The 72,089-nt window shown below is 37.9% G+C and overlaps 4 protein-coding genes across 4 annotated transcripts in view; all 4 read right to left on the bottom strand.

The window, feature by feature from the left end:
* LOC142521310 (pentatricopeptide repeat-containing protein At1g79540-like) overlaps positions 1-3,719 on the bottom strand; it is a 5,172-nt gene extending 1,453 nt beyond the window's left edge. The window contains exons 1-3 of the mRNA XM_075624530.1: positions 3,642-3,719; positions 3,067-3,609; positions 1-2,817 (exon numbers count right to left, since the gene is read on the bottom strand). The exon at positions 1-2,817 is cut by the window's left edge and continues 1,453 nt beyond it. Of these exons, the coding sequence (XP_075480645.1) occupies positions 1,433-2,817; positions 3,067-3,562 (1,881 nt within the window). The 5' untranslated portion in view covers positions 3,563-3,609; positions 3,642-3,719 and the 3' untranslated portion in view covers positions 1-1,432. The remainder of the gene's footprint in view (positions 2,818-3,066; positions 3,610-3,641) is intronic.
* Positions 3,720-46,537: 42,818 nt separating this feature from the next.
* On the bottom strand, positions 46,538-48,068 carry LOC142520632 (DNA repair RAD52-like protein 1, mitochondrial). The gene is made up of 4 exons (XM_075623693.1): positions 47,776-48,068; positions 47,671-47,708; positions 47,494-47,588; positions 46,538-47,068 (listed from the first exon to the last, which is right to left on the bottom strand). Exons 1-4 carry the CDS (start codon positions 48,006-48,008, stop codon positions 46,910-46,912), a joined length of 525 nt encoding a protein of 174 aa, XP_075479808.1. The 5' UTR covers positions 48,009-48,068; the 3' UTR covers positions 46,538-46,909.
* Positions 48,069-48,646: 578 nt separating this feature from the next.
* LOC142520964 (GDSL esterase/lipase At1g71250-like) lies at positions 48,647-50,070 on the bottom strand. Its single transcript, XM_075624127.1, has 3 exons — positions 49,756-50,070; positions 49,543-49,670; positions 48,647-49,463 (listed from the first exon to the last, which is right to left on the bottom strand). Exons 1-3 carry the CDS (start codon positions 50,057-50,059, stop codon positions 48,735-48,737), a joined length of 1,161 nt encoding a protein of 386 aa, XP_075480242.1. The 5' UTR covers positions 50,060-50,070; the 3' UTR covers positions 48,647-48,734.
* Positions 50,071-59,961: 9,891 nt separating this feature from the next.
* On the bottom strand, positions 59,962-61,591 carry LOC142520481 (chlorophyll a-b binding protein CP26, chloroplastic). The gene is made up of 6 exons (XM_075623461.1): positions 61,334-61,591; positions 61,164-61,248; positions 61,026-61,076; positions 60,807-60,927; positions 60,484-60,618; positions 59,962-60,404 (listed from the first exon to the last, which is right to left on the bottom strand). The coding sequence occupies exons 1-6, from the start codon at positions 61,539-61,541 to the stop codon at positions 60,144-60,146; spliced, it is 861 nt and encodes a 286-aa protein (XP_075479576.1). The 5' UTR covers positions 61,542-61,591; the 3' UTR covers positions 59,962-60,143.
* Positions 61,592-72,089: the final 10,498 nt, after the last annotated feature.

Here is a 72,089-nt window from a genome sequence, read left to right as displayed (position 1 = left end):
AAATGATTCACATCAAACTTGACAAAAAAATTTCATTACTAAGCTCCAGCCCCCAAACATGTAAAAACCGAATTTGGATGCCAACTTCTTTCACTAAACATCTTGGATACACTCAGTTGCCCAAAAGAGCCTGGTAGCATGTTCGCACATCAAGATTAGGACCAAAAAAAGCACCAGACCACGCATCTTGGAAACTACACCTTCTTCACACTTTTAATGATCTGATCAAGCTCCATTTTTGGCAAAAATAGTATTTCACTATCGGTCTAAGAATGAAGAATTTCAGGAGAGCAGGGACCTTCGGTATCAATGGAGTCCTGGTTGAACGGACGAGGCGAGTGCGAGGTTGCACTAGAAAGGTACACAAATTTGCACCGGGGTTAAGGAAATTTGTTGCACAAGCCCCATAAAGAAAAAGTTCTGACCATAGTTGCAATGCACTGGATTACAGAGATCTTTCCAAATCAAAATGCTTTCTGACCTTTTGATCACGAAGATCTTGTTAAGAACCTGCAAAAATTATGTAGTTCAGTCAAGTAGCGTCTAGGGCAAGAATAAACAAAATAAAGTTATTGACCAAAGTAATACATATTTTAGCTGATCCCTTGAATCACGTTATAAATTGACATTTATCGAGAAGGCAAATAGTACTTGTATGTCCATTTCTGGCACTGAAAGCACTGCTCTAAAAACACGGTGTTACGTGACAAACTGAAGTATGTTTTAGAATTCCACAAGCACCTGGCATAGTTTTCTAAAAGAAAAAGTTGAAAGAAAAAGGATAGTTTAAATAAAAAATAATCTCCACAACCGTCATAGTAGATACAAATGGAGTACATGTAGAAAACTGAAAAAGTAACGATCAATGAGAGAAATATGTAGAAATTTGGTGATTTCTTGCCTTTTATTGGGTACAAAGTCGGAGACGATAATGTTATGACTCCACTACAAGGGTTGGAGTGAGTCATTCGATCACATTTTGCGGATCGCGGAATTTGGAAAAGGAACAGCTTCGTACTGGACAATCCCACCAGTGCACGAAGCAATGTGGATAGAGAACCTCCATCCAGCAAAAATAAGCAGCATTTTTGGCAAGATTCAATAGAATACGGTTTCCAAAAATTAGGAAATTCCCATTCACATGGCAAACCGAAAGAATATTCAACCAGTTGTCATATTCTCAAATTCCCTTGTTCTTCGATGACTACATAGAAGTACTTTTGTGCTGCGGTGAAGGTAAGAATCTAAATCATAACCCACAGATTTCATTTTGTCTAGAACTTCGAAAGCAAGCATTGCTTTATCCTTTGAACAGAGAACTTCAAGTAAATGGTTGTAGATGTGGCATCAAAATATAATTTTTCTCCATGCTATAAAGAAAAATTTTAAGAGCCTGGTCTAGTTTTCCCTCACAGCAGAGAACATGAATCAACTAGACACAACCTGGGGCAGAAACAACAACCCCAAACTCCTCGAGAATTAAAAATGTCCTATGAGCCTCCCCGATTCTGTTAGCCTGACATAATCCAATGAGCCAAATGTTGTATGGTGCATAATCAAAATCAATCAATTTGATGTCTCTTTCAAGCAAGCGTCTTACAGCATTCTCATATTCTCCTTTCACAAAACATTCCTCAACAAATTTCAACGATTCATCTTCCCCTAAACTCCTCAGGTACTTCAACCAAAGACCATAAGCAACAGTAATCTTATTCCTCCTGCAGGACCAAGTCATGAGTGTCTTATACACAGAAAAAGATGGTACACATCCATTTTTATTCATTTGCTCAAAGAGCTTAAACGCGTCTACTTCTCTAACCAAACTTTGAAGTCCATCTATGAGTGTGGCATATGTAACGGAATCTGGGGAAAGCCCCTTGAGTTGGAGCTCCTCGAAGAGCTTAAAAGCACCATTAATTTGCCCAGCTTTGCACATACCATTTATCAACGTATTGTATGTCTTGGTGAGTGGCACAGCCCCACTATCAATAAGCTGCATGAGAATCTTGTAAGCTTTAAGCATTAATCCAGAGTCAACCAACTTCTCCACCATCTTTTGTAGGCTTACGCTATCAAGAACACGATCTGCACCTTGTGACAGCCAAAGAAACAATGATGGGTTTCTCCCAAGCTCTAATTTGTAATGCATAAGGCGAGCTTCCTCGAGTTTACCGGCCTTACATAGTCCATCAATCAATGCATTAAAAGTTACAACAGAGGGAAAGCAACCAAGTTTTTCCATGTCATTAAAAATCTGTCGAGCCTCTCCAAGTAGCCCATTCCTGCACAAACCACAAATAAAAATAGTGTAAGTGCAAGTATTGGGGAACTGATTTTGCTGGGAAATCTCTAGTTGGAGAGACCGAGCTTGATCCAAGAGCCCGACATCGCAGAATCCTTTGATTAGCACATTGTAACATCGAGTATCCGGCATGACCCATTTTGCAATCATATTACTTAACAACTTAGTTGCATCCACCATCCTTCCAGCTTCACTTAACCCACGCATCATGATCGTGTACAACACCACATCAGGGATTAAGTTCACCTCAAAAGCCTTTGAAAACAACTCTTCAGCCATTCCAATCTGTTTAGTTCTTATCAAACCTTCAATTATACAACTAAATCCCTGAATCTCAACATGATAACCCTCCTTTTCGAACGACTGCAAAAGCAAGAGGGCTTCATTAACCCGGCCAAACTTATAGAGCCCATGAAGCAAAGCATTGTAAGTAATAATATCAGGTCTGCATCCCTTACTTTTCATCAAATTAAGCAGCCTAAGTGCATCATCTGTCCTCTTTGCCTTGCACAAACCTGAAATAATAATTGTGTATGTAATCCTGTTAGGCAAGATTCCTCTCCTAGTCATTTGGTCAAACAGATTTAGTGCATTTTCAGTCACCCCATTCTTGCACAAACCATCAATCAAAACATTAAAAGTATCCGTACCCATTTTACAATTGGACTTCACCATCTTATAATAAATCGCCAATGCCAAATTGATTAAATTTTTCTGCACCAAAACATTTAAAATCACGTTATATGCAGCTAAATTGGGCTTACACTCATAATCTTTCATCTTTCCAAATGTCTCCACTACTTTTTCCGCATTCTTCAACCTCCGATATCCCAAAATCAACACAACAAAAGCATATGCATAAACAGGCGCCTTTTCATTCCTTAAATCATCAAGAACACTCCAATATAAATCAAATGAATCGTCACTCAAGAGCATCTCGACAATCAAATTATGTGAAACCCCACTACGGAACTCCTTTTTCCCAGCTGCCCAGGTGAAGAAGCGAAAGCAGATGCGAGGATCTTTCTTCAATTGCGCCTGTGATTGGAGAACTGAAACAATAATTTCGCAGTTCAAGAAAGGGGATAATTTGTTAAGGGACATTTCCATAGAATACACAGAATTGACGAGGGAGAGGACTTCATTGACAATGTTAACATTGTCCAGGGTATTGTCAGAAAGGGAAGAGAAGGTGGATAATTGAGTGAACTGATGAGGTTTGACTGAGCGAAACATCGCGAACTGGAGAAGTTTCTGCATAATTTAAGGCCCTTGGTTAGCCTCCGGCAATGATTGTCACAGAAAATCTATGGAATTGTCAACGATTGTCACAGAAAACCTACAGCAAATGGTTCTGGATTTGATGGGACTATCTTCAGAACTTAAGAGGCTGCCCTGATTCACCACTGGATTTGCGTTTTTTCCCAATGAGATATATATGTATTTTCATTCATGGTATATAATTTTCATGTTAAACATTTTTTTAACTATGCAAGGAGACGAGTGTTATTTTATATATTTAATGATTAAAATCAGTAGGATTTGATAATTATTTAAAATTATTAATATAATATAATGAATATATTTAAATTTTAAATATTATTATAAAAATTATTATATCAAAATATTTTTTTCATTTGAGATAATACTTAAACGATGATAATAATATTATTGTCGTTAAATTTACTTATTATTTTGGTTTAAGTTAAACATCTATTAATAAAATAATAAAAAAATTATTTAAAAATTCATATATTATTTTGTTTATCAAAATTTAAAAGAATAAAACATTTTTCAAAAATTCAACTTTTTTGCATTTATTAGATGAATAAATTTTGATTAAAAATGTAATTATTTTTTGGATATGTTAAAAATATTTATATTAAATTTTTATTAAGATATATATTTTAAAGTTCTATTATGATACATAATAATAATAATAACAATTTACGGACATTCTTTTAAAAAAGGTGAAAAACGTAATATTATATATATAAAAATTATATTTTATTTAATACGATAGAGAGTAGCAAACATAAAATCTATAAAAGTAACACACAACTTAAAATCATTATTTAAATTAAATAGATGATATAATTAATGCAGATACTTAAATGTAGTTAATAATTTTAAAAAATATCAAATTTAAATTGGAATTTTTAAAAATAAATTGAAAAGAATTCACATTTAATTATTTATTTATTTCAAATATTAATGCGATAGGTAAATACATTAATAATGATTTTTTTTTTCATTTTATAACATTATTTTTGGCGGAAACTTTTCAGATAAGACAAAAACTTTGTTTATATATATGTGTGCGCGTTAACCATATAAAATAAAAATATATATAAATAATACACAAAATAAAAAAAATAAAATGTATGGAAGAAATAATAATAATGTTTTGATAATGAAAAATACATTCGAATTTCTGTTGTTTTCATATGCTGGTAGATCGTATTAAAGAACTAATCAGAGTTTAAGCCTCAAATGTATTTTTGAATTATTTACCTCACGAGTGATACTGAACATTTCACTTATTTTTTATATTTATTTTGATTGAAAATTGACTGTCTGAATGTAATGCAGAAATCAGACTGAATAATTTATAAAGTTTATAATAACAACTAAATATATCATAGTAACACAAAACCATATCTTAAATTAAATGAATTGATATAATAAATGCAAAAAATTAAAAATAGTTTATGTTTTCAATGAAGTTCGGTTTCAATTTGAATAAAGAAAATAAAAAACAAATAATTCATAAATTACATTTAAATTGATATAAAAATGAATTAAATTCAAATTTAAACTAATAAAAGTATAAATATAATCAATTCAAATAATAATTAAAATTTATATTTTCAAATATCTTCAATTCACATTTGAAATTTTTTTTTTAAAAAACAGAGAAATCTTTATTTAAAAATTATCAATAAAAATCTCATAAAATTAAATGTTTGTAATCATTTATTACAGTACACTTATTTCGAGATTAATGATATATCTTTTTTTTAGAATTGTCATTTTGGCATAAACTTACTACATGAATTTGTTTACAATTTTAATCAATAAAATAATTTGAAAAGTGAAATACGTACAACCAAGTATGCCAAAAAACTAATCATGGGCCAATCTTCTTCCAGACAAAATCGAGTCGTGTTTTTTTTTTTAAAAAAAGAAACAAAATTTGGACTGAGAAATTTGCTGAATATTTCATTTCACTTTGATACAAGTCACAGGCCCGGACAATCTTCAACTTGTTCCTAGGACGGCCAAAAAACTTGTGGGGTCCTTAGCTCGTAATCGTTATTACAATGCAATCTGATTAGGGTTAATTAATTACAGCGGAAAACGAGTTTAAATTTTCTTCACAATGAGCCCAAATCATTTTATTTGAATATTAAAAATAGTATTTCATCTCACATCATAAACATGCCCACACATAATTAAAACCAATCATATACAAACAACTCATATCCTCGGGACATGCCCCGATATATAGATACATATATATATATACTAGGAACAAAATATAAACCTCAACTCAAACTGTGACTTCCTCCAGAAGTACCCTCTTCGGCCTCCTGATAACCTGGAGTACTTGCCATTGTCCACACACAAAGACAACAACAGCCCCCCTTGGGGGTGAGCAAAGTTCCGTATGGAACAACCATCATATATACCACAAGTATCTAAACAATGATATATGGTATGCAATGCATGTATGTCGTGGAGGTATCAGGTCAAATGCCCATCCACTGAGCACATGTCAGAATCAAACGAATCGCTATCAAATCAATGCTCGAGCTGACACAACGGCCTCAATAAGGGATACTCGTATGATAGCGTCGACGAAGCGCCATCAAATTTCAAATCTCAAATCAATCGTCGGGGCCACAAATGTCTATGTTTTAAGGGTCATGTAATACCAAACATAACATTGTGTTCACAAACAACAGAATCCAATCAAATCATATCAGGGTATCCAAGGATCATAGCTCAACGTGCATGTCATGTATCGTTGTATGCATCAAACAATGTGTGTTAACAAAAAATTTATTTTATACATCGATATTCAAATCACAATGTCATGTATGCCACATCAAATCATCATATAAGGCATATAGACACATATTCTCAATCCAATCAGTCAAATCAATCTAACATATATCATATAATACAGATACCTGTCGTATGTTACCCAGTCGCAACATACCTCAATTTCTTCGTTCCAGTTGATGTAGCTTGAAGATATCAGTATAATACTTTATCTACATCAATAACATACTCATTCCAATCAATAACATAATCCAAAATCATTAATATGAGTTTCAAATATCATTTGAAACTTCAAAAATTCATATCAAATCAAAATCATATCATAATTCAATTCCGACTTCGAATATGAGTTTCTTGTCGGTTATTCTACTACATACAGGGATTTCAACTTCAAATACATGCTATTCCAGAACTTTGATATTTAGAGCTGGTGGAATCAGAAGAAATTTACCTAAAAAGAAAGCTCTCGACGCGGAGATTCCGAATATATAATTGGTTTCGCGTTTGGACAGCGTTTTCGAAGTCGACTCAGACGAAAGAAATCGAGTTTCCCTTTTTTTCTCTCGAAGCCACGGTAAGGAAATGAAGAAAAAATAAAGCAGAAGTCTCGTTCTTATCACCACCGTTCTCGCGCTCGGGCGGTAGAATTCTCGCGCCCGAGCGCGAGACATTCTGTCCCCGAGTTTCAAATGCACCGCGCTCGGGCGGTCAAAAACTACCGCTCGGGAGCGGCATGTTCTGTCCGAGTACTCTCATATGCTATACCGGCGCTCGGACGGTAATCTTCTACCGCTCGGGCGCCACATGTTCTGTCCAATTTCCCCACTTTTGGTACACTGGCGCTCGGGCGGTCATTTTCTACCGCTCGGGTGCCAGATGTTCTTTACAAAATACCGATTTTGTACTTATTGGCGTCCGGCTTTTCCACTCGAGCTCTTACAACGTCAATTCGTAGGTGGTCATTTTCTACCGCTCGGGCGCCAGATGTTCCTTTACAAAATACCGATTTTGTACTTATTGGCGTCCGGCTTCTCCACTCGAGCTCTTACAACGTCAATTCGTATCCGATACTTATTTTCTCATTTTCATTGTCATGATATACATCATATACATAATCACATTACAATTTCATAGATTATCGATAATCACATAATATTTACGATAATACGATATACGGTCCTTACATTTTTCCCCTACTTAAAAGATTTCGTCCTCGAAATCTCAAACATCTCTATATACATAATATTGGTAAACATACATATGTCACCAGTTATAGTACATATCAAAACTAAAATCAGTAAATGGATCACTATACATCGAATACAATGGAACAGGTGGAATAGTATCAAATAAATGCGGATATGAATCCCGCATCTTGCTTTCCAATTCCCACGTCGGTTCTTCCACCCCATGTCGTGTCCATTGTACTCGAACTAGCGGAATCGATTTATTTCGCAATATGTTCTCCTTTCGATCCATAATGCGAACAGGGTGTTCAACATAGGAAAGAGAAGGATCCAGTTCAACCTCATTAGGTGCAAGCACATGTGATGGATCTGGTTCATATTTCCTCAACATAGAAACATGAAACACATCGTGAATGGCAGATAGAGCTGGTGGCAATGCCAGTCAATAAGAAAGATCCCCAACTCGATCAAGAATCTCGTATGGACCAACATATTGAGGAGATAACTTACCTCGCATGCCGAATCGAACAGTGCCTCTAAAGGGAGATATTTTAAAAAACACTTTGTCACCTTTCTGGAATTCCAAGGGTCGTCTTCGTTTATTTGCATAACTCGTTTGACGATCTTGAGCAGCTTTCATCCGCTGTCGAATCAACTGAACCTTATCATTCATTTCCTGTATCATTTCAGGTCCAGTCAATTGTCTCTCATCAATCTCATCCCAGAATAACGGTGATCTACATCGTCTCCCATATAAGGCTTCAAAAGGTGCCATAGCAATACTCGTTTGAAAACTATTATTATAAGAAAATTCAACCAATGGTAAGGCATCTTGCCATCCCATTCTGAAATCCATCACTATCGCACGCAACATATCCTCTAACGTTTGAATCGTACGCTCGGTTTGGCCATCAGTTTGAGGATGATACGCAGTACTCATAGCCAAACGCGTACCCATAGCTTCTTGAAAACTACCCCAGAATTTAGAAGCAAACCTGGGATCACGATCAGATACAATTGAGACTGGCACATGATCGAGCAAAACTTGCACTGTTAAATCCTTAATAAAAATATGGTTTGTATGCTCAAAATTTAACGCAAGTGCACGATATCAAGTAATAGTATAATGTACGTGAGTACGAGTATCGTTCCACTGAAGACTATATTTAACAATTATTATTTTCAGTTATTAAATCTTTAGAAACGAAAATCGATTGGTTGTTTTATTACTACTAAAATCAAATAAATACGCAAATAAAAATATTCAAGAATGGAATAAGGAAATATAACATCAAAAAATAGTTGATTCAAATTTAATGAGAAATGAATTTGTTGGGAATATCGGTTCACCTACTCCTCGTTAATTAATTAATTCGTTCGATAATGATTATATGCTTCCGACAGGATTTCCTATTCAATTGAACAAACTCTCTCGAGCTATGCCAAACTAATTCTACTCAATGAAGTAATTAAATGTCTTTAATTATTTATCAAGAGTGAATTGCATGTCGATTTGTGAAATCCCCTAGTTTTCGACCCTTAGGACTATGACTATCGGCGCGTATCCAATTTCATATGTCTATGTAAATTGTAGATCCACGGATTATACTACTCGTTCCTATCACAAGTTATTCTCTCGAACTCACTCGCAATATAAAAATGTTGTTAAAGTTAGCTACGCTCTAACAACACGATGAAACAGTAGTATAATCAAGAATAACGCAACAATCGAAATATAAATTAATTAGATCAAAGTTCGGGGTAGGATCCCCTTAAATCCCAACAAATATTAAAGTTAGCTACTAGAATTCATAGTAAAACTAAACAAAACAAAGTTTAAAGAATGGAAACTAGATCAGAAATACTAGGCGTGACGAAAATCGCAAAGACGATGCCCGAAAATCTTCAAATCTTCAACTTCTGGAGCAAAAATTCTCCAAAGCTTGTGGCGGCTCTGAAATTATGTCTGAATATCCTCAAAAACGTCCTCCTCCCCTTTCCATTTCATCCTCTCCTCCAAAATAAGGTAGGAAATCGGACAAGAAATCTTCCCAAAAATAAGTGGCGCTCGGGCGGTAGAGAATTACCGCTCGAGCGCCACACTCTCTGTAAAGCACCTGGGGAATGCGGCTTATCGCGCTCGGGCGGTAGAGAATTACCGATCGAGCGCCACATCTTCTGTAACTTTTCTCTTCTTGGATCACTTCTCGCGCCCGAGCGGTAGAAAACTACCGCTCGAGCGCCGACCTCTCTGGATTTCAGCTCTTTGCGTGATTTCTCTCAGTGCCCGGGCGGTACAATTTCACCGCCTGAGCGCCGCCTCTTCTGCACATTATCTTCTTAGCTTGGCACTTGGCTCCGATTTTAGTTTTCCGGCCATTTTTCCTGCAAATTCGTCACGCACAAGTGAGATATGATCAAATGCATATGCTTACTTTAAAACGAACAAAATGTGAACGAAATGTACGCATGCACAATGCAAACACACAAAAACTAATGCAATAAAACACGTAAAAACCACACCTATCAACCCCCTCATACTAACCTTTTGCTTGCCCTCAAGCAAAATAGGTTACAGACTACATTTAAAACATGAAACAAACACAAAAGGGATAGTATTAAAGTAAATAACTGATGGTGAATTAGCAAACTGGCATTTCCTGCCTCAGCGGGTTTGTGAACCACATCCACTTAGTCAAATCACAACATACATTACTACCCCTTTCAGAACATCACAACACAATTGTATTTTTCCAAAAGGTGTGGTCGTGTGTGCAGTGGATTTTTCTAGCTTGTATTTCAGACAGTTTTATTCGCAAATCATGTGGGTAGCTGAATCAACCAGTCAACGCAAGTTTCTCTTTTCAGAGTCCTGTTTCTATTTGGGACCAACCAGTAAATACATACAGTGGTAGAGTTTCATAGTTGAACAACAAAATGTAGGGAGTTAGCAGCCAACGTGCTCAAGTGGTTTAGAAAGATGAGGAGTACGTAGATCATTTTCACTATGCACTTGTCAGAAATTTTCTCTGACATTCCTCAACGCATTACATCTCCATCTTTTTAGCCTTGGGATAGGATTTCATCCCTTTTTGACTGCCCCTCACCTTACATCCCCTTTATTATTTCATTTTTTTTTTGTGCATAGTTTTCTCATGCGTACTCCCTAGGCTTTGGATATAGGATATTTTTATTTATCTGGCCTAGGGATGGATTTTAGGTCCTATGCATGATTGGGATGAAGGATATTTGAGGAATACGTTTGATTTTCTACTTGAGTTTATGCTACTGGTTAGTCACTCATTTCAACAGCTATTCATTCAAGTTCCACTCGCATCTAATGTTTCTCCAGTTCCCCTCACAGATTATTTTGAACTTAACTATCATCGACACAACTATTAAAATCCACTATGTGTGCGTAAACAAAATTCAATATACCGGGGGATTCATAACGAGTGATAAGACTAAGCAACATGCAATTCATTCAGCCCAAAATCATCACTGGCTACTAATTGTCTAATTTCACCATCAACTGACACTCATGCAGGACAAATACGCAAGACAACAAATACGAAAAACGACCCCCTCATACTAGAGGTGTGCAATGTCCCTATTGCACAAAAGACCAAAACAATTAAATGCAAACATGGATGCAAACACAGAAAAATAAATGCTAAAACATGACAGACTGAAACAACGGTAAGAAAAAACACAAAAAACAGTAAAGAAATGAAAGTGCAAAGAAGGGGAAACAGTGAACTCCCCTGATCAAGGCTCCTCCTCATTGTGCTCCGGTGGTGGCACTCCGGTGGCATCCCCTTGCTGACGGTAGTCATACTGAAACTGGTAGGGAGGAACAAACGGAGAAAGTGGTGGTATGGCCCCTGGATCTACGCCCTCGTGGAGGAGCATAGTGCGCATCATGGAGTCGAGGTGGGCAAGATGGGTCGCGACATTGGCGTTGACCTGCTCCTGATGAGCCATGAAGGAAAGGCTCTCGTCCATTTTGTCATTCTGGGTGCGCCTGCGGGGCTGTGGGCGACGAGGGATGACGGTGCTTGATCCACCTGCCTCCTCCTCCTGAGTGGGGAAGTCGACTCGTTGTTTTGCCCTCTTCTGTTGTAAGTCATCTACACAAATAGCCTTCATCGGCTGCAACCACTCCTCCTCCTCACGGAAGACAACTCCCGCCCTCACACACAATTCAGAGATGATGGTGGGGAAAAAGAGACCGACATGACTATTGTGGGCACTCAACATGATCTGAGAATTTATCAGCTTGCCTACATTTATGTTGTATCCAGCAGTCAAAGCATACAGGAGCACCGCCCACTCTTTTTGCACCTCGCTCTTATGCGAGACCGGCATCATCCGTCGGGCCACAAATAGATACCAAAGGGCAATTTCCGCTTTCAAATACTTCTCGTCGAAACAGCTCGGCGGTCCGCTCAACGGTTTCCACATTGCGCCTGGGTGGCACAGCTCTGCTAGGATTGTATCATACTCAGGGTCGACGCCCAATGCCTCGAATTTTGAGAGTCATCCACTTCCGCTGTTTCTAATAGTGCATTGATAGTAACATAGTCACACGAAACTAGTCGACCCCTAACAAAGACCCTACCATCTTTCCCTTCCGCTGCATTCGCATAGAATTCTCTAACAACTAAAACTACCGCTGCCTTGGGTTGAGTCCCAAATTGTTCCCATCCACGCCGGCCCAAATTCACAAGAGGCCCTAGATATCTGTCCTCCCATTATCTACGAAATCCCCTCTCGGCTATAGGGTTTTTGTGAATCTTAGCATGATCGTATCTAACCCTAGCCGCCTCACTCACAAACCGATGTCTATCAAAGGATGAAGATGAAGAGGAGGAACCGGGATTACCTCGTGGTTTCTTGGGAGCCATAGTAGGGGTGATGGAGATGGTGGGTGGCCGGAGAGGGTTGTTCTTGCTTCCTAAGGAGGGTTGTGCCTTGTTGCCGGAAAATGGAGTGGAGATTTAGTGCCTGCACAAGAAAATCAAAAGAGGGGGGTTGAGTTAGAGTTAGGGATTTGGGGAGAAATTTTCGCAGAATGGAAAGGGGAAAGAGATTTCGCGTTTTTATCTGCAGGCGCGCTCGAGCGGTAAAAAATTACCGCTCGAGCGCCAGGTTCTCTGGAATTATTTTCGCGAAATGAGTCGGCGCGCTCGAGCGGTAAAATATTACCGCCTGAGCGCCAAGCTCTCTGTAGATTATGGAATCAATGGTCGCGCTCGAGCGCCGAGCTCTCTGGAAAATTGACACCCACCTCTTTTTTTTTATTTTTTTTTGAAATAAAAACTAAACAACAGTAAAAGACAATAAAACATACTGATAAGAAAGAAAAATTAAAATAAATGCAAGAGAAGGGAAAGAAAAGTAGTTCTCAATTTACAGTCGAGAGTAGTTCTCAATTTATAGTCGAGAGCTAGACTGTCGGCCGGTCTCAGTTTGAATTGTCTTGGAACCGGGTGATTCAAAGTTGTGGCTCAATTATGCCACTCATGTAGTGCTTCAGTCGCTGGGCATTGACCGTGAATGTCCCATCATTCCCATCGTGCAGTTCCACGGCTCCCGATGGGTATACTTTAGAATCACAAATGGTCCAGACCACCGTGACCTCAATTTCTAGGAAACAGTCTTAACCGGGCGTTGTAGAGTAGAACATTGTCACATTCCTTGAATTCCCTCTCGATGATCCGCTTGTCATGGGCCTTCTTCGTCTTCTCCTTGTATGACAGTGCAAGATCATATGCCAAGTTCCGGAATTCCTCTAACTGATCCAGTTGCAGTAGACGTCGTTCACTTGTGTCAGTAAAATTAAAGTTCAATGCTTTTGTGGCCCAGTATGCTCGATGCTCCAACTCTACAGGTAAATGACATGCTTTACCAAACAACAACCTATATGGTGTAGTGCCTATAGGTGTTTTAAAAGCAGTCCTATATGCCCAAAGCGCATCATCTAATCTCACTGACCAGTATTTCCGACTTACACCTACAACTTTCTCCAAAATCCGCTTTATCTCTCGGTTCGACACTTCCACTTGACCACTCGTTTGGGGGTGATATGGGGTAAAGATCTTGTGTGTGACACCGTATTTGCTCAAGAGTTTTTCAAATAGTTTATTGCAAAAATGGGTGCCACCATCACTAATGATTGCTCTTGGTGTCCCAAACCTGTTAAAAATATTTTTCTTTAAAAATTTCAGGACAACTTGTGCATCATTAGTGGCATACGCTTCTGCCTCTACCCACTTAGACACATAATCAACCGCAACCAAGATATATTTTTTCGTGAACGAACTGGGAAACGGTCCCATGAAATCTATCTCCCATACATCAAAAACCTCACACTCAAGAATATTGTTTAACGGCATTTCATGACGGTTAGAAATGTTACCTGACCGCTGGCATTTATCACATGTTAGCACATAAGCACGAGCATCTTTAAAGAGGGTTGGCCAATAAAAGCCACATTCAAGTAACTTAGATGCCGTCCTTGTTGGTCCAAAATGACCACCTACCTCACGATCATGGCAATGGTTGAGGATTTGCCCAAACTCCTCCTCTGCAACACACCTTCTTATCATGGAATCTGCACAAATCTTAAACAAAAATGGTTCCTCCCAAAAATAGTATTTCACGTCAGAGAAGAATTTCTTTCGTTGGTGAAACGATAGATTTGGTGATGGTGTGCATGTGACAAGAAAGTTAGCGAAATTTGCATACCAAGGGCAGTGTCTCACCTCAAATAGTTGCTCATCAGGAAACCAATCATTTATAGCTTGATCTACACAATCATCACTAATCAGCTCTAACCTAGACAAGTGATCTGCTACCACATTCTCGACACCTTTCTTATCTTTTATTTCTAAATCAAATTCTTGCAATAATAAAATCCACCGAAGTAAGCGTGGCTTTGCATCTTTTTTAGCAAGTAAATATTTCAATGTCGAGTGATCTGTGTAAACAATTACTTTGGACAAAACAAGGTATGAATGAAATTTGTCAAGTGCAAATACTACTGCAAGTAATTCCTTTTCAGTTGTTGCATAATTCAATTGAGCCTCGTCAAGGGTCTTACTTGCGTAGTAAATTGTATGAAATACCCTGTTTTGACGCTGGCAAAGCACAGCCCCCACCGCCGTATCACTGGCATCGCACATGATCTCGAAGGGCAGATCCCAATCCAGTGCCACCAAGACAGGAGCCATCACCAAGCGCCCCTTCAAATCCTCGTACGCCTGTAAACAGTCAACATTGAAATCAAAAGGCACATCTTTCATGAGTAAGGAAGATAAAGGTTTGGCAATTTTTGAAAAGTCTTTGATAAACCGCCTATAAAAATCGGCGTGGCCTAGAAAACTTCTAACTCTCTTCACTGAGGCTGGTGGCGGTAGGTTCTGTATGACTTCAATTTTTGCTTTGTCCACCTCAATTCCTTGTTCCGAAACTTTGTGCCCTAAAACAATTCCCTCTTATACCATGAAATGACACTTTTCCCAATTAAGAACCAAGTTCGTCTCCTCGCACCTTCTCAACACGGATCTCAAATTCTGCAAACACTCATCAAACGTTGCACCAAAGATAGAAAAGTCATCCATAAATACTTCAAGAAAGGTTTCAATCATGTCATGGAATATAGCAGTCATGCAGCACTGAAATGTAGCAGGTGCATTACAAAGACCAAAAAGCATACGACGAAAGGCAAAAGTTCCATAAGGACAAGTGAAAGTGGTTTTCTCTTGGTCCTCAGGTGCAATAGTGATTTGATTATACCCCGAATACCCATCTATAAAACAATAAAATGCATGCCCCGCTAATCTCTCCAACATTTGATCAATAAAGGGAATGGGAAAATGGTCCTTACGGGTGGCATCATTCAACTTCCTATAGTCAATACACACTCTCCACCCTGTAACAGTTCTCGTGGGAATAAGTTCATTCTTTTCATTAGTGATCACCATAATCCCACCTTTCTTTGGCACGCATTGAACAGGACTTACCCAAGCACTATCTGAAATAGGATAGATAATACCTGAATCGAGAAGTTTAATAGTTTCAGCCTTCACTACCTCTTGCATCTTTGGATTTAGTCGTCTTTGAGGTTGCACGAGAGGTGAGTACTTTTCTTCCATCAAGATTTTATGCATGCATATCGATGGACTGATTCCCTTGATGTCTGCCACCTTCCAGGCGAATGCCCTTTTGTGCTCTTTGAGAACTTGCAACAATTTTTTCTCCATAGCATCTGTCAAAGCAGCAGAAATAATGACAGGCAAAGTGTTATTTTCACCTAGGTATACGTACTTTAAGTGCGGAGGTAAGGGTTTGAGTTCAAGCATCAGTGGTTCCTCGATGCTTGACTTTGGAGGGATCAAATCTCTGCGCTCTCCTAGATCTTCCAGTCTCATCCTCATCGGCCTTCTCCATGGATGTTTGGAATTAAAGTATGCCACTATTTCAGCTTTTTCTGCGTCCAAGTCGTCATCCTCCAATTCAGTTGTGAGGGTGGCTTCCAAAGGGTCCCCAAGAGCATCCTGCACATAGTTAGACATGAGAGCATCAACAGCATCAATCCTATAACAACTATCAGAGTGCAGTGTGTGCTTAAGTGCATTAAAAACATCAAAAGTGATCTCTTCCTCGCCCACTCTCAATCTCAACTTCCCTTCTTGAACATCAATCAGGACCTTGCCAGTCGCAAGGAATGGTCTCCCAAGAATCAACGGTATCTCTATGTCTTCCTCCATGTCAAGTACCACAAACTCCGCAGGGAAAATAAATTTGTCCGCTTTCACTAGCACGTCCTCAATCACTCCGCGGGGGTACTTGACAGATCTGTCAGCTAGTTGTAAAGACATCCGCGTTGGCTTAGGTTCTCCCAATTCAAGTTTCCTAAACACAGAAAGAGGCTTCAGGTTAATACTTGCACCAAGATCACATAACGCTTTATGAAAAACAACATCTCCAATTATGCAAGGAATAGAAAAACTCCCTGGATCCTTAAGTTTCGATGGGATCTTGTTTTGCACCAAAGCAGAGCAATTTTCAGTTAAGTTCACTGTCATGTGATCCTCCAACTTCCTCTTATTTACCAATATATCTTTCAAAAATTTAGCATAACTAGGCATTTGCATCAAAGCATCGGCAAAAGGAATATTGATATGCAATTTTTTGAATACCTCAAGGAACTTACCGAATTGTGCATCTAGTTTTGCTTTTTTCAGTGCTGCAGGAAAAGGTGGAGGAATAACAATTTTAGGTTGTGCAGTGGGTGCTGGTGTAGAGTTAGAAGACTTACCTTTGGATGTTTCAGAATGCTTATCCAATTTTTGAGTTTTCTCTTTTTCTCTTGACTCTAAAACTTTCCCACTCTTCAACTCGATGGCCTTCACTTGCTCTTTTGGATTTTTCTCTGTGTTACTTGGCTAGGTGCCCGGCTCTCTACTTGCTATCATCTTGGCCAACTGTCCAATTTGATTCTCGAGTCCTTTTATCGATGCATCTTGGTTTTGAAGTCTAGTTTCAGTGGATGAAATAAACTTAGACATCATTTGCTCCAAGTTGGACTTCTCTTCTCTAGGAGGATCAGATCTATACATCAGTTGTTTCCCATATGAATGTCCTCCTTGCGGTCGATTCTGACTGTTTTGACCGCCCCATGAGAAGTTGGGATGTTGCCTCCATCCAGGATATGTGTTTGAGTACGATCATTCCTCGGACGGCTGTGGACTCCCACTTGGTTCACTGGTACCTCCTCATTTACATAGAAAGGACCACTGTCTTGACAGTCCTTAACATAGTGCTCTCCTCCGCATTTTTCACAAAATATCTCTTGCAGGCGCATCGCTGTCCCGGTTATGTTCATGCTGTCTATTTTCCTGTTGAGTGCTTCTAATTGTGCGGTGACAGCTGAAAAGTCAGTTACCTGGTGTACTCCTGCATTCCTTCGCTGAGTGTTCCTTTCAGATTGAGGGTGATAGCTGCTAGCAGTCATCTCCTCTAGTAACTCATATCCCTCTTCGGCCGTTTTCCTCAACAGATTTCCGCAGGCCGTAGCATCTATCATGGTTCGGTTAGATGAAATTAAACCATAGTAAAAAGTTTGGACCACTAACCCAAGAGGCAACTCATGATGTGAGCATCTTCGCAATAAGTCTTTGTAGCGCTCCCAAGCCTCGTAGAGTGACTCCTGCTCAAATTGAGAGAAGGTGGTTATGTCCGCTCGCAGCTTCATGGTTTTTGATGGAGGAAAGTACTTCAAGAGGAATGCCTTGGTCATGTCTTCCCAAGTTGTGATTGAACCTATAGGCAAACAATTCAACCAAGATTTAGCTTTATCACGCAAAGAGAACGGAAATAAAGGTAGTCTAACAGCATCATCTGAAACTCCATTAAATTTAAAAGTATCGCAAATTTCTAAGAAGTCGGCGATGTGAGTGTTCGGATCATCTAGCGCATTTCCCCCGAATTGTACAGTGTTCTGGATCATTTGAATTATTGCTGGCTTGATCTCAAACTGGTTTGCCCTAACAGTTGGTCGCACTATGCTTTGACGTGCTCCATCAAGCGATGGTTGCACATACTCAAGCATGGGTATGCGCCTTGGCTCTTCGATCCTTGGTTCTTCGTGATGCTCCTCCTCACGTTCGTTCCTGTTCATTATGTCTCTTAGTCTTTGTGGGGCCCTTAGCTCCTAATCGTTATTACAATGCACTTTGATTAGGGTTAACTAATTACAGCGGAAAACGAGTTTAAAATTTCTTTACAATGAGCCCGAAATATTTCTTCTATAATTTAAATAATAAAAATAATATTTAGTCTCACATCATAAACATGCCCACACGAAATCAAAACCAATCATATACAAACAACCCATATCCTCGGGACATGCCCCGGTATATATAAATACACATACATATATATTGGGAACAAAACATAAACCTCAACTCCAACTGTGACTCCCTCCAGAAGTACCCTCTCCGGTCTCCTGATATCCTGGAGTACCTGCCATTGTCCACACACAAAGACAACAACAGCCCCCCTTGGGGGTGAGCAAAGCTCCGTATGGAACAACCATCATATATACCACAAGTACCTAAACAATGATATATGGTATGCAATGCATGTATGTCGTGGAGGTATCAGGTCAAATGCCCATCCACTGAGCACATGTCAGAATCAAACGAATCGCTATCAAATCAATGCTCGAGCTGGCACACCGGCCTCAATAAGGGATACTCGTATGATAGCGTCGACGAAGCGCCATCAAATCCCAAATCTCATATCAATCGTCAGGGCCACAAATGTCTATGTTTAAGGGTCATATAATACCAAACATAGCATCGTGTTAACAAACCCCAGAATCCAATCAAATCATATCAGTGTATCCAAGGATCATAGCTCAACGTGCATGTCATGTATCGATGTATGCATCAAACGATGTGTGTTAACAAAACATTTATTTTATACATCGATATTCAAATCACAATGTCATGTATGCCACATTAAATCATCACATAAGGCATATAGACGCATATTCTCAATCAAATAAATCAAACATATATCATATAATACAGATACCTGTCGTATGTTACCCGGTCGCAACATACCTCAATTCTTCGTTTCCAGTTGATGTAGCGTGAAGATATCGGTATAATACTTTATCTACATCAATAACATACTCATTCCAGTCAATAACATTATCCAAAATCATTAATATGAGTTTCAAATATCATTTGAAACTTCAAAAATTCCTATCAAATCCAAATCAGATCATAATTCAATTCCGAATTCGAATATGAGTTTCTTGTCGGTTATTCTACTACATACAGGAAATTCAACTTCAAATACATGTTATTCCAGCACTTTGATATTTAAAGCTGCTGGAACCAGAAGAAAATTACCTCAGGCAGAAGCCCTCGACGCGAAGATCACAAATATATAATTTGTTTCGCGTTTAGACAACGTTTCAAAGTCAATTCGGACGGAAGAAATCGAATTCCCTTTCTTTCCTCTCGAAGTTACGGTAGTGAAATGAAAAAGAAATGAAGGAAAGAACTTAATCTTATCCCAACCGCTCTCGCGCTCGGGCGGTAGAATTCTCGTGCCCGAGCGCGAGAAGTTCTGCCCCCGAATTTTGTTTGTACCGCGCTCGGGCGGTCACAAATTACCGCTCGGGCGCGGCCTGTTCTGTCCAAATACCACTTATATCGCGCTCGGACGGTCAAAAACTACCGCTCGGGCGGGAAGTGTTCTGCCTGAACACAAACTTTACATACCCTGGCGCTCGGGCGGTCATTTTCAACCGCCCGGGCGCTACATGTTCTGTATAAATATTGACTTTTGTACTATATTGGCGTCCGGCTTCTCCACTCGAGCTCTTACAACATCAATTCATATCCAATACTTATTTTCTCAATTCCATTATCATGATATACATCAAATACATAATCACATGACAATTTCATAAATTATCGATAATCACACAGGATTTATGATTATACGATACACGGTCCTTACAGTCTTTGTTGTTGTCGTCTTCTACGTAAGGTTCTTTCAATCTCGGGATCGAATGTCTCTAGTTCAGACTCTAGAGACCTTGGCATGCACAAGAGGGATATCTGCGAAAAAAAAAATCGAAGGTGTCAACCAAAGTGACAATAGAGAATGCTAAGGTAAATAATTGAAAATAAAATTGTAGATTAACAGTCCCCGGCAACGGCGCCAAAAACTTGATCGAGCAAAACTTGCACTGTTAAATCCTTAATAAAAATATGGTTTTGTATGCTCAAAATTTATCGCAAGTGCACGATATCAAGTAATAGTATAATGTACGTGAGTACGAATATCGTTCCACTGAAGATTGTATTTAACAATTATTATTTTCAGTTATTAAATACTTAGCAACGAAAATCGATTGGTTGTTTTATTACTACTAAAATCAAATAAACACGCAAATAAAAATATTCAAGAATGGAATAAGGAAATATAACATTTAAAAATAGTTGATTAAAATTTTATGAGAAATGAATTTGTTGGGAATATCGGTTCACCTACCCCTCGTTAATTAATTAATTCGTTCGATAATGATTATATGCTTCCGACAGGATTTCCTATTCAATTGAACACACTCTCTCGAGCTATACCAAAATAATTCTACTCAATGAAGTAATTAAATGTCTTTAATTATTTATCAAGAGTGAATTGTATGTCGATTTGTGAAATCCCCTAGTTTTCGACCCTTAGGGCTATGACTATCGGCGCGTATCCAATTTCATATGTCTATGTAAATTGTAGATCCACGGATTATATTACTCGTTCCTATCACAAGTTATTCTCTCGAACTCACTCGCAATATAAAAACGTTGTTAAAGTTAGCTACGCTCTAACAACACGATAAAACAGTAGTATAATAAAAAATAACGCAACAATCGAAATATAAATTAATTAGATCAAAGTTCGGGGTAGGATCCCCTTAAATCCCAAAAAATATTAAAGTTAGCTACTAGAATTCATAGTAAAACTAAACAAAACAAAGTTTAAAGAATGGAAACAAGATCAGAAATACTAGGCGTGACGAAAATCGCAAAAACGACGCCCGAAAATCTTCAAATCTTCAACTTCTGGCGCAAAAATTCTCCAAAGCTTGTGGCGGCTCTGAAATTATGTCTGAATATCCTCAAAAATGTCCTCATCCCCTTTCCATATCTACCTCTCCTCCAAAATAAGGTAGGGAATCGGACAAGAAATCTTCCTAAAAATAAGTGGCGCTCGGGCGGTAGAGAATTACCGCTCGAGCGCCACACTCTCTGTAAAGCACCTGGGGAATGCGGCTTCTCGCGCTCGGGCGGTAGAGAATTACCGATTGAGCGCCACATCTTCTGTAACTTTTCTCTTCTTGGATCACTTCTCGCGCCCGAGCGGTAGAAAACTACCGCTCGAGCGCCGACCTCTCTGGATTTCAGCTCTTTGCGTGATTTCTCTCGCGCCCGGGCGGTACAATTTCACCGCCTGAGCGCCGCCTCTTCTGCACATTATCTTCTTAGCTTGGCACTTGGCTCCGATTTTAGTTTTCCGGCCATTTTTCCTGCAAATTCGTCACGCACAAGTGAGATATGATCAAATGCATATGCTTACTTTAAAACGAACAAAATGTGAATGAAATGTACGCATGCACAATGCAAACACACTCAAACTAATGCAATAAAACACGTAAAAACCACACCTATCAGCACATCATGCAGTCTCACAATATTCTCGATGTATAAAAGGGCCATTCTCTTATAAGGATAAGTCTGTTCATACGGAATAAATTGTGCAGATTTCGAAAACCGGTCAATAATAACCCAAATAGCATCGCAACCATTGGGCGAACGAGGTAAATGAGTCACAAAATCCATAGCAATATGTTCCCAATTCCATTTCGGGATTTCAAGACTATGGAGCAATCCTTCAGGTTTCATTCTCTCGGCTTTCACTTTCTGGCAGATAAGACATTTAGAAATAAACTCAGCAATGTCCTTCTTCATACGTTTCCACCAGAATTGAGGTCTCAATGTCAAATACATATTTCAGCCTCCAGGGTGAATACTGTATTTGCTACAATGTGCTTCTCGAAGAAGGGCAGATTTCAAATCAAAATCATTAGGAACTACCAGCCGACCATTGAGTCGTAAAGAACCATAAGAGGAAATATGAAATCCAGACTGATGTCCTGCAGATACAAGTTCTTTCGACTTTTGGATCTGAGCATCGCTTCGTTGGGCCTTTCGTATTTTAGATATCAATTTCGGCTCAATTTGCAATGCTGAGACAGTGACAGAATTCCAATTCGAGTGAAAAATCCAACCAGAAGTACATATATCCTCATGTACCTTGGTAACATTGACAGAAGCTAACACAGAATCGTGCACTTTACGACTAAGGGCATCCGCAGTAACATTCACCGATCAAGGGTGATATTGAATCTCACAATCAAAATCCTTCAGGAGATCCATCCACCTGCGTTGCCTCATATTCAAATCAGATTGAGAAAAGAGATATTTCAGACTCGTATGGTCTGAAAAGATAACAAATTTCTCTCCATACAAGTAATGGCGCCAAATCTTCAAAGAAAACACAATGGCGGCCAATTCGAGATCATGAACAGGATAACGTGTTTCATGAGATTTCAACGCATAAGCAACCACTTTGCCATGTTGCATCAGAACACAGCCCAAACCTTTACTAGACGCATTTGTACACACCACAAATCCTCCGGTACCTGAGGGAATAGTAAGAACAGGTGTTGTGGTCAATCTCGTCTTCAATTCAAGAAAACTAGCTTCACATTCATCTGACCAAATGAATCGCTGATTCTTCTGTGTCAGTTGAGTAATAGGTTTAGCTATTTTCGAAAACCCTTCAATAAAGCGACGATAATATCCAGCTAAACCCATGAAGCTACGGATCTCAGGAACATTCGTAGGTCTTGGCCAATTCAATACAGCTTCGACCTTCGTAGGATCAATAGATATGCCATGTCTCGAAATGACGTGGCCCAAAAATACTACCTTGTCCATCCAGAATTCACATTTGGACAATTTAGCATATAAATGTCCATTGCGAAGAGTTTGAAGTACCAGTCTCAGATGTTCAGCATGCTCCTTTTTCGATTTCGAATAGACAAGAATATCATCAATAAACACAATTACGAATCGGTCAAGATAATCTCGAAAGACACGATTCATTAAATCCATAAATACAACATGAGCATTCGTGAGACCGAAAGGCATAACCAATAATTCATAATGGCCATACCTCGTACGAAAAGCAGTTTTAGGCACATCTTCATCTCAAACTCATACTTGATGATACCCAAAACGAAGATCAATCTTCGAGTATACAGAAGTACCTTGAAGCTGATCGAATAAGTCATCAATATGAGGAAGTGGGTACTTATTTTTCACAGTAGCCCGATTCAATTGCCTATAATCGATACACATTCGCATCGTACCATCTTTCTTTCGAACAAATAAAACTGGAGCTCCCCAAGGTGATACACTCGGTCGAATATATCCCTTATCGAGAAGATCCTGTAATTGTTCTTTCAATTATTTCAATTCCAATGGTGCCATGCGATAGGGAGCTTTAGATATGGGAGCAGTCCCCGGCACAAGATCAATACTAAACTCAACTTCTCGATGAGGAGGAAAATCAGGAATCTCATCGGAAAATACATCTGGAAACTCTTTCGCAACAGGAATTTCCGATAAAGAAGGTTCCTTCTTAGAGACATCAACAGCGTAGATAAGATAACCCTCATCTCCGCTAGTCAAAAGTCGAGACATTTCCAAGGAAGATATCAATGGAATTTTGGCTTGGGAACCCTTGCCATAAAAATTCAACTTGGGTCCATCAATCGGTCGAAATTGAACCACTCCATGAAAACATTCAACAGTAGCTCGATTTGTCGTCAAGATATCCATGCCAACAATACAATCAAAGTCGTGCGTTGGGAGGACAATCAAATTCAAGAACGTCACATTATCCTCATATATCAATACACAATTATGCACAACTTTCTCAGAAAAAATAATCTTCCCTGCTGGCGTGGCTATCGACAAAGTATCATACAACGGGGTACACTCAATATCGTGAGATGCAACAAATGCATGAGATATGAATGAATGAGATGCTCTTGTATCAAATAAAACACGTGCAGGATAATCGCAAAGCGTGCAAATACCTGCAATCACGCCACCAGGAGCTTCTCTCGCCTTATCCTCGGTCATGGCGTACACTCTCACTTGAGGAGGAACTTGGGCACTCTGACCCCCCGGTCCTCGATATTGTGGGACACTCGACTGCTGAAAAGATAGAACAAGAACAGCATGTCTCATCATAATAGGGCCACCTCTAAATCCTGGCTGGGGTTGGGAAGAAGTCGTACCCCTGTTCGGACATACTCGAGAGAAATGGCCTTCCTGCCCACACTGATAACAAGTACCAAAAATACCTCGACACTACTCGATAGTATGTTTACCCCCACAATGGCTACAGTAAGGAGCAATCACAGGACTCCCTCTCTGTGATCCACTCGAACTCGAAGAAGACGAAGAAACAGAACCAGTCTTCTTAAACTTTTTACCTCTTGGGCGCAATGTAGGCTGCTGAGCTGACACTGGTGGTGGAGGAGTATACTGTGGACCTCCCCGCCTAAGTCCAGCCTCGGCTGCCTTAGCTCGTTCAACTGCCTCTGCGTAGCTGGTAGGCAATCCAGAAACAACATAAGTATATATATCAGGATGTAATCTATTCACAAACCTTTTATATTTTGCCTTCGCATTTCCAGCTACGTGAGGTGCATACTTCAACAGAGTAGAAAATTTCGAAGCATATTCTGCAACAGTCATCGTTCCCTGCTGCAGATTATTAAATTCATTCTCTTGAGCAGTATAATAAGAAGGAGGGGAATACTGCTCCAAAAATTGGGCCTTGAAGACATTCCATGTGACTTCAATCCCGGCTTCTTTCAATACAATCTCAGCGGCTTCCCACCAAGATTTTGCTCGGTCTTTCAACTGATAAAGAGAAAGTTTCATTCGCCGAGCCTTGGAATATTCAACGATATTAAACAGATGCTCAATATCCTTCAACCAGGCCTCAGCTCTTTCTGCATTCTCAGTGCCAAAGAACGTCGGTGGTTTCAAATCCTGGAATCGAGCCATCACTATATCCATGGACAATCCTTCAAATTGTCCAACTATCCTCTCAGTACTGCTACTCGCAGTTTCATTCGTGGGATCCAACTACGAATCAAATGATGAATATCAAAAATCAATATCAATTTCATAATCTCATCATCATCTCATATCATCAATAACTTACTCAAACTAAATCAAGTAGGAGTAAGTAATACAAATAAATCAAACACAAGCGTACAATTCATTTGTGCCTATTCACGTGTACACAAGACTCAATCGAGCATTCCCAGCTATGCTCTGATACCACTTTGTGTGGGGCCCTTAGCTCCTAATCGTTATTACAATGCAATCTGATTAGGGTTAATTAATTACAGCGGAAAACGAGTTTAAATTTTCTTCACAATGAGCCCAAATCATTTTATTTGAATACTAAAAATAGTATTTCATCTCACATCATAAACATGCCCACACATAATTAAAACCAATCATATACAAACAACTCATATCCTCGGGACATGCCCCGGTATATAGATACATATATATATATTGGGAACAAAATATAAACCTCAACTCAAACTGTGACTCCCTACAGAAGTACCCTCTCCGGCCTCCTGATAACCTGGAGTACCTGCCATTGTCCACACACAAAGACAACAACAGCCCCCCTTTGGGGTGAGCAAAGCTCTGTATGGAACAACCATCAAATATACCACAAGTATCTAAACAATGATATATGGTATGCAATGCATGTATGTCGTGGAGGTATTAGGTCAAATGCCCATCCACTGAGCACATGTCAGAATCAAACGAATCGCTATCAAATCAATGCTCGAGCTGGCACACCGGCCTCAATAAGGGATACTCGTATGATAGTGTCGACGAAGCGCCATCAAATCCCAAATCTCAAATCAATCGTCGGGGCCACAAATGTCTATGTTTTAAGGGTCATGTAATACCAAACATAGCATTGTGTTCACAAACCCCAAAATCCAATCAAATCATATCAGGGTATCCAAGGATCATAGCTCAACGTGCATGTCATGTATCGATGTATGCATCAAACGATGTGTGTTAACAAAACATTTATTTTATACATCGATATTCAAATCACAATGTCATGTATGCCATATCAAATCATCATATAAGGCATATAGACACATATTCTCAATCCAATCAGTCAAATCAATCCAACATATATCATATAATACAGATAACTGTCGTATGTTACCCGGTCGTGCCATACCTCAATTTCTTCGTTCCAGTTGATGTAGCTTGAAGATATCAGTATAATACTTTATCTACATCAATAACATACTCATTCCAATCAATAACATAATCCAAAATCATTAATATGAGTTTCAAATATCATTTGAAACTTCAAAAATTCATATCAAATCGAAATCATATCATAATTCAATTCCGACTTCGAATATGAGTTTCTTGTCGGTTATTCTACTACATACAGGGATTTCAACTTCAAATACATGCTATTCCAGCACTTTGATATTTAGAGCTGCTGGAATCAGAAGAAATTTACCTCAAAAAAAAGCTCTCGACGCGGAGATTCCGAATATATAATTGGTTTCGCGTTTGGACAGCGTTTCGAAGTCGACTCAGACGAAAGAAATCGAGTTTCCCTTTTTTTCTCTCGAAGCCACGGTAAGGAAATGAAGAAAAAATAAAGCAGAAGTCTCGTTCTTATCACCACCGTTCTCGCGCTCGGGCGGTAGAATTCTCGCGCCCGAGCGCGAGACATTCTGTCCCCGAGTTTCAAATGCACCGCGCTCGGGCGGTCAAAAACTACCGCTCGGGAGCGGCATGTTCTGTCCGAGTACTCTCATATGCTATACCGGCGCTCGGACGGTAATCTTCTACCGCTCGGGCGCCACATGTTCTGTCCAATTTCCCCACTTTTGGTACACTGGCGCTCGGGCGGTCATTTTCTACCGCTCGGGCGCCAGATGTTCTTTACAAAATACCGATTTTGTACTTATTGGCGTCCGGCTTTTCCACTCGAGCTCTTACAACGTCAATTCGTATCCGATACTTATTTTCTCATTTTCATTGTCATGATATACATCATATACATAATCACATGACAATTTCATAGATTATCGATAATCACATAATATTTACGGTAATACGATACACGGTCCTTACAAAACTAAAGCAAAAATGTAAAGAGAAAAAAACATCACATCAAATATTACTAGAGGATATGCTTGTATTAGGGGTGGGAAAAAATACCGAAATACCAAAATATCGAAAAATCGTACCGAAAAAATACCGAAATTACCGAAAAAATCGGTATACCGATACCGTACCGAAATTTTCAGTTTCGGTATCGGTACGGAATATTTGTTTTTTCGGTATTTCGGTATATACCAAAATTCCAAAAATAATTTTTTATTATTATTTTTTTAAATTTAAGTTCGGTATACCGAAAAAATTGTCGGTATACCGAAATGTTTTCGGTGTCGGTACGGTACCGGTACGAACTTTTTTCATACCGAAAATTCAGTATACCGAATGTGCGGTATACCGAATTTCCGATATCGATATAGAAAAATTCCATACCGATATTTTTGGTACGGTATACGGTACCGTAGTTCGGTAGAGTATACCGTACCGTACCACCCCTAGCTTGTATCGATATTTGAATACAATCAGAGAATGAATTAAGGCGCATCATATTATGATGTTTAGAGTAATCTCAATGTTATATATATATATATATATATATATACACACACATAGAACAAATATATTTTTAGTAATAGATATATTCATTTCTGAATATCATATTTTTGTCTCTTAAGCATTTTAAAAGAAGATTCCGTCTCAAAAATTCATTTTTGAAAGAACTGTCTTTGATTTTGAGACAAAGATCAGACAATTTGATTTGGAAGTTAAGAGGTCAGACAATTTGATTTGGAAGTTATACACTGATAATTATTTACACAATCGTGTACTTGCATACTTGAATCATATGGGGTTTTAGAATGATGCTCACAAGTTTTTGATAATCATTTGATTACTGCTCTTATATAATTCTAGCGGAATTATATTATTGACAATTAGTCGACCGAGGTATGTGAGAATCGACCATTTATGATGATGGCTGAGGGCTTCTAATTATTTAATATATGAGTTATATGTTTTTTCTCACAAACAAACATTCATCATTATATTATTATTTTCAATTAGTTGTTGACAACTTATTTCAGAATGACATATAATCGAGGTCCAAAAGATCCCAGTGTCCTCTATTTATAAGAGAGACATATGTCATCTACAGTTTCTTCTGTTACCGCTGATGATAATGTCAAAGTTAAGAGGTCAGACAATTTGATTTGGAAGTTATACACTGATAATTATTTACACAATCGTGTACTTGCATACTTGAATCATATTGGTTTTATGCAGTTTTAGAATGTGGCTCACAAGTTTTTGATAATCATTTGATTACTGCTCTTATATAATTTTAGCGGAATTATACTATTGGCAATTATCGACTGAAGTATGTGAGAATCGATCATTTATGATGATGGCCGAGGGCTTGTAATTATTTAATATATGAGTTATATTTTTTTCTCGCAAACAAACATTCATCATTATATTATTATGTTCAATTAGTTGTTGTCAACTTATTTCAGAATGACAGATAATCGAGGTCCAGAAGATCCCAGTGTTCTCTATTTACAAGCGACACATATGTCATCTACAGTTTCCTCCGTAACCACTGATTATATTGTCAAAGTTAAGAGGTCAGACAATTTGATTTGGAAGTTATACAGTGATAATTATTTACACAATCGTGTACTTGCATACTTGAATCATATGAGATTTTATGGAGTTTTAGAATGATGCTCACAAGTTTTTGATAATCATTTGATTACTGCTCTTATATAATTCTAGCGGAATTATATTATTGACAATTAGTCGACCGAGGTATGTGAGAATCGATCATTTATGATGATGGTTGAGGGCTTCTAATTATTTAATATATGAGTTATATGTTTTTTTTTCACAAACAAACATTCATCATTATATTATTATTTTCAGTTAGTTGTTGACAACTTATTTCAGAATGACATATAATCGAGGTCCAGAAGATCTCGGTTTCTTCTATTTACAAGAGACACATATGTCATCTACAGTTTCTTCTGTTACCGCTGATGATATTGTCAAAGTTAAGAGTTCAGACAATTTGATTTGGAAGTTATACACTGATAATTATTTACACAATCGTGTACTTGCATACTTGAATCATATGGGGTTTCATGGAGTTTTAGAATGTGGCTCACAAGTTTTTTATAATCATTTGATTACTGTTCTTATTGAACGTTGGCGACGCGAGACACAGACATTTCGTTTTACATGTGCTGAAGCAACTGTCACGTTACAAGATGTTTCAATCATTTGGGGTCTAACAATTGATGGTAAAGCAGTCACTGGAATATATATGTCACATACAGTTGAGAAATGACAACATGTATGTTTGGACTTGTTGGGATTTGCGCCATCATCAAGACATTTTAATGGTGGTCATTTGTCTATGACTGTACTACACGACCATTGCATGTCTACCCTTGTTGATGATAATAGTTCAGAAGTAGATGTTGTGAAAAATATCTGTTTTGTAGCATTAATGATTATTGGATGAATATTGTTCCCTGACTATCAAGGAGGGTCTGCTAGACTCATGTTTTTATAACTGCTGCGGGATATTTATAATTTAAAGTCTTATAGTTGGGGTAGTGCAGTTTTAGCATTTCTATGCTGTGAGCTGTGTAACGCAACACGTAAAGAAAAGACTACAATGTCTAGACTTTTATATATCCTGCATGTATAAAATGTATTGCGATTATTTAACTCATTTTTTTGTTACTTTTTCTTAATTTTTTTTATTATTATAAGTAGATATGGGCATGGTGCATGATTAAATATGTTAACCCCGACCGAGATGTGTTAACATTATTTGTACCTCCCATTGATCCAGATACTATTATTCCAGTTTCTCCATATGGTGCACGGTAATATTTAAAATTTATTGTCGTAATATAATGTATATCTCATATAATTTTTTGATATGTAATTGTATTTGTTAAATTGTAGGTGAAAAATTGGATTTAGTTACACACATTCATCCACACATGCTGTAAGAATTATAAGGGATTCTTTGGATCGTATGAACAATAATTAGGTATTATTTAATGTTTAGTATTTTATTCTGATTAAATGAATTTTAAAATTTATTATGATTAAATGAATTTTAAATTTTAACCTTTATATTTTTTACTGTTTAATTGGATCGTTTACAAGAAGAATGACATAGATGTAAAGACGATTATTGATTCATACGACAACAAAATATGACGATGTGTTTGTCCCTTTATTTGCTTTGACATCGTGGAGATGCATCGTCCTAATCGGGTGATGCGACAATTCAAAAGACTACAATCTATTCCAGGGTCTACTCTCGACAATGATGATCTTCATAATATCACGAGAACAGGTCATCGAAACACAAATTGGATAGAATATCATAAAAAATCAACTTTAAGGTGGAATAGTAGGTTGGGATATGTCGTTAAAGGGGGACGACACGGGAGATCGAGGCAAACTGATGGAGATTATTTTCAATGATATAATCGGATAACTGTATGCACTATTTCTCTTACAGTTAATGATGTTGGTTTTCAACCATATCCATACAATACTTTTGTTTCCAACAAAATTTCAGTACACCTTCTCTTTTTTCGCATAAGTCATCATTCGGGTAGGGAAGTGACATGGTTAGGCAACCAAGTGGATTTGCCACTAGTGTTCCGTCAACTAAGTTTAATATTGCAGGACCCTCTACTACTCCCCCTGGTCTTCTCTGTGATTCAGGGATTGCTAGTGCATCAGGTTTTATTGGTAATACTTGGTCATCTGGGTCATCAGGTGCTGACTTACATTCGTTTGGTCACCAGGATTATCAAACTCCATTTTGGTCAAACATACAAAGTTTCACAAATCTGCTTAATGTTGGTCCTCAGCATCTTGTCCATGATATGTGACCAGAGACGAATGATATTTCACCTATCACTTTTCCAGGTTACTCAAATGAGCAAAATCCTGAAGATGTTGGATTGCATAGAGGGACGAAAAGACACAATCCACCCGATTATAGAACCGGGAGTCATTTATATCATTGTAATTCTGATGATGATTCTTCTACTTGATTGGAAATATATCATTTGTATTGTTGTACCATTTGCATCGTTGCATCATTTATATTTTATTATTTCTACAAGCTGTTTTAATAGATTGAGATATAGTATAATATGTATAATTTAATTTTTAAAATGAATAAAAGCTATATTATTAAAGTATACACAATAAAAAACAATAACATTTGTTCTAGTATCACATATAGTAGTTGATAAGTGCAAGATTTGCACTTAATTTATACAGAATCCATTTTAAATTATGTTAGTTTGGAATGGAATTATGCGTTTTTGGGTTGTGTTGAATGTCAATTTAGAAATGGAGAAAAAAAGGTGTACAAGAAGCCACAAGGATGCAAGAAGGGCAGAGGCTCGCGCGCTACCGCACGAGAATACGCGCAGCCGCGCGATCATATGTGCAGCAGAATGCCAGAAGGTTCTAAAGCGGCCACGCGCACGCAGATTACCTGCAGGGAGCAGAAGCTTGCGTGGAAACTTAGTGAAATCACTCCTCTAGATATTTTCTCTCATTGATATGTTATCGATTTGGTGATTCAATTACTATTTATTTGCAATTAATTTGTGTTAAATAGACCAAACCTTTATTGATTCTTCTAAATAAAGTATTGACTATTTTAATTACAAGCACTAATATACGTTTATTGATACACTCCTCTTGGGAACGATATTTTACTCTCATATATTAAAATTTGACAACAGTGCGCTTGCGAGCGAAAAATACGCAACAATAGTACATAACAAGCATTCAATATAAATTAAAATTACATGTACTAGTAAAATATAAAGTCTAAGCCACTTGATACGAATTCTGAAGCACATGATATCATAATGAAATATTGTACGCACCTCAGAAGTGTCAAGTGTACTGTCGCAGATATAGGAAGTCTACGAGCACCCTTTAATACCCTATTTAAACACTCCGATATATTGGTTGTCATCGCCCCACGACGCCAACCACCGTCATGAGCCATACTCTATTTTTCTTTCGCAATTCCAGCCAAATATCTGTGCGCCAAAATGTTTTTGTTCTTGATTGCCTCCATTGTTGCTTCAAACTTACAAATTTTATTTTTTGTGCATGCCTCCCAACATAAATCTTTCAAATGCACGTCTTTGAATTTAGCATTAAAATTTGAACATACGTATCTCAAACAAAAACGATGCACACCATAAAGAGGTTGAAAATAGGGTAGATCTTCAGTTGCTCGCACAATTCTCTTATGCCTATCAGAAATTAGGCGCACACCATTTTTACCACAAACGACATGTCGTCCAAGATTCTCCAAGAACCATTTCCAAGAATTTGATGTTCATTCATCCACAATAGCAAATGCTAGCGGTAGAACCTGATTGTTCGCATCCAGAGCGACAATGATCAACATTTTGTGCTTGTATTTGGTATACAAGTGTGTACCATCGACACTAATAATTTTTCGACAATGACGAAACCCATCAATACACGGCTTGAATGCCCAGAAAACATAGTTCAGTGTTTTTATCATTTCAGTGTTGGATCTGAGATACTTCCCACACAGCTGTTCCCAGATTATATTTGGACAGAGCACGCATATATATTGGAAGTAATTGAACGAAGCTCTCTCATGTACCATAAGCAATTTCCACAGCACGTTTCAAACTTCGCCATGCCTTCATACACGATATTTGACATCCATATTTATCTTTCACATTTCCAATGATATACTTAATATTGTACGAAGGATCACAACGAACAACTCCCAATAGCGTTTGTGCCACCATTTCACTGTTCAAGTTCTGATGGTCTATGCCAACATTGGTAGATATACATGTGTGAGGCCAGCCATATTTTGTTATTTTACAATAACCAGTTTTGGACTTTAAAGAAACGCGTTGTGGGACCCGGACGCTAATCATCTTTTTAATCGTCATTGGGATAAATGGATCAATTAATTAATCTGGGTCTAAATTTTTTTTTAAAATTGCGGAACGTAATGGAATTCAATCTAATATACATATCAGTATAAAAGTACAAGTTTTGTACTATAAACATCAACTCAAACTAAGGTTTAACAACTAATTGTCCAGTGCTGAATCCTATCTACAGCAACGTCAAAGTCCGTGGTCTCCACTCTAATCATGATCTCTTGTCATCTCATCGACCCTGATAATGTCCCACCTGTTTTCATGCACACATACAAACACGACAACAGCCGGATAACTCCGGTGAGAAATACATCCCAGTATAAATCAACGAAACATGCAATCATTTAAACAATGTAAAAGCATGTAACAAATATCACTAACATGTATCAGAATCTGAAACATAATCAATCATTAATCAAACTCGTGACTCCACGTCTCAGACTAGACTCAATCCTAGTCTAGGGATCCCGGTTTCCAGACGTTGGTATTCCTATATCGAATTCAGTAATAGAAGAAACTCCAATTCTATTCAATCAATATAACCAAACATCCGGTGTCTTGACCTATCCGTCACAGACTGTGGCACTATCGCCAATTCACTATCTTGTGACAATGTGCAATGTGCCAGTGACGATTCCATCACTATCGGCACTTATGTCACAAGATCACTCGTCTAATACTCATCTAATACATGCTTCTATAAATCAATAGAACAAGCATATCAATTCAAATCGATGTAAATAATAACAATAAGTATGTGATTTAGGGAAACTCAAGTATATCATACTCGAGTCGTTCTCCCGGTACCACATTGACTTATACCTTTCGTTCGTAGTCTCGGTCTGACGAAGTTGAAGTCTTGAATCCGAAGCTGTCAATATAAATCTGAAATGACATTATCGAGAAGAACAATATCAACATTTCCTTCAATTTAAAACTCAATCTGATCAATACTCAATTTCAGTACATGTCGACGGCATAACGGTATAAATTCGGTATACCCTCGGCAACTCAATATCAATAACCAATCTTAACAACTCACAATCTCAACCAGTACCATCATAATGCCACAATCTCAAATCTGTATCATTTCATTCAAATATAATCTGAAAAATGATAACAATCGCATAAACAGTCTGTTTTTCGATCCGATTTCGTTTCTACGATTACCAGTATTCCCAGAACACGTAATAATAATCAAATCACAATTTCTCCAACATCATATTTTTGAATCAAGATAAAACTTAATAAAACTTACGTCCTTGTGTAGCTCTTGACAAGGGGATCTCAAAACTGTGCTCGGATTAAAAATCAGATGGCCGGATCTTGCACAACCAATTTTCTAAGATACAAGGAAGCTTGAGGATGTTAGCCATGGAGGGTCTCAGTTTCTTGGCTGAAAATTCTGGATTGAATGAGGAATTACACGTCCAAATGCATAGCAAAGACAAGTGTCCCACTCAAATTTCATTATTTGCACTTTAGCCCCTGAACTCTTCACTATTTGCAATTCGGCCCTCGAAACTCTTTTTAATTCAATTTCAATCCTAAGGAATCATAAAAACCATGAGATATGACTCAACATTCCAAAATTCATAAATTAAATAATCTCGGATTAAAATGATAAAATCTCGGGCCTTACAATTCTCCCCCTCTGAGACATGATTTCGTCCTCGAAATCTCAAGCAATCATATCACAGGCAATCAAATCAGAAATAACAGAAACTGAAATAGGAAACTCACAACAGTGGAATAACTCTGGGAATTCCTGTCTCATATTTGATTCAGTCTCCCAAGTAGCTTCTTCAATGCCGTGACGACTCCACTGAATTTTCACAAGTGGAATAGTCTTCGTTCTGAGTTGCTTTTCTTTACGATCGAGAATCTGAATCGGTTTCTCAACATAACTCAAACTTTCATCAACTTCGGCCTCGTCTGGCTGAATAATATGAGAATCATCAGGGAGATACTTCCGTAACATAGATACATGAAAGACATCATGTATTCCAGATAAAGAAGGAGGTAATGCGAGTCGATAGGCACGATCTCCTATCTTCTCGAGAATGTCATATGGCCCAATATAACGTGGAGACAGCTTCCCTTTCTTGCCAAATCTTACAACTCCTCTGAAAGGTGAAATCTTCAGGAATACTCGGTCTCCTGCCTCAAATACCAACCGTCTGCGTCGAACATCGGCATATTTGGCCTGTCTATCCTGAGATGTCTTCATGCTCTTCTGAATCAGCTTCACTTTCTCAATCATATCTCTGATCATATCATGGTCCAATCTCAGGTACCTCAGAGATATCATCCCAATACAGAGGGGATCTGCACTTCTTTCCGTACAACGCTTCAAATGGAGCCATCTCAATACTCGTCTGATAGCTGTTGTTGTACGAAAATTCACAAAGTGGCAATGCATCTTGCCATCCAGTGCTAAAATCAAGCACTATAGCTCTCAGCATGTCCTCCAATGTCTGGATCGTCCGCTCTGACTGTCCGTCAGTCTGTGGATGATATGCGGTACTTAGATGCAACTTCGTACCTAGAGCCTGCTGTAAACTCTGCCAGAAGTGCGAAGTGAACCGAGAATCACGGTCTGATACAATCGACTTCGGCACTCCGTGCAACCTGAACACCTCTCTAACATAAATCTCAGCCATCTGGTCATACCTGTATGTTATCTGGTACGGAATAAAACATGCTGATTTGGTCAATCTGTCAATCACGACCCAAATCGCATCACCACCTCGGGAGGATCTCGGTAACTGCGTCACAAAATCCATGGAAATATGATTCCATTTCCATTCAGGAATCGATAAACTGTGCAGTAGACCTCCTGGTTTCTTTCTTTCAGCCTTTACCTGTTGGCAATTCAGACACTTTGACACAAATTCAGTAACATCAGATTTCATCTGTTTCCACCGATACTGTGTCTTCAAATCATTGTACATCTTTCTGCCACCAGGATGAATGCTAAAACGACTGTTGTGCGCTTCTGTCAATATCTGCTGTCTCAACTCTGAAACATTCGGCACAACAATACGATTATTCACATACAATACATCATCACGTACCTGATACTCTGACTGATGACCCACTCTGACCATCGATATCGAATGTTGTACGTTCTGATCAACTTCCTGAGCCGCTTTAATTCCCAAAATTAGCTCTGGTTCAGCTTGAATAACATATAATCTCAACGGTTGGCAATCTGTCTCAAATGCTAATCCAGACAAACAGCAATTCTCTATCAAATTCGAAACACCTATCGTCGATAAGCATAAAGAACATACATTTCGACTCAATGCATCCGCTGTTGCATTGTACTTCTCTGGATAGTATTTGATTTCACAATCGAAGTCTTTAAGCAAATCAAGCCATCTTCGCTGTCTCATATTCAACTATGACTGTGAAAAGAGATATTTCAAGCTTTTATGATCAGAATAGATTTCAAACTTCTCACCGTAAAGGTAGTGTCGCCATATCTTCAAAGCAAAGACGATGGAAGCCAATTCAAGATCATGAATTGGGTAACGGGTCTCATGTGGCTACAGCTGTCTCGAGGCATAAGCAATAACATGCCCTCGCTGCATCAGTATACCACCCAATCCTCGATGAGATGCATCACAATAAACCACAAAATCACCTGTACTTGATGGAATCGTCAAGATCGGTGCACTGGTCAGTCTTTTCTTTAATTCAAGAAAACTGGTCTCATATTCCTCAGACCAAACAAATGGAGCATTCTTCTGAGTCAACTGTGTAATCGGTTTGGCAATACTAGAAAAATCTTTGATGAATCGACGATAATATCCTGCCAAACCCATAAAACTACGAATCTCTGGCACTGATGTCGGTCTCGGCCAAGAAATCACAGCCTCAACCTTGCCCGGATCAACTGATATACCATCTCCGGATATGATATGACCCAGAAATACTACCTGTCTCAACCAGAACTCACATTTCGACAATTTAGCATACAATTTCTCAGTTATCAGAATTCTCAACACAGTCCTCAAATGCTCAGCATGCTCAATCATATTCTTTGAATAAATCAAAATATCATCAATGAATATGATAACAAAATCATCCAAATATTTCTGAAAGACTCGGTTCATCAGACCCATAAAAACAGTTGGGGCATTCGTAAAACCAAAAGGCATGACAATAAACTCGTAATGTCCATACCTGGTTCTGAATGCTGTCTTTGAGATATCAGAATCCCTGACTCTCAGCTGATGATATCCAGATCTCAGATCGATCTTGGAATAGACAGATGATCCCTGCAACTGATCAAATAAATCATCAATACGAGGCAAAGGGTATTTGTTATTTACCGTAGCCTTGTTCAGTTGTCGGTAGTCAATGCAAAGTCTCATCGAACCGTCTTTCTTTCGCACAAACAACACTGGAGCACCCCAAGGAGATACACTCGGTCTGATATACCCCTTGGTCAGTAAATCCTCCAACTGTTCTTTCAGCTCTTTCAATTCAATCGGTGTCATTCTGTACGGAGCCCTCGAAATCGGAACTGTATCTGGCATCAAATCAATACTGAAGTCTAGCTCTCGAATCGGAGGTAATCCAGGAATCTCATATGGGAAGACATCAGCAAACTCACACACCACTGGCAAGTCCGCCAATGATGGACTCGATTTCAGTAAATCCACTGAATAGACAAGGAATCCATCCGCTCCTTTCTGCAACAATCGAGTCATAGATAATACGGATATCAAAGGAATTCTGGCTCGAGAACCCTTACCGTAAAATTTCCACTCCTCGGCCATGTCAGGTCTGAATCTCACTATCTTGTGGAAACAATCAACTGTAGCTCTGTACTTGGTCAACATATCGATCCCGATAATACACTCAAAATCAGACAACCCAATTACAATGCAGTCTAGCTCAATCTCATGCCCATCATATCGTAGTATACAAGATCTAACAGAAGTCACTGATACAAGACCTTTCCACAAAGGAGAAGAGACAGATACTACCGCAGATAGGGACTCAATAGGTAATGCATGCATCAATGCAAATCTCTCAGAAATAAATGTATGTGATGCACCAGTATCAATCAATACATATGCAGGATAACCAGAAATAAAACAGTTACCTGCAACAACGTCATCAGGTGCATCCTGAGCCTGTTCCTCAGTCAAAGCAAAAACTCTGGCCTGCTGTCTCGGAGGCTGGCTCACTGTCTGGCTACCTCCTGGCCTCTGTTGTGACTGGGTCGACGGTGCTGGCTGAAATGAATGGACATCAGATGGTCGTCTCCCTGTCTGAGCCACTGATCCAGATGACTCCGCTGCTTGGGATCCCTGGGCACCTCTCTGGGGACATACTCGGGCAAAATGTCCCTGCTGTCGGCATATACGACGAGAGCCAAACACTCCTCGACACTGCTCTGTGGAGTGCTTCCCTCCACAAGTGCTGCAATAGGGTCCTGTGTAACTCTGGCTCTGACCAGTCTGTCTCGAGCCACTGGAACTGGAAGAACTGCTGCCAGACTTCTTGAACTGTCTTGCTCTGGCTTTCAGATAGTCCTTCTTTCCACCACTGCTACTTCCACTCTCGAATCTAGGAGGGGGTTGCTGTGGTATCGGTGCTGGGGCCACAAACGAAGCTCCTCTCTGTCTCATCAGACCAGCTTCTACTCCCTTTGCTCTGTTCAGGGCGTCAGCAAAGTTGTTTGGTCGCCCAGTGTTCACCAATGTAAATATCTCTTGATTCAAGCCATTGATGAACTGATCAGCCACCGCTTCTTCATTCTCGGCTACATGTGGAGCAAATCTCAGTAGTGTAGAGAATTTAGACATATATTCCTCAATGTTCAACTGCCCTTGTCTCAGATTCGCAAACTCGGCCCCCTTGTCCTTCCTGTATGAAACTGGAAAGAACAGCTGATAAAATTCGGTCTTAAACACATTCCAGGTAATACTCGTACCTCTATGCTCCAATGTCTTCTTCGTTGTAATCCACCAGTTCTTTGCAACGTCATGCAACTGGTGCCCTATCAGTTTCACTCTTCGCTCATCTGTATAGTCCAATGAGTCAAACAGCATCTCTATGTCATCTAGCCAACTCTCACAATCCACTGCAGTCTCAGTACCCTTCAGAGTCGGTGGATGGAATGACTGAAATCTCTTCAGAAGTGTTTCCATCGGAGTTGCTGTGACATCCATCGGAGGATTTGAAGTACTGCCCTGTTCCGGAATTCTTCGGGGAGGCATATCTGATTATCAAAATGATTAGTAACCCAAAACAACAAACCTGTTTCAGTCCTCCTCCGATCATCTTACTGCTGATCTAGAATCGGTGCTGATTCATTCTCAATAAAACATATTACCATATCAAATCAGATAAATCAAGTAACATGTATTAAAGCAGTAAGACATGCTAGCAATCAAAAGCAGGAGAGAAAACTCAATCTACCCCGCTCACTAGCTTCTATCTCGATCTAAAGGATCTATCGCTCTGATACCACCTGTTGTGGGGACCCGGACGCTAATCATCTTTTTAATCGTCATTGGGATAAATGGATCAATTAATTAATCTGGGTCTAAATTTTTTTTTTAAATTGCGGAACGTAATGGAATTCAATCTAATATACATATCAGTATAAAAGTATAAGTTTTGTACTATAAACATCAACTCAAACTAAGGTTTAACAACTAATTGTCCAGTGCTAAATCCTATCTACAGCAATGTCAAAGTCCGTGGTCTCTACTCTAATCATGATCTCTCGTCATCTCATCGACCCTGATCATGTCCCACCTGTTGTCATGCACACATACAAACACGACAACAGCCGGATAACTCCGGTGAGAAATACATCCCAGTATAAATCAATGAAACATGCAATCATTTAAACAATGTAAAAGCATGTAACAAATATCACTAACATGTATCAGAATCTGAAACATAATCAATCATTAATCAAACTCGTGACTCCACGTCTCAGACTAGACTCAATCCTAGTCTAGGGATCCCGGTTTCCAGACGTTGGTATTCCTATATCGAATTCAGTAATAGAAGAAACTCCAATTCTATTCAATCAATATAACCAAACATCCGGTGTCTTGACCTATCCGTCACAGACTGTGGCACTATCGCCAATTCATTATCTTGTGACAATGTGCAATGTGTCAGTGACGATTCCATCACTATCGGCACTTATGTCACAAGATCACTCGTCTAATACTCATCTAATACATGCTTCTATAAATCAATAGAACAAGCATATCAATTCAAATCGATGTAAATAATAACAATAAGTATGTGATTTAGGGAAACTCAAGTATATCATACTCGAGTCGTTCTCCCGGTACCACATTGACTTATACATTTCGTTCGTAGTCTCGGTCTGACGAAGTTGAAGTCTTGAATCCGAAGCTGTCAATATAAATCTGAAATGACATTATCGAGAAGAACAATATCAACATTTCCTTCAATTCAAAACTCAATCTGATCAATACTCAATTTCAGTACATGTCGACGGCATAACGGTATAAATTCGGTATACCCTCGGCAACTCAATATCAATAACCAATCTTAGCAACTCACAATCTCAACCAATACCATCATAATGCCACAATCTCAAATCTGTATCATTTCATTCAAATATAATCTGAAAAATGATAACAATCACATAAACAGTCTGTTTTTCGATCCGATTTCGTTTCTACGATTACCAGTATTCCCAGAACACATAATAATAATCAAATCACAATTTCTCCAACATCATATTTTTGAATCAAGATAAAACTTAATAAAACTTACGTCCTTGTGTAGCTCTTGACGAGGGGATCTCAAAACTGTGCTCGGATTAAAAATCGGATGGCCGGATCTTGCACAACCAATTTTCTAAGATACAAGGAAGCTTGAGGATGTTAGCCATGGAGGGTCTCGGTTTCTTGGCTGAAAATTCTGAATTGAATGAGGAATTACACGTCCAAATGCATAGCAAAGACAAGTGTCCCACTCAAATTTCATTATTTGCACTTTAGCCCCTGAACTCTTCACTATTTGCAATTCGGCCCTCGAAACTCTTTTTAATTCAATTTCAATCCTAAGGAATCATAAAAACCATGGGATATGACTCAACATTCCAAAATTCATAAATTAAATAATCTCAGATTAAAATGATAAAATCTCGGGCCTTACACGCGTAGACCTCATCGACAAATGATCGTAGAAGAATAATTTCTGCAACTTAATTTCCACAAACTGTGTGTACTATCCACGACACGATACTCACGCCTGACAACTCTAACAGAATAATCATTCACAGATGCAATGAGATCATTTTTATCTTTAAATAACATTTTTACGCATAATTCATCCCTCCCGGGATTATAATAGCGTTTTCGCATTCCAGAAGGTACACCGACAGAATCAGGAGGCTCTTTCCCAAAAAATTTATTGAAAAATGATGGCATTTCAGAAGTGTTAGAAAGAAATGGTATGGTTTGCCTCTGTTACGTCTCACGAGGTGGTTGACAAGATGATATCCCCTCATCAGGATTTGAATTTGTATTTACATATTCATCATCATTCACTTCTTCTTCTTCAAACTCGCTGTATGACATATCAGGTTCAGTATCACTCCTAGAAATATCATCATTAATGGCTAGATCCGGAGAACGAAACCTTGTATCTAATGTCGTATTTGGCTAATATGGAGCATGATTTTGTTCCGACGAGCCAGTGATATGTTGATCCCATGACCTACTTACATTATCGAAATTTATATTGTCGAGTCCTTCAGTGACCTGTGGAACATAAGATTCTAGATCCTGAAATCCACCATATGTAGAAGTATCGGGTTGGTTATTGAACCTTGAATCGGATGTATGTAGAACGTAGGATTCTGGTTCATCAAAACCAACATGATGATCAATTGAATTTGCTTCCACGAATAAATGCCACATATAAATATTGTAACATTGCATTATAAATTCTAAAGCATCATCATCACCGAGATTGACTTGAATTTCATGCCAAGATGATATCTCCATGAATGAATATTTGATTGACAACTTCAGAGTAAAATTCATTGGATCGATTCCTAACATTTTATGCACAACTTCAACCAACTCTAACAAATTAATAGATCGTAATACTCGTATCGGTCTAATACATGGAATACTATATTCGACCGATCCATTATCGATAACTACAAGGCCACCAATATATAAGAGTACATCGATATTAGACATTCTGCCGAAAAAAATTGGGAGAAAATTTAAGCAGAATGCTCGGAAAAAATAATTTTCAGGAAATAAAATTTAGAACTCATTGAAAAATCATCAGTGTTCACAATATTTTATAGATTTTTATGCGCGTCTATAAAATTAATAATATATTATGTAAATATCATACCGTGATTGATCCGACATATTTCAGAAATCAAATGAAAAATTTGACAAACGATTCAATTATTCAAGGAAAAGAACAAAATGAATTAATTATCACGGACTTCGATATCCAATTTGTGTAATTATTGAACGGAAAACGAAAAAAATAATTAATTGAGCATCCGTGCTTACGAAGCACGGATTTGGTGAGGTGGAAGAGCATACGTGCTTCGTAAGCACGGATTTGGTGGCCACGTATTCAGCGTCTGTTGTTTTCGATCATGTTTTAACGCATTTTCGAATACTAATTTACTTTTGAAGTATTTTTAAAATATTTTTTAAAAATTAATAATAAAAAAATCCATGGTGGCCACGTATTCGGTGTCCGTTGTTTTCGATCACGTTTTAATGCATTTTCGAATATTAATTTACTTTTGAAGTATTTTTAAAATATTTTTTTATTTTTAAATTAATAATAAAAAACCCCAAAAAACAAGAATGCCTTTCAAATAAATTAAGAATAATTACGACAACTAATTTATACAGTCTAACCCTAGCCCTTCGAACCGCTGAACCCCAGCCCACTGAACCATGGTACCCACCAAACCACAGAATCCTATCCTTTCTAACCCTGGTCCTTTGATATTATGTGAAAGATTGCATAAACATTGAAATGAGATTCCATTTTGATTCGATATCTGAGTCGAGCTGGACTAACTTGGATTGGCTGCATATCTAGCTTGGTCGATAGGCTACTAATCATTCCAAAATACTTCCCATTTCGGAATAGACTTGTTTACTTTGGTAGCCATGATAAGTGAATGATTATTAAATAATCATCTCTTATCTCATGTTTGGTTCATTTTTAATTTAGCATGGAGGTCCTTGATTATGATTGAAAACCCTCATTATTTATGTTATTTGTGTGATTAAATATCCCTCCTCAAAGGTGTGATAATGCATAATTCTTGAATAGTGATAATGATAAAATTGTATATTGACCATATTATCCTTGAATTGTCTTCTTCAATATAATATGAAAATTAAAATTAGTGAAAATTTAATAATTAATATAATATTTAAATTTTTATTATATTTTTTTTATAAATTAATTTCATATATTTTTATTATTTTCAATCATTTTAAAGAAAATAAATTGTAATGAAAATCTATCTTAAATTAAATTTTTATAAATTTCTAATCGTGTTAATTAATTCTTTTATGAAAATAAATATTTATTAAATTCTAATTTATTTTGTTTAATGATTACCGTAATATTTTCAAATATATTTTTAATAAATATATTTAAATTAATTTTAATAAATATAAATTATAATTATAAATATTTAATTATCTATCAAATTATTTTAAGAATATTTATAATTATTTTAAAAAACAATAATATTGTAATTATTACTAAATTTTATTTAACATTAACATTCAAAATATTATTGCTATTTTAATTATTAAAATAAATGCATATTTACAAATTTTTCTAATAAATATATTTAAATTATAATTATAAATATTTAATTATCTATCCAATTATTTTAAGAATATATATTTAATTAACACTTGGGACATTTTGATCATTGCAATAAAATTTACAAAATTAATCCATCATTTTAAAATCATACCAAACACCATGTTATTTATTCCACCATACTATTAATCTATATATCTAATTTTTTAATAACTCTAATTACTAATAATTTACTTATCCCATCACACGTACCAAACGGAGTCTAAAGATTTGAGTAAACACCACCACTTGTTTTTATTATCCAAGCTTGGTTTTGGGAGATATAATGAGTTCTTTTTTGCCGACGACTCTTGCACAACAAAACTGTTTTTATAATTTCAAAAATATTTTTTAACCACCGACTTCCATATTTCATATTTCTTTTTTCAATCTTTTATTTAGTATCATTTTAATTTCAAAAATTAATATTTTTTTTTAATATAAAAACTACTTCTTTCCCTATTTTTTCTCCGAACCACATTTCTCTTACTATCTCTTAGTACCAAGCATCAATCTTTAAAATAAGGTTATTTGGCCATTTTAGTAAACTCACAAAAAATATCATTTCTTTCATTCAATAAAAAATAATTATTGAAACCTCTTTCGTTAAATCTATTACTCACTTATAAATACTTAATCTCATGTTTTATTCTTTTTTACATTCTAAAATAACTAATTATTATTTTACTCTTGAAAATTACATTTATTTTGTTTATAATTTCAATCATATCAAAAACTTACAGATTTTGGAAAAAATACTTAAATTATATTAAAATACGTGAAACACTGCGAACATATAATTAATCATTTTAAAAAATGAGTAGGTCTCTTGTGAAACAGTCTCACAAATATTTATCTGTGAGACGAGTCAACCTTAACGATATTCACAATAAAAAGTAATACTCTTAACATAAAAATTAATACTTTTTCATGGATAACCCAAATAAGAGATCCGTCTAACAAAATATGACCCGTGAGACTTTCTCATACAAGTTTTTGTCTTAAAACATTATATTAGAACGTCAAACTTAATAATAAATAAGCAGCAAAACAACGGTTGACCGTGAAAAATAATGGAAGTCATATTGTGGACAGTTGCTCTAAGAACAAGAAATAGGTAGAATTTAGAATTAACAGAGATGTCGAGCAGCTGCGACAAGGGCAAGAGAATTTATCGAATCTAGGGATGACAATGGGACAAGATGAGTCAGCCGTCCCCATCCTCACTGTCATCCGCCTCATTCCCCGGTTCTGTCTAATAGGAAAATTTTCATCCTCGTGTTTCAAATACTAAATGAATCCCCCGACTTGCTGGATGCACTTCTTAGACATTTGGAAGGGTCCTCCCAATGCTTCGATCATAATTTATTAAATTAAATTATGCATTTTGCTGTCTAATTTGAAAACATGTTTATGTTATTCTTGTTTGATTCTTTTGGATCGTAACGATTATTTGATGAATTGGCTGTTTAAGTAAAAAGAAAATATATAAAATCAAATCAAAAAGCGCAAGTCTATTAATCAAAATAACAACGATTTGTCCCCCAAGTGCAGAAAAAGGTGAATTTTCCCATCTCTTTTTTCTACACTTCACTTCCCACCATGTCAACTCAGATTTCATTGCAGTTAAATTCAACACTTTCGGATCTAACCACCAGTTCCCACCATTATATCTATCCCCCTTTCACGAGTCAAAACGGCATTCTAAGCATCATGTTAACAACTTCATCTTTTTTCTTCAATTAAATCCCAAAAGAAACATACATGCATAATTAGATACAGAGACGGATTCCAGCACTCTGAAAATTTTAATTTTTCAAATCTGATGCACGACCGCAATTTCATTAACAATGCGTAGAAGAGAGAGTAGAAGAGAGAACAAGCAGAAGATCTCTAATTCTTCGTTCATGCCTCTATATCATTAAAAAACTATTCAAGTTACTTGAACAGATCTACTTTTAGAGATTCTAAAATTTGAAAAACAGCTGGAACATAAATTCATTAAAAGGGTATTCTCTAAGCATGAGTTGAGTTTTCTAACCAAATAGGCCCAAAGCTTTCTCAAATTTCATGCGCACAAATACAACAATGCAGCTATCAATCACACACACACTTCAAAAAGTATAAATTATCCCATCTGGTGTCGTTTACTCTTTTGACATGACTTGAATACACATGTAAAACAGCTTATACAAAATCCAGGGAAAAAACAAGGAAAAAATATAGGTAACAGACACATATATGCTTCCAGAACATCACTTAACAAAATCAAAATTGCAATAATTTCTAAGAGTAAACCTGTTGCCTTTGTTTTGTGATCTTTGTTCTATATTGAAGGGATATTGAGAATTTACACTAGATATTTGATCCCTTCATTTAAATAACAAAAACTGAATCAGTAATGTTAAATAAGATTTTGACACGGTATTGTTTTAGGAATCAGGGAGAACAACTACGTGTTCTTTCGACCTCTAATACAAAAATTGAATGTAAAAGATAAAATTAAACAATTTGAAATGTGCTCATTTTGGCCTTTCTTTGCCTGTCTGGTGATGTCAACAAAAAGGAATTTATACATGGCACAGTAGCAAAACTAACAGCATTGTCCATTATAGTCTACTGCATATCCTCCTGCATATCCTCGTGATAAAGGTGAAGGCCAAGACCGAATCGAGCGCAAGCTCGTCGAAATGCCATTGCTTCCGCCTTCTGCACTGCATCTCCGTAGCCGCCTTCCTCGCTAACTAACGCAGTTCCTGTTGATTCCCTATACATCTAGAGCAAATACGAGTATAACAATGATGGTCCACCAATGATTTTTATTGCCTTGAAATTTTATTTGATCCAAAACATTTTGTTAATTCATTGGACTGAGAAAGGAGAATTCAAGAATTCATCAGCATGCTAACATAACACAATCAGATACCGAATTTAAAGATGCAAGATCTTTTTTTAAAATAAATAAATAAACTTTCATGCACATACAAGCTGTTCAGCAAAAAAGATGATCTTATACCAATGCAATTGGTCCAAGGCCGAGCTAAAAGAATCGAAGGCCACGAGGCACATAAGAGTTAAAGAAGGAAAAAAGGAACGCGGATATCCCACCACAATATTCGAGCTATCAATAATCAAAATGGAGCGAGTGAAAAAGAAAGAAAGAAAGAAAGATAATTAGCAGCAGGCAATGGTTAGTGTACCTCTGCATCAGTCCCATAAAGTGTAACGCGATAGACAACAGACACGGATTTTCCATGGGGTGAATAAGTGATGCTGCGGACCTCACCAGACCATTCTACACAATTGAAACCTCATTTCTTAAGTGCCAATCCAACCAGCAACAGTAACTCGATAATTTGAATAGGAGACACTCATACCTGGAGCATGTAAGTTCATAATCCGATTCACGATATGCCTACAAAGAATACAAAATTAGTTAACAGCCCACGAGTTTTAATAAACTATAAAATCTTAATCTTTACCAAGGGATGTATTTGATGGAGAAGCCATCGGGTTGGGTTCGACGACTGAGGAGGGATTCGGGCACTTTCTTGTTGAGCTGTTTAAGAACTTGTGAAAGAGCCCTGCCTATTCCCGAGGTCTCAACGACATCGTCTTCTTCTTCAATCGTTTCTTTACGTGGTTTAGCAGATGAGAAAGAACGGAAGTAGTAGTTGCGGGTCTTCAAGCTTGAAAACCCTCTTCGCACCGCCATTTTCCCCAAATATCCACGAGAACGAACGATCAGAATTAACACAAATAAATAAAATTGTTTGGTTTGAGGCCAACTTTAATTCAGCCAATACATCATCAATAAATTTATCTATCCTTACTACTTGAAATTTTGGTAAAATTAGGCGTAAAATAAATTTTAAAACTCGTCCATGCTAAGATATTATACTTCAAGCATAATAATTATTTCCATTTCCCAATCCAACAATCTTTGCAGTTGAGCCCTATATTTTTTTAGACATATTATTAATGTGGTTTGATTTGTAAAGGTTAGCTTGAGATTTACTTAATGCGAACCGATTTATAACGATTAAAAGTTCTCGCATTATTTAAAAAAAGAAAAATGATATCTTGTATTAGGTTTGCTCTTCCTAGATGGTTCCTGCTACATATATTATATATTACAATGTATGCTATGTAAAAAACATAAAGAATGAAATAATTTTAAAAAAAAGTAGTAAATTTTTTAAATTGAACTATATAAAAAAATAGTAAAATCTTGTAATTAGTTCGATAAAATTAAATGATTTTTAAGAAACTCCAAAATTATGTCATGCATTCATAGAGATTTTGTAAGGTGATCATGTATTATATATATATATATATAAATGTTTATCACCGTTATTTAATAATCTTTTCTTATTAATTGTTTAAATATTACAAATAAGATATTAGTTAATGTAATATAGCAAGAGGACTACATGTGACATTAATTATTAATCATAGCCAATTGTTGAATGTTGATAGGATATGCGTCGGACGGAGGCCCCGCATAAGCCCTGTGAGCAAGTATAGCATCCACAGCTTGTGTTGGATGGAAGGCATCCCAAAACACGTACTCATTCCTGTTGGCACATGGGGTGGACCAAGGCATGCACGTTATCTGTCCTTGGTTCCTCCCTATTCCGCAGCACCCTCTGTCCACCACCCTGAACCCGTATCTCTCTGGATTGTTCAGTACGTCCCCGATCGCACCGTATGTGTTCCCGTACACGAAGATGGCCCCGGGATGTGTTCCATTGTTCATGGTCTTCACCAGGGATAGCAACCCCTCGTTGAACGCACCCAGCATTTGGTTCACGTAGTCCACGCACCTTCCTGCCGGGGCCTGCCCCGTGGATAGCTGGCTCGGTATGCAACCCAGCGGGCCTACGCCTGCCACCACTATTTTGCGAAGTCCCAAACTGTACAGTGTGGCGAGTTGTCGAGCATAATGAGCGAGGAGAAGATTCGCGAACTGGGAGGGATTATAATTGAAGCTAGAGGGATACATTGCAGGCAGCAAATAGTTGTTGATGTAGTCGTTACTCCCGAACACCAGCACTGCTATGGCTTTTGCTAGATATCGGCTAAGGTTCTCTCCGGTCATCATGGTCCTCAACTGACTCAACGTTGTCTCAAAGTTAATCACTTGTTGGCTCAATGAGTACCTGTCTCCCTGCATGCCCATATATATTTATATTGCAATTATATATATACACTAGTGACGTTGAAATAATTAATTTATAACTACATACGAAGTGTTGGCCAGTTTCGTCTAGGATGCCACCAGCTGCAGAAGCATAATTGACTCCTCCCAAAATTTTAGCTCCAGAAGTGGTGGGATCTGCAAATGGTGGAGGAGCTGCAATACCCAACCACCCACCTATGTATGTGATGGGATTAAAATGAATGAATGAAGAAAGAAATTGACTTTTTTTATTTAAAACAAATATATATAGATCGACTACCAAGGTAATCCACAAAAGTGTTTCCATTTGAGAATCTTCCGGTGGATCCAAGGTTGGAATCGATTCCATAGGGATAGTAGTTTGATTTGGCCATAGAATTGAGGAAATTGTTATTTCCATTATCCACCAAAGAGTCCCCAAATACGAACAATGTTGTCACCTGTGCAGCATTTGATCCTATTTGATCTATTGCACCTTTACTGTTACTATTAATATTAGTGGATGAAAACACATTGATCACCACCAAACCCATCATCACTACATGAACTAGTACTGTTATGCTGAAGCAATTACCCCTTCTCATTGCCCCTAATAATAATTCTTCGTTTTCTTTTCAATGATGAATGAGATGGAAAGTTATTTCGACCTAGTCTTATTTTAATTGAGAAAAGAAAATATATTCTTTGAAATATATATGTAGAAATTTTACACATGGAATGAGCTGCTGTTGCTATATATAAAATGTGTGTGTCATGATCTTCTCACTTCATAGGCACCTTTTCCTATTTTTAGAGCAACTAATTCCATATATAGTACCCTTTTAAATTTGGATGCATCCTTCTCAATTGCAATCTTGCAAGGTATGAATAGTGTGAATCAAAAATCATTTGATCACACTAATTTTCCAAAAAATAATTGGTTGGATCAAACAATATCATCTAGACTTTCCCAATTCAAAATAACCATATTCTGCATGTCCATTTCTGTTTCTTGTATCCACGTACGACATCAATTGTTCACTTTTTATTTTCTTCTTACAGTCCCAACCATTCAAGGACATATCTATCTTGTCCTAGACTGTAGCCCGTCTCAAATTTTTTTTATTATATGTGTAAATTTTTTATTTAGTCTACTAAAGCTCAACTTTTCACACCCAGAGTCCAGCTCATCTCCTTAATTCTAGTACATTTTTGGGGGAAAATTGTGTAAATTTGTCATTTTGTGTTTTTGGTTCTCCATGTTTTGAAATTTTCATTTTAATCATGTAATTTTTTATTTTTGCAATTTTAGTTTTTTTCCATTGGAAGTGCTGATGTAGCACTATACACATCAGTGTTATATCAACAATGCATTGTTTCCATGTCAGCGTCAAGCCGAAGAATAAAATTGCAAAAAAAAAAAGATAGCAGACTAAAATTGAATATGATAACACTGAGGACCAAAATCGCAAAGAGAAAAATATATATGACAATTTTTTCTTTAATTTTGTTGAAGAGTACAATGTAATGACTTATAAATGTGTGTGTGTGTGTGTGTGTGTGTGTGTGTGTGTGTGGACTAAAATTGAATTTGATAACACTGAGGACCAAAATCGCAAAGAGAAAATATATATGACAATTTTTTCTTTAATTTTGTTGAACAGTACAATGTAATGACTTATAAATGTGTGTGTGTGTGTGTATATGTGTGTATATATATAATATTACATAAATTAAAGCCCAACCCAACTCTAATTCTGGATCCGTCTCTGGAACGATTAATGCTACTCTTAAACTTGTGCTCTATTTTTATAGAGAATAAATTAATACAACAAAAAAATGAGATATCAAAGATGGCTTAAATTCAGAACCGTAACACTATATTAGAAGTTGACAGAGAGAATTCTGGTAATTTGATTCAACCATATGAAGTTTGTCAAAATGGTGGGAAAGGAGCTGCAGTTGTCCATTGTTTAGTTGATGTCGAACAAAATGACAATCATTTTTGATGTGCTACGTTATTTCGTGGAATATAGGATTTGACGTGATATGTATAGCCGCGAGGTTGTCGCAAAATATGACCGATGGCTGGGGAGAATCAAATGATAGATATTTGAGTAAAGTTCGTAACCAAATAAGTTCACTTGCTGTAGATGCTAGAGCATGATACTCGACTTCGGCGGAAGAGCGAGAGACCGCGACTTGGCGCTTTGCTTTCCATGAGATGAGGGAGTCACCTAAGAATACACAAAAGCTAGTGGTTGATTTACGGGAATCCACATAAGAACCCCAATGAGCATCAGAAAAGACCTTAAGTTGCAAGGAAGATGCTGCAGAGAAATAGAGGCCTTGACCTGCAATACCTTTGAGGTATCTCAAGAGATGGTGAATAGCCTATAGATGAGGAGATCGAGGCTGAGATACGAATTGGCTTAGCTTATGTGCTGCATAGGTAATGTCTGGACGTGACAATGTGAGATATAGAAGTCGAACAACTAGGCGGCTGTATCGTGTGACATCGGGCAGAGGGTCGCCATCACAGGAGTTGAGATGTCTTAAGATCCATGGAAACATGTACCAGTTTGCTACCCAAATAACAGTGTCTTCGAGTAATTTGAGAGTATATTGGCGTTGAGATATAACTATACCCCGTGAGGACCGAGCGATTTCCAATCCCAGAAAGTATTTCAAGTCCCAAGGTCCTTGAGTTTGAACTGAAAGTGAAAAAACGCCTTCAGAGAAGTGAGAATATCCGGACAAGTACCTGCAAGAATGATATCATAAAAATATATTAACAATGCTATAAAAGAAGCTTTGGAACCCTTGTTGAATAGAGAGTAATCAGATTGGGATTGCATAAAGCCAAATTCAAGGAGGGCTTGAAAAAACTTAGCATACCATTGAAGTGAGGCTTGCTTAAGTTCATAAATGGATTTATGGAGACGACAAAAGAGTTTGGACATGTTCTGGCCATGCTCCCCCGATCGATGTGATCCCAAGGGAAGGTCTATGTAGACTTCTTCAAAGAGATCACCATTAAGAAATGCATTATTGACATATAGTTGAACTAATTTCCAATTCCGAGAGACATCGAGCAACATTTTGACAGTAACAAGTTTTTTCGTCGGGAAAAAATGTCCATAAAATCGATCCCTTCTTGTTGGTTATAACCCTTTGCGACCAAGCGAGCTTTGTAGAGCTCCACAGACCCATCTGCACTCATTTTCACTTTATAAACCCATTTGGAACCAATGGAATGCTTACCAACCAGTAGAGGGACAACCGACCAGGTGTTATTCAACTACATGGCCTGCAATTCAAGGTGCATGGCCTCTCGCCATTCTGTATATTTGACTGCTTGATGATAGAATTGTTGTTCAAATGAGATGAGATATTTAAAGCGACAGATTTATAAGGAGCAACTAACGAATCATATGACAAAATTTGGGAGATATGATATCGAATATGATGGTAATCATCTTGTTGGAGTTAGATAAAAGATTACAATGATAATCACAAAGGTAGGCAGGATGACGATGGGAACAAGCTGATCTGAGAGGTGCCGTAATATCATATCGACAATTAGAAGATGGTGGAGTGGAGTCGGGAATGGATGTTTTAGGATATGTGGAATAAATGATTTTGGTCGGATGAGATCCGAAAAATGATCAGGCATGAAATCCGGTGAATGGATAGAGTGAAAAGGAAATATATGTTCACGAAACATAACATCCCTTGACAAGAATATTTTCTTGGTCTCAATATCATAAATCTTGTATCCTTTTGTTCCATGTGAGTAACCAAGAATACACATAGTCAAGCACGAGGTGGAACTTTGAGCGGTTGTGAAAAGTCGATGCAAAAACTAGGCATCCAAATACTTTGAAATTCGAGTAGTCGACAAGTTTGGAGTAGAGAAGTTCATAAAGTGATTTGTGACCAAGTTGAGGCGAAGGAGAGCGATTAATAATGTAACATGCAAGTTAGTAAGCATTCAGTCAAGAACTGAAGGGGAACTCGTGACTGAAAGTAAAGGGCACGAGCCACATTTAACAATTGCTGGTGCTTCCTTTCAACTACAGCATTTTGCCGAGGTCTATTGACACATGAGAACTGATGTAGGGATATGAGAACTTTAACTCAAGAGCATTATCAGACCTAAACATTTTGATCATGGTGTTGAACTGTGTGGATATCATAGTGAAGAACCGGGGAATGATCACTGCTACACCACTTTATTGCAAAGGAAAAATGACCAAGTAAATCTAGTACAATTATCTACCAGTGTAACAAAGTAACAATGACCCAAGTAAGATGGTAAATGAAAAGAGCCCCAGACATCACAGTGAATAAGGTCAAAAGGTTTCTCGGACAAGTGATTATTTGAAATAAACGAAATAAGTCTTTGTTTAGCTAAAGGGCAAATACCGCAAGGAGCAGTAGGACAATGTTTTGTGAATTGACAGTGGATTTGATCCTTCAGTTTCTCGAGTTGTTTGAAAGATATGTGTCCAAGCCGATGGTGCCACAGTGTTGCGGAAATTTGATTTACAAATGCCTCCGAAGAAGGACTGAAGCTTGAAGAAGCCAGAATGTACAAGCCTCCAACTTTCTTACCCTTGACAATCATCCTCTTGGTGCATGTCTCTTGAATGGACACATGATCTTGGTGAAAAATAAGCGTAAATTTGGAATCAATCGTGAGGGCACTGACAGAGAGTAAGTTGAACTTAAATTCTGGAATATAAAAAGCGTTCCGCATAAGAATATGAGAATTCAACTTAATATCACCGTATGATTTTACATGGATGATGGTGTTATTTGGCAATGTGACTGTAGAGCCATCGAGTGGCTTCAACTCTAGAAAGGAGGTAGATGAATAACATATGTGACTGGATGCCCTAGATTTGAGAATCCATACATTAGAGTGTAGCAAATGGGACTCTAAAGAAGCATAAAGACAAGTACCTGTAACGGGAAATGAAGATGATCCTTCTAGTGTTGATGGGGAAGCAGCATTCTGAGTTAGATGTGTGGAGAACAAAGTCATCAGCTGTTGACATTGCTCTGGACTAAGGGAATGAAAAAAATTTGGAGTTGATGCATTGATTCCATCTGAAGAATGCTGAGCCACTTGATTGACAGTAGCTTTGGGGATGGATGTGGCCAAGTAAGGACGATACTTTGGGGTTGGTTTATACCCTGGGGGATACCATGAAATTTGAAGCAAGTATCAACGGTATGCCCATGGATCTGACATTTTGTGCAGAATGGTCATTCTTTCTTCCTATATTTTGACTTGTTCAGCTCTTCAAGATGATGATGATTCTGTTTGGGAGAAGGATGATTCTTGACAGCCAGAGCCACATTATACTGTAGCTTAAGTGAAGCGGCATTGCAAGGGCTGATGGTGCGTTGGCGTTCTTCTTGCAGGATTAGATTGAAGACTTTATCTATTGGAGGTAAGGGATCCAATAGAAGGATTTGACCCCTTATTTGAGTATAGGTATCAGTAAGGTCCAAGAAAAATGCTATCACATATTCAAATTGATAGAAATCTTGGGAGTTCTTTAGTGCCTCCACAAGAACAATGCCACAGGTGCACACAGGATGAAAATCACTCAATTAATCCCATAATGTTTTCAACTTGGTAAAGAAGATATTGACTGAATGTTGTCATTGTTCAAGATTAGTAAATTCATGACGCAATTGAAACAGCCGAGGACCATTGATTTGTTGGAATCTTTCTTTAAGATCAATCCACATAGCATGGGAAGACTCAGAAAACATGATGCTAGCCGAGATTTCCTTAGTGACAGAGTTGAGAATCCAAGATATCACCACATTATTGTTTCGAACCCAGGCATTCAAAAGAGGAATGTTGGATGCAAAAGGTTTAGAGATGGAACCATCTACGAACCCTAACTTGTTTTTCACAAAAAGTGCTATCAACATCTCCCGACTCCAAGATGCGTAAAATGAGGCCTTATTTATAGCTGGAAAATGACTTTTCCTTTGTTTTCCATTCAGCTGAATTGTTCCCGTTCATTTGCCCAAGGATGATGCTCCAAATAGCCTCCAATGGTAAAAGATTATCCACAACCAATGGTCACCTTGGTGCACTGAAAGATCACTCCTTATACATTGATTATGTCCTTTTTTTAGCTGATCCCATGGCTGGATTTTTGTTCTTTTAGAACATGCATCAATGAGCTTCTTTGAACTGAGGGTTTTAGCTTGTGAGCTAAGAGCTTCTCCTTCCGAGCGACTTCTCTTCAATTCTTTTGGTTTTTCACTGTCGGTTTCTTTTTGAGCTACTTCCCGAGCGTTTTGATCTGAAAATTTTCGTATATTGTTGAGTTATTTTAATTAAAAGTTGAATTTTATTGCTTACTTGATTGCTTCGAAAATTCCGGGCCCTCACAGTATGTGACTTAATTGGTTAAAACCGTAAAATATTATTAAAATAATATTATTTTTACATAAGATTTATTAAAACATAAACCATAAATTGGCTCGATGAACACCTACTCTATTATCGTGTAACTTTAGACAGATATTAACGTGCAAGAATATATGTGACTACAAATGGTGGATTTATGGTGGGGATGAATTTTGTGGAAGTGGACCATTCCACTATATTAATGTCAACTGAGAAAGGACAACGTTTATTATAAATACTGAGAATTTGTCTCTCATTTACGAATTATGGGGTTCTTGTGTTGATAATGAATGCATCGGTTCATACAGAGAAATAGGGATCAAGAAATTAAACTATAGGATTCCGTATAGATTTTCCCCGATTTGATGGCACAGAGCCCTTGGATTGGATTTATAAAGTTGAACGCTATTTTGAGTTCTACCAGGTGCCGCCTTACCAATGTCTTCTATTGGCATCGATTCACATGGATGGTCCGGCCTTGCCTTGGTTTCAATGGCAAAACAGAAATCACCAATTTGAATCGTGGGAAGGTTTTACTCGGATTCTAGAGACTACTTTTGGCCCATCAGAATACAAAGATCAGCAAGAAACTTTGGCCAAACTGGTTCAAACTTTAACGGTAGCAGAATATCGCCAACGTTTTGAAGCCTTGGCTAATCGTATTTCAGGTGTGTCTGCTTCGTTTCTCACTAGCTGTTTCATTTTCGATCTCCATTCCGATATTCGACATGAGGTCAAAGCATTTCGACCCACATCCTTGACTCAAGCTATCGAGCTTGCTCGTCTTTGAGAGGCTAAGCTTCTTGATCGCCACTCTAACAACCGGGTGGATCAATCTTACCCATCGCCTACTTCCATCACACCCTGTAAAACTCCTTCCACAGGTTCCATCTCTAATACTCATCCGCTGATTTCTTTAGTGGCACTAAATTCTCCTTATGCCGTTCGTCGTTTATCCCCTTCGGAAGTCCAACTTAAACTCCAACAGGGTCTCTGTTTCAGTTGTGACGAAAAGTGGTCCTCCTCCCACAAATGCAAGGCTAAACCCCACCTTTTCTTCTTTGATGTGGAGGATGACTACCCATCCCCACCACCTGAGGACACCACTTCCCCAACTGAACTATTACCTCAAGATACACCCATTCATTCAGCTATTTCATTCCATGTTCTTGCCGGCCAACCTACGTCTTACACCTTTCGATTTTCCGATATATTAGCGGGGTTTCCAGTACAAGTACTGATTGATGGGGAAGTACTCATTCCTTTGTTCAAACCCGAGTCGCTAAACATCTGCAACTACCTATTATATCTACAATTACTTTTATGGTAGTAGTAGGCAATGAGGATCGTTTGATCACAGAAGGCACAATACAACAATCTCCTTTGACAATCCAGGGACACACTTTTCAACCCGAATTATTCGTTCTAGCTTTGCATGGTGCTGATGTTATTTTGGGCACTTCATGGCTCGCAACACTGGGGTGGGTTCGTCAACATTATGATAAACTGTTGTTTGACTTTGAGTATGATGGAAAAACCATACAATTGGTTGGCAATCCTCCGGCTCTTCCCACCTCGATCCAATTTCATAATTTCTCTCGAATGGCCTACACCGATGCCATGGCTCTATGTTTCCGTCTGTAATTAGTTCATGTATCTGCCACAGAAGATGACTCAGCTCCACCGGAATTAGAAACTTTATTGAGTCAATTTCTGCTGTGTTCGAGGCTACACATGAGTTGCCTCCTTCTCGGGTTTATGATCATGCTATTCCTTTGTTCCTAGGATCCCACACTGTGAACATGCGACCACCGTACCATTATCCGCAATTTCATAAGGCTGTTATCGAGAAACTAGTCATTGAAATGCTAGCAGATGATATCATTCAGCCAGCTTGAGCCCCTATTCCTCTCCAATGGTGTTGATTCAATATACTGCAATTACGTTCTCCTAAATCTTGCTCGAGAATTGTCACTGTTAGTTGAGTACATATCATAGTGGTGGGTGACTGAGTAACAATGACCTGAACGAGGACAGGCTTGATCTGTTTTATTGGTTGCTGGCTGGGCTCAGCTTCATCAACTTCTTTAATTATCTTTTCCTGGTCAACATGGAATTCTTACAATCCTGCACTAATAATTAGGACTACACGATCTAGATCAGAGAAAACTTCCAATAGTACTACGTGCCTATCCAGCATTTATGTATTTTAATCAAGTAATTTTTATTAATGGAAGTTGCCTATTATTATTATATCAGCGATATGATCACATGAAGCACTAGCTAGACAGTAGAGAATAATATATAACACCATCACTTTTACATTTTCTCGACTTTCTTGCTTTACTGTAACTATTGATTGATCCACTAATGTGTCTGCTCTAACAGTAGCGGACCTAGAAAATATTAATATGTGGTCATTGGTCATGCACCAGCTTTATGATTTAATTGTTTAATGTTTATAGATGATTAATTATCTTAGATCATTGTGTATATATTTCCAAGTTGTGGTTTTGAGTCATAAAAAAAAAGATTAGACTGACAAGTGGAACACTTGGTGTCACACCTCGATACCAAGGTACAGAGGACATTCGACATTGTTTAACAGTTTAATAGAAAAAAATAAGACTTATAGCAAATAGCAAAAACTAGTCTAATTCATAAAAAAACATTATCTCTACATATGTGAAATGCGAATAATGCAGAATTTGTTCTTACAAAGAAAAGTGCGAAATCTGGAAGTTAATAAACTACAAACTTGAAATTAAGGGCTTGGTTTTCATAACTCTGGATTTCTTCACCAGCCCCAAAAATTGATCTTATTCCGTCTCTTCTACCTTTTCTTCATTATTATCCGGGGAAGACATAAGTTGATGAGTTTTCTTGGAAACAATAAACAAATGAGGGTCGATCGAATACAAGAATAAAAGATCACACATATACATATCTTTTAAACAGATTATGTTACATAACATAGTTCAACATAACGGAATGAACATAATTTAGGACTTATAATATCAGACACAGAAAACATCAGAACCGAATCCTTATCAAGTCAGAACATGCCAGAACATAACCTTATCAGATCTTATTGAACAAATCACATTATAATGATCATGACATATCCTTAATCTTGGGATCTCTCTGGGACCTTTTCCTATGAACGGACTCTTTCTGGGGCTTTTCCTGCATCCGGACAGCAACTTGGATGTGTTTTGACTACTACATAGAATGGTCGAAACAGCCCTTCCTTCCTTCCTTGAGATTGCCAAAAACTTGGAGGATTTCTTGAAAGCACTTGTGCTCGGTTTTTTTTAGCCCTTTTGGTGTAGAATGTTGGAGTCTTATCTAAAATTTATAGCCTAAAGGTTGGCTCTCCAAAGGTTGGTTTGGCCGAAAACTTGATGCCCAAGTAGTCAAAATTTCATCAACAACCAAGAATCACATTGGTTTACTCAAAAGACATTTCTTGCGCAATAAATTTGTTCAATTTTTTAGCTCTCCCTTTGGCCGTATTTTTTATTTATTTAGGACATGAAAATGGAGCTTCACTGAGGTGAATTTTCGAGTTCATGAGCTAGGGGTTTTCTTCTTCGAACGACAGCACTTCGATCCATACTGTATTGCTTCGCATCGATTTCCTTTGAGTTAACTCCCTGAGCTTTTAGAGGTGAAAGTTGAAGTCTGAAGTTGAGTTTCTAATTGGTAAGTTTGAGCTACAAATATCGTGTTTTATTGCTTTCGTGATTTGATTTGAAAATCCATGTCCTGAGGGGTTCAAAACCCATGCATAGCATACTATCGACTTTTCTATATGGAGCAAATTTGGATGTAAGAAGCAGTCACCATCTCTTGTACAGTTGTATTCAATGCATAAATTAGCTTCGAGATTGCCGCCAATCGCTTTGCGTTCTGGTAGTATATATGCTGATCTAAGTTCAGTCAGGCTGTTAGGATGTTCCCGAGCTTATGGCCAGCATAAAATTAACGCACACATTGTTTAATAAATAATATAACATACTATCTTAGAATTTTTAGTTCTCCCAAAAAATTTACGATAACAAATGAAAAATATGACCAATATCATACTAAATCCATACTTATCAACTATATAAGTCACACTATATTCTTCAGAATTTTAAGAACCTGAATCATGATGGAAAACAACAGTTTTAGAGTTGTCTTAAGACAATCATATTGATTCTGTCATAATCTCAACAATTTGAATCCGTGGGAGACACAGATAATTACAGGGTAGGAGCTCGTTCAGCTGATCCCGCAATTACTGTGAGCAAGTTGTTGCCAAAGGGATCACTCAAGTGTGCCGCAAGGTTTTCGACAGGTCCCTTCCCAGTCACATATGCCTGGATGAAAAAGCCAAGCATGGCGAACATGGCTAGTCTACCGTTTTTGATCTCCTTCACCTTCAAAATTGCTGCCTGGTCCGGGTCATTTGCAAGCCCCAATGGGTCAAAAGGACCACCAGGATGAAGCTTGTCTTCTAGATTCTGCACAAATTTTGAACTACTTGTTATTCTTGTTGATCACCATATGAGAGAATCCAAATATTAACACGCATGGACATACCAATCCATTGATGATTCTGTAATATTCGGCACCACCAACAAGCGCAACCTCAGCAATCACAGCCAGAACAAGGTTAATGGGGATGTTCTTTCCGAAGTAATACAACGTGTTCCCATCAAGTAGCAGAGCACCGGTCTACAGAAATGAGGATGCAAAGGTTGAAAGATGAGAAACATCAAAATGCAGTTAAGATCGACAAACTACATTTCCTGAACTGTTAAAAAATTTCTGATTCCAGGAATCTTCACAACAACACAGAAAATCTTGTTTATATATCAAGGTAAGATGGACAAAGAAAACAAGAAAGTAGATAGCCATAATACCTTGAACCAAACAGCTTCTGGTCCGCAGTAAGCTCCGTATTTGTTGAAGGCCTCAGGGATTACAAAGCCAGCAGCGCCAAGCATGGCCCATCTTGCGTGAATAAGTTCGTACGCTTGATATCTGAATATGAAAATGCCAAATATTTCAATCCTCTTGTGACTCAAATGAAATTGATCATAAAGCGAGCATCAGTTGAAATTCCGAGAAATATCCCTTACTTGGCAAAGTCGGCCGGTTTCTTGCTGAGGCCAAAGGGATCATACCCATAGCTGCATATTCAGAGAAGCATAACGTAGGTAAATAGATCTGCAAGGCAAATTCAGCTAACTGCAAATATAGAGTACACAAGTACTTACTCTCCGGGGACTTCGCCTGTCAGGTATTCGGGGATTTCTGATCTGTCCAAGAGCCCCTCAGGCAAGAAGATTCTCCTGTCAGGCCCTGAAATTGGAAAATAATAATCTAGAGACCAATAGACTACACTAAAGCTGAACGAAATCAATGACTTGGGCATGCAATTACTCACCGTACCACTTGGCCAGTTCATCGTCAGCTGCAGGGGGGGGCGCCTTAGCCTTGGCAGCGGCCTTCTTCTTGGAGAAAAGTGCTACGGTTTTGAATGTGGCGTGGTAGGAAGGAGCTGGAGCAGATCTAAAGGTGAAATTAAGGGGATTGCCTAGAATCTCGGACTTTCCAAGGGACGCAACCGCGGACGATGCAGCAAGAGAAGCCATTTGATGTTGTTGGAACTTGGAAACAATATGAAGATGGTGGCAACTAAAAAGCTAGCACTGGTGGACGTGGATGTGACACATAGGACACCATTTCTTGTAATCTGATTGTAATCTGACGAGGCCTTTTGATAGGCTGGGATTTGGATCATGCATAGGTCTACTCTCACTCCCTCTGATACGGATAACATTACCTATCCCCGAATATTCGTCGCTATTTTAGTAGTAAAAATGGAACATTCTATTTTCTTTTATAATTAACCTTTTTCTTTTTACGGATCCTTCATGGTAATTAATTATGTGATTGATAGTTTCATCATAATTCGGTATTATATTCATATGATATAAATTAATATTTAAAATTCCAAGTTTTCTCCAAACAAGATTCCTTTTTTTTTTTTTTTTTAAATCTGAACCAAACATACACGATGTAATTTGACTTGGAAGTTCAAGTCCCATAATCCCATTTTTCCTTGCTTACACGTATAGTCACAGTATTTGATCTTCAAGAGATAATTTCCGTTCAAGAGTAAAACACAACAGACACAAGGCAAATATATAAATATCAAGAGATATATCAATCTGCATTAGAAATTAATAATACAATATTAGTAGAAAAATAGTAACCACATACACGTCCAAATTAATTGGTATAAAGCAAGCCTTTGCAAATCTAAAGCTAGCACATGAAGTACTTAGTTTATTATTAAACAGTAAACCAAACTTATAGCTAAAAATCTATAACTTAATTATGCCCCAAAATTGTTTATTAATTCATATGTAATTATTATTAATTTCATATTTCTATTTCTTTTGTCATGAATTTTATGGTCAACACTTGAAACTTCGAAATAAAATCTGAACAAAATTATCTTATTAACCACAAACAACTCTAAATATCTAGTCTTTGACACTTCAGGATTTAAAAAACATATCCATTGAGAACAAATTGCCAGTAGAGTTAACATTGTGCTACAAAATATATCAAATATCTAAATTGGATAATGTCTTGGAGCTGAATCTAATTCTCTAGTTCGATTATCTCCACTACAGATGCATCACCAACTTTCAGGCAAACCGATTATGCGGTTTTATAACACCAGCGGCCTTGCCATGATCAAAGCAACCTTTAGGACGGATTCGTTTGTAGCATTGGTTGACTTAGACTGAAAAAAACAATGCGTAGCTTGAACTAAACAGTTTGATCAAGCTCAACAAAAATTGTAGACAAACAAGTATATCAATGGACATACGGCCCACTTACAAAAACGTGTTTGGAACGAGTGATAATGTTTGTACTCGGTTATTTGTTGTACATACTCAACGTTATAAACAAAATCATTATTATTTTGTACATAGAATTGGTCACTCCAAGAAGCATAAACTACATTTTTTCAGAAAGATTTTCATACTAATTGTGAAGAAAATGAGAGCAAGCTCACTGAGCTGAGAAAAATGGTTTCAACTGATTCACATAAAACCGTTGTATCGTGTTCTCTTATATACAATCTGTATATGAATACTAAGAAACGTGCTTCCAATGACTTATTAGTAAAGAAACGTGAAAGTATATACAATAATACTCCCCCTCAAGCTTGTTGTGGTTGTGAACAACAAGCTTAAAGTCTTTTGATATGTGCAACAAGCTGGAATCCTTCTTTAGGGTTGATGCAAATCACGAACTCCCAGAAGCTCAAGCAAGCAGGCATGCTGAACCCTTCCCAAACTTTTCGTGAAAATATCCCAAGTTGTTGATGAGTAGGGATGTATTGAGTGCATATGAGGCCTTCTTTGATCTTCTCACGAGAAGAAGAGAAGCAGATTCAATTTTGGGGCTGGTGATGAAAGTTGTTGTTCTCAGTTCTGATTCATATTTTAAATTCCGCTGCATCTGTTCCGACATTGTATTTCTGGTTACATTTCCGCTGTAAAACATTATTAATTGAGTTGTATCAGACATTGAATATTCAGTATTATGAATAAAATACTGGTTTCTGAATTCTGTACTTCCGAGGCTTGTTGTTTTCGAATGTGAATTTGAGAGCAACGCCGATGTCAACCAACCCCCGTCCCGGGGCGTGACACCATGTCACGCAAAATACCAATAATCCAAATAATTTCACATGTGGTGGTTGCCATGGCATGATATTCAGCTTCCGCAGATGATCATGAAATAGTGTTCTGTTTCTTTGATTTCCAAGATAGGAGTGAGGTCCCCAGCTTGATACAATAACCAGTAACAGAGCGACGAGTCATGAGACAAGCAGCCCAATCCGAATCACAATATGCCGTAAGAGACATAGAAGTGGAAGGCACTAGTAGAATGCCTTGACCAGGGTTTCTCTTAATATATTTCACAACTCGGATAGCCGCATCGAAGTGAGATGTCTTTGAAGCGGTGCATGAATTGACTCAAAGATTGAACTGCATAACAGATGTCTGGTCGAGTTATGGTCAGGTAAATCAACCGACCAACCAATCGTTGGTATTCACTTGGATCTTCCAGCAATGCATCAACGGAAACACTGCCCTGACTTTGCTGCATAACAGAATCAAGCTCATGGCTAATGAGCTTCTTGTTTTGATCCATTGGTGTATCAAAGGGCCTGGCTCCCGCCACCCCTGCGTCAGCAATAAGCTCCAATGCATATTTTCGTTGGCTAAGGTAGATACCCTTCATGGAACGTGCTACTTCAATGCCGAAGAAGTACTTGAGGTGCTCAAGATCCTTAAGCTGCAATTTGGAGTGTAGGAACATCTTCAAATTTGTTATTGCTGTTGTGCAGCTCCCAGTGATGACAATGTCATCCACATACACCACGAGCAAAGTGAGTGAAGTGTCATCACGCTTGAAGAACAAAGAATGGTCATGTTGAGACTGACAATAACCACCCTCCATCATGACATTCGAGAAATTCATGTTCCACTGCCGAGAGGCCTTTTTCAAACCATATAGTGATTTTCTTAGCTTGCAAACTTTGTTTTCCCCCTGAACTTTGTAGCCTTGTGGAAGAACCATATAGATATCTACATCCAAATCCCCTTGTAGGAACGCATTGGTGACATCCATTTGAAAAAGGGGCCAATTACAATTCACAGCCACATTGAGAAGACATCTAATCGTCACGATCTTCGCAGTGGGGGAAAAGGTATCATGAAAATCAATACCTGGCTGTTGTGTGTACCCTTTGGCTACTAATCGTGCTTTAAACCTTTCAACATCACCATCAGGTTTCAGCTTGACTTTGTATACCCACCTACATCCAATGGGTTTGACTTGTGGTGGCAAGTCCACAATGTCCCATGTGTGATTTCTTTCAAAAGCTGCAAGTTCATCATTCATGGCATCACGCCATTTACCATTAGTGAAACAACCCACTCCCATGACATTTTAATTAACTAATTAACGTATGCGGAAGCCTTAACATTTAAAAGGGAAAGAAAAATATATCATTTACATCATAAACATTATCCATACTAATATACATGATCGTTCACAAAATAGCATTCAACTCATAACCACAAGCCAACATACTAACTTGTTTTTCCCCTCATTCATTTAACAAACTACATGATATTTTAAAACTTCTCATGATCATTGTATCCCAAATAAAAAGTGACATGATAACAAGTCTTTCCCATGGCATTCTATATGACTTCTTCCGCCTCGAACAATCCGTTTCACTTCTTTTGATCACCTGCATCACATGACATAACTGGAATGAGAATAAACTCAGTAAGTAGAAAGCTATACATAACAATTACATATATATAACTTTGGCTTAAAACGTGGCTATAGCAATGGCAATGAAAGTAGAGCGATACTATCTTCAATGAACATTACATAATCAAGGCAATATGGATAGTATCTCATGACATGAGTGAAAGGAAAGGAAATGATAGTCTGTGACCTGTGACCTATGACCTGTGGATAGTATCTCTTTGATATATAAATATATCAAAACTGTGAGAGATACTCATAATCATGTGATTGGCCAATGACATGCATGAATTACTATCATTCCTTGGCTTTACTCATAGGAACTCTTATTGAGGCATTTATACAAACACTTGGTAGGCACAATGGTGTATTAGCTCCTTGATCAATGAATTCAATGAAATCCTTGAACAATGAACATATAACAATATATAGATCAAATATATACCAATGAAAGGAGCTAATTATCAATAAACATGGCTTATATACATATATTCATCATGTGAGCTCAAGGAGAAGTTCTACTTACAACCAATCAACAATATGGTGGCTATGATGATTTCAAAGGATTCCTACAACAATAAACACAATAATAACTATGAATCATTAACATTAATCCAAAGAATCCATCAATTCAACTTAACCTTTCACATAACCTTAATATTAAAAAGCCCTTCCAACTCCAATACTATAATCCTTATCTTGTAGCTTGGAGGAAAAGGTGGAAACCACTAAGAATACAACTAAAATCCTTGACTTGGAGTGGAGAATTGAAAGAAAGAAAACTTTGAAGAGAAAGGAGCTTGCACCGTAGGAAAATAATGGGGGAAGAGAGAAATGTGGAAAAGCATCTAGAAAAGACATATAAAAGCCTTCATTCCCTCAAAAACGTGTTTTGGAAATTTTTAACAGCCTGCTAGGCGCATATGCGCGACATTTCCGGCGCATATGCGCGTCCCATACTGCCCAAAAATAATAACTTCAGTACCCCGCGCGCCATGGCGCGAGTTCTGGCGCGGTGGCGCGCCTCATTCTGCCCAAAACGCATTTTTAACTTTCGAATTTGCAAAAGTGGTCAACATGAAAGTTGTAGCCCTATGTGTTTTCTTAAATCTCCCCAAATTTCAGGTCATTTGGAGGTCTGAGTAAAACGTTATGCCCATTCTCCCAACATGTGTCAGTGCAGAAGCAACGAAACACACGACACACTTCGGGCCACTTTTGGCTCGTCTTCCCTAATGATTTGAACAAAACTCAAACATGAAAGTTATAGCCTTATATCTTATCTTTATAATGGAAGTGGCCTTACATCAATTGGATCAATATACAAAACATTATATTAAAAACCACAACTACTGCCACGTTTGTCATAGCATTTCTGCACTTCCATTTTCTATTTGGCTCAAGTCAACTTTCTATTCTACCCATTCATTTCCATAATCATCACCAACTATGAACATAATACCAAAACAATAACCATTTCAATAAAGATATCCATAATTAGTAACCATTCAACATAATCTCAACCAGTAAAGCATAAAACATGATCATAACAATAAAGGATTAACATGATAAAAGGTTGGGCTATTACAATCTCCCCTCCTTATAAAAATTTCGTCCCCGAAATTTGCTTACCGTTGAATAAATTGGGATAACGATGTTTCATTTCTTCCTCGGGTTCCCAAGTCGCCTCTTCAATCATATGATTCCCCCATAAAACTTTTACTATACCAATCTCTTTGTTTCTTAATATTTTTACCTTGCGATCAAGAATTTGAACCGGTACTTCTTCGTAGCTTAGGTTAGGTAAAAGATCTAATGATTCATGTCGAAGAACATGATATGGATTGGGAAGATATTTGCGTAGCATAGACACATGAAAGACATTGTGCATTCGATCCAAGTCTGGCGGCAATGCAAGACGATAGGCTCGGTCTCCAATCTTGTCAAGAATTTCAAACAGCCCAATGTATCGAGGACTTAGTTTACCTTTCTTACCAAATCGCATAACTCCCTTGAGAAGAGCTATTTTAATAAACACATGATCACCAACCTCGAATGCCAATGGCCGTCGTCGTACATCAGCATAACTTTTATGTCTAGACTGAGCGGTCTTCATTCTTTCTTGGATCAATGCCACAACATCTGCTGTTTGTTGAACCAATTCTGGGCCAAACATTTTCCTTTCACCTACCTCTTCCCAGTACAATGGAGATCGGCACTTTCTTCCATATAAAGCTTCGTAGGGTGCCATGCCGATTGAAGACTGGTAGCTGTTATTATACGTGAATTCCACCAAAGGAAACTTAGAATCCCAACTTCCCGTGAAATCAATCGTGCAGGCTCTTAACATATCTTCAAGAATTTGAATCACCCTCTCTGACTGCCCATCACTCTGAGGATGATATGCTGTGCTAAAAGCCAAGTTTGTGCCCAAGGCTCTATGCAAACTTTTCCAGAATTCAGAAGTAAACCTCGGGTCACGATCAGATACAATCGATACAGAGATTCCATGAAGTCTTACAATCTCAGCTACATAGACTTCAGCATACTGGTTCATTGTAAACGTCGTTTTGACCGGAAGAAAATGAGCCGACTTAGTTAACCTGTCAACAATCACCTAGATGGAGTTGTAACCCTTTGGTGTTCTTGGAAGTCCTGTTACGAAGTCCATGGTGATATGCTCCCATTTCCACTGAGGTATTGGAGAAATTGCAAAGTTCCAGCAGGTCTTTGATGTTCAATCTTAACCTGCTGACAGGTTAGATATTTAGAAATAAATAACATGATATCTTTCTTCATACCTGGCCACCAATAAAGACGTCGAAGATCATGATACATTTTGGTACTGCCAGGATGAACTGAATATGGCGCTGTATGAGCTTCAATAAGTATATCTTTTCGAATGTCATCACCCCTAGGAACACAAATTCTACCTCGAAAGGTCAATAAACCATTATGATTCAAACCAAATTCAGAAACTCCTGTTAAATCATTTTTATTCTTCAACTCTAATAACTGAATATCAAATTGTTGCTCCTTTAGAATACGATCAATCAAAGTAGAGCGAAGAACTAGTGCAGATAACTGATCTACTGTACCTGGAGATACCAGAGTTATTTCGTTCCTTTGCAAATCAAGTAATAACGGTTTCTGAATCATGGAACCCGATAAATAACTAGATTTACGGCTTAAAGCATCCGCAACAACATTAGCTTTTCCAGGATGATAGCTAATGGTGCAATCATAGTCTTTTACTAATTCCAACCACCTCCGCTGCCTCATATTTAATTCTTTCTGTGAAAACAAATAACTCAAACTTTTATGATCTGTAAAAATTTCACATTTCTCACCATATAAATAATGTCGCCAAATCTTTAAGGCGAATACCACAGCCGCCAACTCCAAATCATGCGTGTGATAATTCTTCTCGTATTCTTTTAGCTGACGAGAAGCATAAGCGATCACTTTTCCACGTTGCATCAAACAGCACCTAACCCCTGCTTTGAAGCATCTGTATACACAACAAAATCCTCAGTACCACAAGGAAGTACTAATACAGGGGCAGAGGTTAACTTATCTTTCAGAGTTTGGAATGCTTGTTGGCATTCTATGGTCCATTCAAATTTGATAGCCTTTCGTGTCAAGCTCGTCAATGGTAATGCTATTTTCGAGAAATCTGCTATGAATCTTCTGTAATACCCTGCCAAGCCAAGAAAACTCCGTACCTCTGAAACTGTCTTTGGAATGGACCATTGCTTAATAGCTTCAATCTTGGACGGGTCGACTGCTATTCCGGCGTTGCTCTAACCAGAACTCACATTTCTTTAACTTGGCATACAATTGCTTCTCCTTCAATGTCTGTAAGACGATCCTCAAATGCTCCCTATGAACTTCTCGTGTCTTTGAATATATCAAAATGTCGTCAATAAATACAATCACAAAAGCGTCCAAATACGGCTTAAAGACACGATTCATCAAATCCATAAACACTGAAGGAGCATTAGTTAATCCAAACGACATCACCAAAAATTCTTAATGGCCATACCTCGTTCTAAAAGCAGTCTTTGGTATGTCCTCCGTTTTTACCTTCAATTGATGATATCCGGATCGAAGATCGATTTTTGAAAATACAGTGGCCCCTTGCAATTGATCAAAAAGATCGTCGATTCGAGGTAAAGGATATTTATTTTTAATAGTTACCTTATTGAGTTCACGATAATCAATGCATAACCTTAACGACCCATCTTTCTTTTTCACGAACAAAACTGGAGCTCCCCATGGCGAGGAACTAGGACGAATAAACCCTTTAGCTAATAGCTCCTGCAATTGATTCTTCAATTCTTTCATTTCAGTTGGAGCCATTCTGTACGGAGCTTTAGAAATTGGGGTTGTACCTGGACTCAATTCAATAACAAACTCTACCTCTCGATTAGGAGGTAAGCCAGGCACATCATCAGCAAATACATCAGAATATTCCTGAACCATTTCAATATTCTGTAATTGCACATTACTGTCCCTATTTACATCCGATACTAAGGCCAGAAAACTAGTACATTCCTTATTCAACAATTTAATAGCTTGCAAGCACGAAATAACGGGAGTACTAATCGATGAGCCTAGACCAACAATTTCATTATTCTCATGGTCATCAATTAAAAACTTCACAGTCTTTCCCACATAATCAATTACTGCACGATAAGCAGATAACCAGTCCATACCCAATATAACATCAAAAGCAACCATCGGAATCACAATAAAATCAGCATACAACAATCTCGTACCCATCTGTACCGGACATGCCTTAAGGATATTTGTGGGACAAATTTCATCACCAGAGGGCAACATAATATTAAAATGTAACGACATGACAGTAGGTTCTCGAGATAAAGAATGCACAAATACTTCAGACATAAAGGACTGAGTCGCACTAGTATCAATCAACGTAAGTGCTTCCTTGCCAGATATTAGAATATTACCTGATATGACTGAAGAATCAGGATTGGCTCCTTCTTTTGTCATCGTAAAGATTCTTCCTTGAACTTTTCCTTTATCAGAGGAGAGAGGACACTTCTGTGCTGTATGCCCCATTTCTTTACATTTATAACATCGGCCACTTCCCACTAGACACTCCCCTTTATGTGGCTTGCCACATTTAGGACATAATGGTCGCTCCATCTCTGAAGAAGGCGCAGAAGGTTTATTGCGTTGTTTCCATTTTGCATTTTCCTTTGTGACCACCTCGAGTACTAGTACTTGCCCCTTGCCCTCTCGCTTGGAAAGCTTGCCTTCTTAATTGCCGCTCCTTTTCAATTTCTAGTTCATCGTGCTCGGCAAGTAAGGCTCTTTCAACAATGTCTTGATAAGTGATCACCTTGGCCATATGAACATCCCTTCGAATTTCCGGTTTCAACCCACGAAGGAAGTGTTCTCCTTTGTCTTTATCATTTTCAGCAATAAACGGAACAAACATGCATCCTTCTTCAAATTTCAATGTATATTCAGCAACAGACAAGGAATCTTGCTTCAACTCAAGAAATTCTTTAACCTTCTTCGCTTTAACTTCTCTTGAAAAGTACTTGGCATAAAATAATTCTTTGAACTCTTCCCATTTTAACTCGCGAACATTAACAGTCACTTTGGTAGCTTCCCACCAGATGCGAGCAGCTTTCACTAGCATAAACACAGTACAGCTCACTCTATCCCGATCAGTGAACTTCAAATAATCGAATATAGCCTCCAATGATTTAACCCATTCAAGAGCTACGAGTGGATCGGCACCACCAACAAACTCGGGAGGGTTCATTCGCCTGAATACATCATAAGAACTACCTTCGTTGCTTTCCACTCTACCCTGTCCTCTTCCTTGACCATGACCTTGGGTTGAGGTATGCAGGCTCAACAACTGTTGAATTTGTTCACCATGAACGTTTGCTTGTTCTTGTATTAATTTACTGAATTCATCTACAACGTTGGTAGTCCTATCAGTGGTAGGGGTCCTATGATCCCCTTCAGTAACCTTTCGTTTAGGAGGCATTTCATACACGTAAGCTCACTTTAACATAGATAGGAAGAAAGAATACATCAATAACAATGGAATATGATCAACTCTCAATGTTAAAATCAATAGATGCAGGATCGAAAATATACCAGATTGTCCTAGGCAGAAGAAGTCATATACGGTCCAAGAACTTTCGCTCTGATACCAATTGAAGCAACCCACTCCCATGAAATTTTAATTAACTAATTAACGTATGCGGAAGCCTTAACATTTAAAAGGGAAAGAAAAATATATCCTTTACAACTAAAATCCTTGACTTGGAGTGGAGAATTGAAAGAAAGAAAACTTTGAAGAGAAAGGAGCTTGAACCGTAGGAAAATAATGGGGGAAGAGAGAAATGTGGAAAAGCATCTAGAAATGACATATAAAAGCCTTCATTCCCTCAAAAACGTGTTTTGGAAATTTTTAACAGCCTTCTAGGCGCATATGCGCGACATTTCCGGCGCATATGCGCGCCCCATACTGCCCAAAAATAATAACTTTAGTACCCTGCGCGCCATGGCGCGAGTTCTGGCGCGGTGGCGCGCCTCATTCTGCCCAAAACGCATTTTTAACTTCCGAATTTGCAAAAGTGGTCAGCATGAAAGTTGTAGCCCTATGTGTTTTCTTAAATCTCCCCAAATTTCAGGTCATTTGAAGGTTTGAGTAAAAGGTTATGCCCATTCTCCCAACATATGTCAGTGCAGAAACAACGAAATACACGACACATTTCGGGCCACTTTTGGCTCGTCTTCCCTAATGATTTGAACAAAACTCAAAACATGAAAGTTAT

The sequence above is a fragment of the Primulina tabacum genome, chromosome 12 (assembly GCF_025594145.1).
Source record: "Primulina tabacum isolate GXHZ01 chromosome 12, ASM2559414v2, whole genome shotgun sequence".
Taxonomy (NCBI): domain Eukaryota; kingdom Viridiplantae; phylum Streptophyta; class Magnoliopsida; order Lamiales; family Gesneriaceae; genus Primulina; species Primulina tabacum.
The sequence above is the reverse complement of the archived record's forward strand: the minus strand, read 5'-3'. Positions and strand labels throughout refer to the sequence as shown.

Excerpts from the sequence above, each read along its gene's own strand:
- LOC142520964 (XM_075624127.1), bottom strand. The coding sequence starts at position 50,059 with ATGAGAAGGGGTAATTGCTTCAGCATAACAGTACTAGTTCATGTAGTG. Across the intron at positions 49,671-49,755 it reads CACTTTTGTGGATTACCTTG|GTGGGTGGTTGGGTATTGCA; the intron begins GTAGTCGATCTA and ends TCACATACATAG. Across the intron at positions 49,464-49,542 it reads ACGAAACTGGCCAACACTTC|GGAGACAGGTACTCATTGAG; the intron begins GTATGTAGTTAT and ends ATGGGCATGCAG.
- LOC142520481 (XM_075623461.1), bottom strand. The coding sequence starts at position 61,541 with ATGGCTTCTCTTGCTGCATCGTCCGCGGTTGCGTCCCTTGGAAAGTCC. Across the intron at positions 61,077-61,163 it reads ACAGGCGAAGTCCCCGGAGA|CTATGGGTATGATCCCTTTG; the intron begins GTAAGTACTTGT and ends CTGAATATGCAG. Across the intron at positions 60,928-61,025 it reads AAACCGGCCGACTTTGCCAA|ATATCAAGCGTACGAACTTA; the intron begins GTAAGGGATATT and ends TTTCATATTCAG.
- LOC142520632 (XM_075623693.1), bottom strand. The coding sequence starts at position 48,008 with ATGGCGGTGCGAAGAGGGTTTTCAAGCTTGAAGACCCGCAACTACTAC. Across the intron at positions 47,709-47,775 it reads TCCATCAAATACATCCCTTG|GCATATCGTGAATCGGATTA; the intron begins GTAAAGATTAAG and ends TATTCTTTGTAG. Across the intron at positions 47,069-47,493 it reads TTTATGGGACTGATGCAGAG|ATGTATAGGGAATCAACAGG; the intron begins GTACACTAACCA and ends TATTTGCTCTAG.